The following is a 72,089-nucleotide window of genomic DNA, read 5'->3' as shown; positions in this document are numbered from 1 at the left end:
AAGTAGCATATTACCAAAACTAGCGTAAGAAAGAATTCTTGCGTTTGCTTTTTCATTTCCTTACCACTTATGCACTATTTATGTACATACCGTGTTTTAGCCACTTCACCCTCGAACTTCTAGTGCGAACCCCACCATAATGGTATCACCAATACCATTACACTGTAGCCGCTTATAGCCTGCACTCACAACGCTATAAAGTCGGCAGCCAGATGTATACAATGAAATACAGTCAAGTGACTCTCTTTTTTCCGTGTATGTTTTGTCCTTGTCTTTACATGTTATATGTACAGGCGTTTTGAGAAGGGAATCCCCCTCTCACACATAGAAAAACACTTTAGGGCGTGTATACACATAGTCTGAAGTATAGACCCACTAGTTTTAATCACACACACATATTTTATCCGTCCTGAAGAAAGCCAGCTTACTCATAAGGCACTGGCTGAAACATGTTGACCCGTTTCAGGATGTGGGAGGTCGTAACTCGCCTCTAACATCCAACAGCCTTATTTTTAACCGCTGACGGTGACCCAGCTATTAAAGTCTAATTTGCCTCTGGGCACTGGGATCCCCGCCAAGCCGTTTTAACCCACATTCCATAACACCCTTCACCGCACACTAAGCGACATACTTGCTCCGCTGTAATCAGGCGTCGAAGCACACCCGGGACACGCTAGGTGTCACTAGGTGGGCCCGATGATGAAGCATGCCACCAACTAGGTTGGTGGGTGAGGGCTTCATGAGCACACCTACCAGGTGCCACTACCCCGTGACGAAACATACTTGAGTGCTTGAACAAAAAATTAAAAATTAATTTTTGTTAATCCTGTCTATTCGAGCTAGTCTCTTTTTGATTAACTACATATAAGCCAACTTACCCATGTTTTAGTGGGAAAGCACATGCACTTTATCACTGGTTAGCAGTGATAACGTGTCAAGAGTCTCCAGCCCAACAGAAGTGAAATCAGCAAAATGTGGAAGGAAAGATGCAAAAAGCTTGAGGGTGGCCCTGCAGGGAGGGCCAGGCCCAACAATGCTCTTCTTCCATTCAGTTCCATTTGCAATGCCTTACTGTATTTGGCAGGTACCCGGATTACTGAGTAAGATCACCTGAAGTACTCGTACCATTAAGCAAATACATAAAAAACAGAACTAAATACAATGACATCTATTTACTGATACATTATGTATGGATTTAGAGTCCTATTGTATAAAATACGGATGAAAAAACAAGGTCCACTTAGTGTATGAGCCGTGCAAAATACATTTCATGGAGTGTGAAATGATTTAGAAGAATGAGAGGATGGAGTACCCCATGTAGACTCAAGGAATGGCTTGGGAGGAGAGGGGTGGACATGTATGTTTGATGGTAAACCCCAAGGCAGAGAGGTTCATGGCTTCTGGCTGTGAATAATCAACAGATGATATTGAAACAGGGAGGCCAAGACCACACTTTACATGTCTCCAGTCTATTTCCGTTTCCTGCCCCCTTATCAAATTCTGTGTTACCTGCATTTTCGACTGGCCCATTTTTATGATGTTTGTTGATGAGGCACAACCCATGCTGCTTACCCGATGCAATAAAGCCCCACTACAAAAGTGAGCTTAGTACTAAACTGATAATGTATGTGCTGTCATCTTCCCTTCTTTTTCCCTCTCCCATCTTTTGGTACATTCCCTTCTCCTCCGTCCCCCCTTCCCTTGGAACGTTCCGTGGGAGCTCGCCTTAGAATGTTGGAATGCCTCTGGCAGTTACGGAGAGTGGATGACAGAATAAAGACATTTTTACTCACCTCTGCCCCAGAGTACTTCTTCACAGCTTCACATCAGTATAGAAAGAGTGTCATGCTTACATTGGGTTTGGTTAATTTGTATGTTTGCACTCTACTCTACGCTGCTCTACTGTACGCTACTCTACTGTGCCCTCCTCTACTGTACGCCACTCAACTGTGTGCTGTCCCACTCTATGCCACTCCTCCATACCCCACTCCAGTGTAAACTATTTAGCTGTATGCCACTCCAACGTATGCCACTCCACTCTAAGCCTATTGACTCTATGCTATCCCATTGTATGCCCTGCCCTGTATCTCAATTCCCTGTATGCCAATCAATTCTACAACACTTCACTCTACTCCACTATACCCTATGCCAGAGCACTGTACACCATTCCACTATAAGTTGCTTCCCTGTATGCCAATCAACTATACCTCACTCCACTGCAAGCCACTCTACTCTATCCCATGCAACTCTTCTCTATGCCACTCCACTTCACTCCAGCCGTATCACTAGCACACCAGTCTAAGACACTGCACTATACAGAAGGCTAATCTCAGCTATTACACAATAATAAACTCCACTATCACCACTACACTTTCAACAATTCCACTCTATGCCACTCCACTCTGTGGCACTCCACACTACAATGCTCCACTGTACGCTATTCCACTATAAGCTGCTCCACTTTACCACACTCCACTCAACACTTTTGTAGTCTATGACACTACACTCTACAATATTCCACTCAATGCCACTTCACAATACAGCTCTCCAATGTACTGTACTATAGTGAACAACATTCAACTATAAGCCACTCCACCCACTCTATACTACTCTACTGTACGCTATTCTGTTGTATGGTAATCCACTGTCCATCATTCCACTGTACTCCTCTCTACCCCACTTCATGACACTGTACTCTATAAGAGTACACGATATGGCACTCTTACCTACTGTACTGTACCACACTCCACTCTACGTGTTTTCCTCTAAGCCACTCCACTCAGTGCTATTCCACTAAATGTCACTCCACTATACAGCTCTCTACTGTACAGTACTACACTGTACAACACTCAACTCTATCCACTCTACACTACTCCACTGTATGCTATTTTGTTGAATGGTAATCCATTGTACCACATTCCACTCTTCTCCACTCCACTCCTCTTTAGGACACTATACTCTACAAGAGTACACAATATGACACTCTTCCCTACAGTACAATACCACACTCCAATTTATAACACTCCAAACTGTACAATTATGAAATATTAATATAACTGTTGAATTTCAATAATTTTTTTTAATGTAAACCTATGTGAAAGTTTAAAAAAAACTGTATTTATTCTTTCTATATAAACCATACTCCGAATACACACACATTAGAAAATATTCAGATATAGTTATACCTTAAATGCACACTCTAATGGAGCCAAACCCCGCCATTCTTGCCTCTGACTGGGCTAGAAAGCTGTTCAGGAAATGCTGCCAATGAGGTGGAGGTTTCCTGGGCTTTGTCTCTGATGCCTCTGTGCCACTACACATCAGTCATTTTATAACCTGACACTTGCTCCTTTCCCTTCCTTAAGGGATCAACAGAGCCAAAGCTATGAGCTGCACCCGAAGGGGCTATAGAGGCCCCGTAGAGAGATTAACTGCCTGTACGGTTGGTGTGCTGCTTCTGAGACCACCTTTAAATGTATATACCCTTATTTATTCTTTAGCTACAAATAAAAGTTAAAGTTCAGAAAAAATGTTAAGTTTCTAAACTTATACCGCTGGCTGTATACAGAGATTAGAACGCATGCCGCACTGCCCCTTACTACACTACGAGAGATCTGGTCACAAGACACTGGGGAGGAAATTACAGACTCAACATGGCGGGTGATCCTGGAGCATCCTAAGAGGGTTTCACGAAATGTGAAATTTAAATTCATTCAAACTATGGTCCTTCATAGGGCATACCTCACCCCGGCGAGAATACACCGGATGTTTCAAGATGCCCCCATTATTGCCCGCGATGTAGGATAGATGAGGCGGGCCTCCTGCATATGCTTTGGACATGCTCACAGCTGGGCGATTACTGGAGAGAGATATGTCAGACAATAGGAGAGGTCACGCAGATACGGGTGCAGGAGAGCGCCTTATATTGCTTAGTGGGAGCGCGTCCGCGTCCCAAGCCGCTAAAAACCAAACTACGATTTGTAAATCTTGCTCCCCTTTTGGCAATTAGGATGATTACGATGAGATGGAAATCCCCAAGACCGCCTAGGGCAGAGACGTGGTGGGCGGAGGTGGTGAAATGGGGCCGAGCAGAATGTATTACCCTTAGGAAAGAGGAGGAGGGCGGGAGGCGGAAACTTCCAATGGCAATGGCTTGGGAGGATATGCTAATGGAGCTGGACAGATCAGACCTGCCACTGTCCCAAGGCGACTGACCGCACATCACACACTGAGCGCAGAGGGCCGAGTATAACAGATGACATGACGGAACAGATATGCTCATGTATGTTTTTCTTGATTATTCCGGAATTAGAGTGGTCACCACCGTGGAACGGAGATTGACTTGTGGAGTGATTAGTACACCTGGGAGCAGAGGGTGGGGGAGGGATTGTTGGGGAGGGAACGGGTGGGTATGGATTATATGTCCTGATCATAACGGATGATGCTGATACAAGTACATTTTTCCATACATATATGCTTAGGTTAAAGTATCAAATCCCGTACTATGGGAAGGGGTTAAATTTGAAAATCGTGATGTACCAAATGCCCAATACTTAATGATGTATGCTTTTGCTCTGCATGTACAATCACAAATAACGTTTTGAAAAAAAAAAGTTTCTAAATTTATACCTTTAAATTATAATTCAGTCAACACCTTTAATTTATTACAACGTGTGCATCTCCATACACAGTATATTCACCACGGTAGCCATACTGCGTTAGCTATGAATTTGGCATTCTTATGCTCTGATTTCATTCTTTTATAACATATAAGTTATACCATCTAAAATAATATACAATAATAGTTATGATTCAACAAATCATATCTTTCGTGAGAACACAGTGCATGGTACGGTGGAAATTTATAGTTAGTTATTGTGTTTACTGGGAACTGAATGTCCCAATTATGTTTTCAACCCATTGTCGCATAAGGGGTTGGATGTCAATGTGAACAATATACTGTTTCTTCATTAAATGCAACTGGTATTTTTCCAAGTTAGTTAGGCCTTATGGCCTCAATAGCGAGGAGAGACTATACAGCCACTCATGAGGTAACACGTAATTCCAAAGGTAAATTTGTTGTTATTGAAAGAATACATGAGACAACAATAAGATCAAAGACTGTGTGAATAGCCCAAGCTTTCAAGTATGGTAACTAATCAAGATAAGTATAGATAATCACAATCAACAAGCAATACATTATATCCCATAGATTATTAATTATGACACTAAGTTGAAATAAAAAACTGCAATGAAATAGAACTGACACACATGAAGACCACAAAGGTTTAAATAAAAACAGATGCTTTGAAATCTGGATTCATCATCAAAGCACTCCAGAAAACCGAACAAATGAAAACACCACATTTAAAAAAAAACAATACATACAGAACATAACAGTAACTTGCACAGTGTGCCCACATAAGGCATAGTACAATTTGATAAGTGTCAACTTATTTGAAAGTACCAAAGGCATATGATTAAGAAAGAATAATGTGTTAACATTGATATTTTGCCACTTTGGACAATGTATACTTATGGCAAAACATGATCTGATACAACCTGCATAAGCAGAAAAAAAACTGAAATCCTCCATTCACCGGGTGTATGTAGGCGGGTTGCCTCTAGTGCTAGAGGATGCAGCACTTCTCCATGACAAGAGAGATTTCTGTCAACCGGTGATTCAGAGTCATCAAGTTGAGAAGGTCAGAGGTATAGTGGTGAGCTGCAGGGTGTGGGAACCGGGAAAGGGCTGGGGCAATAAAGCAGGGACCATATATCAATCCAAAAACTATGAAGCATCAGACATACCTCAAGGGCAGCTCCAGCAGTGGTCAGGTGTAAGGAGCTCAGCCACCTTGAGCTTCAAGGTCAGCCAATACCAGTCATGGAGAATTCAGAAGTATAAACTATTACATCCGCACATCCACAATCCTGTGCACCTCCTTCCAGGCTGACAGCATTGCCTCCAGGTTTGGACTGGAGGACATTAATTGATAGGAAGAGGGTAGGTATGGAGGCAGAGAAGGTAGTGGGCCTCAGAGTAAATGGTGTTCAGTCGGGCCCATTGTGGGGTATCAGTACAGAGAGCTGGCTGGAACACAAGTTAATAGGCTTTCACATGGGACAATCGCAGGCCTACATGTGCCATATCTGCCTACAGGTGAGCTGCCCTGACCTGGAGTCTATTCCCGCACCAGAATTAGGCTCAGGCATCCACATCTTCACTCGCTATAAGGGTATGTGGGACCCAAAATGTAGTTAAACTGAGGAGCCACAGTCATCTAAGTGGTCTGAGAGGTTGAGGAAAGACCACCTGTGAAACCTCATTTCGTTCAGTCTAGAAGAGGGAGAAGGTTATCTTCTACGATGTTGATTATTTAATGACCAGATAGCTGAGCCCCGACGAAACGCACAGCATGGGGTAGCCTTGGATACAAATTTTGTGGTGAAGCATGACAGGGGGAGGGCTTCACTCTGGGACAAATTAATTTTATTGCCAGTGAGCCAAGAAAAGTCATCATTGAAGGACACAGTGGCCACTATTGAGTACGAGTTCTTGCACAAGGAAAGGTACTAAAGGAGCAGGATGTCGTCTGCATAGAGTAAGGCCTTAACCTTCACAAACACGGTTGTGATACTCTCTGGCTGTTGGCAGAGTGCTGAGGTGAAGGTCTTTGGGGTGAAGGGAAACAAAAGAAGGACAAGAGGGTAAACCTGACAGGTGCCCCTGTCACTGAAAAAGGGTCTGATAGAAACCCATTGCAGGAGACATCCGCAATCAGAGATTTGGACTAAAGACTTAACATGCAAATACATTTATCTCCCAAGCACATGTGGACATAAAGTGAAAAAGGTAATGCCAATCCTCCCAATCAAGTGCCTTCTCGGCATTTAAAGAAAGCAAAAGGGGTTTGAGCGGGAAGTTTTTCAGCTGCTACTGTAGGTGCATCAACACCCAAAGAGGAAGTTGAAAGCTGTGGACCAAGACAAAACCTACTTGGAATTTCTGGATAGGAAATGGTGTCACATTTCCTAGGTGTGGGGCCATCACTTTTCCCATGATCCTAAATCCACATTGAGTAAGGATATTGGGCAGTAGCTGCACACTCCAGAGAGTCTTTGCCCATTTTTGGAAGGAGAAAGAAATATCCCTCAGGGACCCCCTCAGTTCAGACTCCTAGAATGGCCATGTCAGGTGGGAGAACAGGAGACTCCTGTGGGATTACATGTCAGGAGGGTTCCTCAGTAAACTCCCCCGGGCAATAGTGCCAGCCCCTGCTCTTACTTGACTGCTAGTTTGAAAGGGGCCAGGAACAAATTCATCAGTTTGGGTTTGACCCCCTGTTGTGCGGCATTGAGGGAGGCTTAGTAGGAGGGAAAGCATGAGCAGGGACACCACCTGATCTCATATCGCGAGTATGGCCAAATGGATTCCCTTTGGTTTCATTCGTCTGCTAGGATGTTTTCCAGCCTCTTTCTCATGATTGTATCATCACCATGATAGCTTGACCAGACACAGCAGGCCAAAGGTGGATGCCCAGACCAGCCCCTAACCTGGATAGTTTGGTGTAGGAAAGTACCTCCCTTGATCTACTCTGGCTGTAAGTTATCCAGGGTAGGGGGCTGGATGCCTGCCTCCCCATAAATTGGGGACAGGGATGTGTCAAACTTCGGGGGACGGGCTGTGAGGGTCTGTGAGTGGTTGTTGGGGTGGCCGTGTGGATGTTTGTGAGTTGATCTGTGGGTGTTCGAGTGGTTTTAAAAGTCGATGGGTGGGTGAGTGAGTGGCTGTGTAGGTGTGTGAGTGGGTGTGTGAGTGGCTGTGTAGGTGTGTGAGTGGTTTTGAGAGTGTGTGAGTGGGTGTGTGAGTGGCTGTGTAGGTGTGTGAGTGGGTGTGTGAGTGGCTGTGTAGGTGTGTGAGTGGTTTTGAGAGTTTGTGAGTGGGTGAGTGAGTGGCTGTATGGCTCTGTGAGTGTTTGTGTAGGCGCTGAAGAAGAGGACTGCAGATCCAGATGAAGACTGAGAGTAATGGAGAGTAAGGTAGGGAGGGATACCAAAGCAGCAAACTGCTGTACAATACAAAGAATAGAAGTAGGCCTCTTCCCTTTGGTTTTGCTTTGTTCGCCCTAAGTTGGAAGAGTATGTCCAGACGTGGGTCCCTTCCTCCCTTTGCCACTGGATTCAAGAGGGGAACATCCTTTACAACGCAACTTTTACCCCACACTACCATTACAACGCAACCATTACAACGCAAGTCATTACATTGACTTGCGCTGGAGGGCACTGTAGGATAGGGAATAGCTTAATTTTCTATCCAACACCTTCCCTACTATCCACGGGGACTGGAGTTGGAATAGAAAATTAAACTATTCCACTATCCAACTCAATGACTTGTGTTGTAAAAACTGCGTTGTAATGGCATGCGTGGTAAAAGCATGCGTTGTGATGTCATACAACCTATTCAAGCTAGCCTGGCTGATGACGGACGATTAGCCAGAAACCAGTCCCAGGATGCTTGTTTCCGATCCAGGGAAGGCATGGCTTAGCAGTTAGGGCAGGACTGTTCCCATGAGGCACAGGGTCAGACTGATTTGCATATGGCCTTTTTTGAACTGGGGTGGCAGAGTGGACTAAAGAAGGATGACTGAGAGAAATGGAAATTACTGGAGGGAGGAATACCAAAGAAGCAAAAGCTGTACTAAAAAAGGAATACAAGTAAGTCCCTCCTCCGGTAACAGTAGTGTTTGCCTCCTGTTTCAGTGGTGATTTGAATGTTTCCCTGTCTCTGTCTTTTGATCAGGATCTGATAAAGGATCGACTGGGTTGGTATCTAGGGGGGGAGGTGAGCTTCCTAGGGAATGGGCTCTGAAGTACAGTTTGCTGTTGTATCCATGGTAGTGTCTACAAAAACATCCAAACAGTTCAAGGTCCTTCACGTCTGTGAAGTCTCTTGTGGACTCATTGTGTGGGTTCCATGAGGCCATATTTAATGTCTTTGTGCTTCAGTCCCAAATGGAGGACCAAGGGCCACTTGTGTTTTTCATTAGTAGCTGCTGAGTACTCAGCAGAGAAGGAGATGCATTTACTGTCTTCACTGACAGTAAATGCATTTGGCAGCCAACAGGATGCCTAACTGTGCCGTGGCACAGGGTCAAACAGGTATAATTGCTTCTGATCTGTCTATTCTTCATGAGGCAGCTGACACGTGTTTCATCCATGGGACTTTTTTAAGGCTACAATAATGAAGTACGTTTGCTGCTACAGTAGATCAGCATCAGGGAACAGACATGACAGCCGAGAAGTCTTCATCAAAAATTAGTACATAATCCAGTTCTGTAGATATGACTATTAAGCTTGGGTGACTCCAAATCCTATAAATAGAGTGCCCGGGCCCTTCCATATACATCACTCAAGATTCAACAAAGTATCTGAAGATCTGTAATGGCCCCAAAATACATGTCCTTAATGGACAGTAAGTTCCAGGTAGAACCAAATGCCTACTTGGTGTTTGTTTGTTACCAGAACATGACTTATCGAGGTACATACAAGTCTGTATCTCCAGCCAATAATTTGTATCTTATCCCACTATGCTGCCCAAAATGCTTTTCTTCTTGGTGGGCAGTCCCTTTTGGAGGATTTTTAAATAAATGCATCTTGCAGGCCTGTATCAGTCCATGGCTGCTCTATCTCTTGTCCCCACCATTCTTTTAAAAAAATCAGACATGGTCTCCCCAGCTTTCGCAGTTTTTGCAATTGACCTTCCTACATCTATACAGTAAGGACATTTCCCTCAGGGCTGTCCATTATTTGGTGCCGGTATGAGGTGGATACAGCCCCCTCATGCTCGGTGTTTATTAGCGTGACTGCTGGGATGCAGGCTCGAGTGAACACCTTATAAGTCTCCTCTCCAAAGAGGCTACTTAGCAGACTTTTGACATTGCCTATTGCTAGATTGACTGCCATGGTGCTCTTCTCCAACATGAGAACCATTTCCCAATGCTATCCAGTAAGGTTTGTAATTTGGTCCTTAGCCCTTCTCTTTCTGTCTGTGCCCATGGCACAGAGATGGCCCCTGACGTGCTGCTCTTTATTAATATGTACATTTTGTCTTGGGAAAACTCCACTGGGGTCTCCCTGAAAGCGTTCACATCAGCTTAGGCAATGCTCCGTGTAGGGGAAGTTCCACTTGGGAACTCCTCCTCCGTGCCAGATGCAGTATTCTGCTACGGCCATGACCTCTGATTCGAGGTATCCTTCCTCTTGTCAGTATCTATCATTGTGGTCCTTTTCCAGTGGGCTAGTAGATAGCAAAATGGCAGTGCAAACATCTCATTTTCCTCTCGGAAACTATCTTCCTTGGGGGTCAGTTTGTCTGTCCTGAGCACTTGTGAGTAGCAGCGGACACCTTCAACACAACTCACCTTTTGTGCTCCTGAAGATGGCATCTTGCTTCTCCTGCATTTTAGGGGCTGATTACAATGGTCAGAAAGTGTCCTAAACTGCTTCGGAATATATATTTCCATCAACTCAGTAAAGTTTCAGATCGACCAATTACGATAGTAGTAAACTGTTCAGAATGTCGGAATTGGTGCCGAGCTTCACTCTGAGACCCTGAGTCGGTCAGAACTGATTTATACAGCTCTATGGATACCGTTTCCGACCAAGCAATTATCATGTTGGATGCTGACAGCTGTTCTGAGTCGGCCTGTCCGACATGAAATGGCTGTCGGAATCTGACATGGGGGACTCCAGTTCGGGCCCGTAGGGGTACCCAAGGAAATCCATGCACAGTGTGGGAAGCACAATGGGGTGCCCACGACAGGGTGCAATTTTTCCCAAAAACCCATTTTCCCCATGGGATCCTGTGTTCCTGTTCAGAACACAGGCTCCAATTGAAGTCAATGGGGGTGCTACTGAACGGTGTTAGGAAGCATCGTAATCACTAATTCGGATCCACCGATCCCGATTCGGTTGGAAATGATTCCAAAACCGAGTCGGTCCCAAGAGTTTCTGTCCGACATCATAATTGGCCCCTTACTTGTGTTTGTACCAGGACACAGTGGTTTCCTGTTTTCTGGTCAGCGTTGACAATTGTTGGCAGGAGAGCTGCAGACACCTTGTTTGGTAAACATGTGTAAGGATTATTGGTCTGGGCCTCCTCAAAGATAGCTCATAGTTCTAACAGTGCCTTTCCCCTGTCCTTCTTCTGTGTGATGTATTTGGTCTGTGTATCTGCCCTCATGTGTTTGATTATGTTAATATCAGAGGCTCCCTCCTTTGGCCATGGAAACATGTGTGACTTGGTGTATGCACGTCACTGGTTTCAAAAGTTGTCTTGCTTTTTAAACTATGTGGCCAACCTGGTTTGCATGTGATAGTGGTGACTCCATGATAAATGGGGGACCTTTTAAGGGACAGATTCTCCCTATTTGTTTTTGGGGGGGTTCAGAGAATCCCAATTCCTACTCTGGTCAAGGGGAAATGCATACAAGGATTACTGGTTTTAACAACTTACTGTGAGTTCGACGCTATTAACCGAGGTATCATCATGAACATTTAACAGACACAAATGTCAGTTTCAGCTTTGGGGCAAAGAAAATGAATAACTCAAAGAACCACAGGCCACTCTTGACCAAACACAAGCTACAACTGATATCACAGATCCACATCTCCCTAACTTCCAAAGTGCACCCTGTTTCACATCCAACAGTGTTTAAGATCCTGGTAGCACTCAGAAAACACGTTTAGACTTTGCGCTGCGTTGCGTTACTCTGGATGTCTCAAAGCAACTCAGGGCCATGCAATGTGGCCCTGTGTAGCCTCATAAATTGCATTTAAGAGTTACCCTATGCAAGCACCCTGTTGCATCATGCAAAAGCAATGCATAGTGTACATAAATATGGCCGTGAATGTTAAAAAAAAGTGTCCCCTCTAAAACAATTATACACCGATAATTAAAAAGACAAATCATAAATGGTTACGGAAACATATGAAATATTTTGGCATATACTTGTGTACTTGACTACACATCTCCAAGGAACGCATTGTAAAAAATCTAACTGATACCTGGTGTCCGAAATATAACACTAGGTTGGGTATAGTACTATGTGTCTAAGTGTTAAAATGTATGATGCTTTCACTCCAATTAACTTTGGGACTGACATTTGTTCATTGCATCTATCATCCAACTTTATGAAAACAAGAGGTATGACGGTATTTGTCCTTATATGGCAGAGTAAAAGAATGAGAAAGCAATTTAAAAATGGGGACACATAGACAAACATCTCTTAAAACCAATTGCCCCAGTTGTAGCCTTGAGAAGTTGAGCACTTCTAGAACATTCTAAATGACTCAATGGAATTCATCAGATTCCTTGACAGACTCAACCTCAGTTTCACTCTGGGGCAATTACAAATTCTGCATAATTAAGTAAACAATTAATAATTAACTGAGAAAATATTTATATCTAATTATCTTCCCACCCTTCATCTAGACAAATGCAACAACTAACACCTAATATATAATTGACACATTATCTTATTTAACCATGTATTATATTAAATTGACTTCCAACCCTTTGCCCACACAAACTCAACTCGCACCTGATATATAATCTAAACATTTCTTAAATACACAATTTACATATTTCATTATCAATTAAATAATTTTTAATAATTAACATTTATCATTATAATTAATTTGCTGCACACCATTTACCCCTACAAAAACACAAGTACCCACACCCAAAATATAACTAAAAACAACATACAATTAGACATTTACATAACCAATTATCAATTACTTTCCACCCTTTACCACTTTAACCCCCACAACCTGCAGTGAAAACTTCACATAATTTGTACAAATCAATACAAATAAAAATTAAATATTAATAAATAATTTACTTCCCACCCTATGCCTATGTAAACCCCACAAATCACTATGGCATTAAAAATATGAATAAACTATTGCATGCAATTTAAAACAATAAACAATTTACAAAGTATATAAAAAAACATTGACAATTATTACACCAACAGTTTATAAAATATACAATTTAAATATACACTAAAATAGATAACACAATAAAAACCGATATTATGAAAGGTGATATTTTTGTAAATGATATTAACAAATACATATTTTTTTTACATTGATATTAATAATATAGATATATTTAACATCGCTATTATTTACCTTAAAATCGATATTCTTGTCAACAATAGTTTTTGAACTCAATATTTTTGCATCATAATATTTTAAACTCAATATTTTTGCCTCTCGACATTTGATTTTCAATATTTTGTCTGAATACCTTCTCATGGTCGATACATAGGCGGGAGATCCATTCCATTGACTGCCCAATGATAATGGGCAGTACAACTGAGCATCAATTTGCTCCTTCATTCTGTTCACGATGAATATGTTGTATTCTTTGCTGGGATCAATGGAAGCACTATGTTGTCTGCACAGTCAGGTCACCTTTCTCAGGGATTCTCAGGGATCTTGATGAGATATCCCTTCTTTCAACTCTGATGGCACCTTAGTGGGGAATTGCGAGTCATCTTCCCTCACAGGGCGTTTCCTGTGCTGTGAATCTACACCTTGGGACATTATTGCAAAGCCCATTGAGTGGAAATTATATTTCCATTTCAGGGTTGGCACACTGCCTTTAAAAGCTTTTATTAGCAAATTGTCCACACTCTGTGCTTATTTGTGTCCGGTGTGCCAGAACGGTAACGAATCTTTGGCCCACGTACTGTTTGAATGTAATGGTTATAAGGCCCACCGACGCACCTGGCTTTCTCCAATATGCAGGCTTTTGGGAACAAGAAGGGCACAGGAGGCAGAAAGAATTCTCAGAAGTGACACAACTGAAGTGATAGTTGTAGCCATGGCAAAACTTCTATATTACAGTAGTGAAGAGCCGCACACAACACAAGCTCGAACATCCTATTCTGGCCTAGAGGCTGAAAATATTTGTAATAGGAAAGAAAGCATTGCATCATGCAATATTAACAATACTAGGGCATTTGAGCAATAAAGATTAAAAAAATAATAAAAAGGCACAGTGTGTGCCAGTGTGTGCCAATTAATTGGACGTACAAATGCAACTTTAGACAAATAAATCAGCATTCAGCTAATCACAGTTTTTTACCCAGAAGCCTATTGCATTGAGGGGACAGGAGTGGGGGGGAGTCGACAGACGACGTTGATGGAAAATTAATTATTTATTTAATTTTCCCTTGTCGTCGTCTTTCGAGTCACCCCCCACCCTGCCCCACCGCTCTTATCTGTATGAGCAGCTAATGTGCACTAAGTGCCTAGTAGATTTGCTTTTCATCATTGCAGGTGTTGGTTGTGTGTTTTAAAGCCAGGGATGATTGAAGGTATTGAAATGACAACTCACAGAAAATTAGGTTCCTTAGTTTTAACAATAATGTTCAGGCTAAGCCACCTGTGGTGGTTGCAGCAAATATTACTCTGCCTCATAAATATATGCCAAGGAAAACTAGCCAACACATTTCATCCGTATGGAGATGGACTTCTTCAGGGCTTAATATATTTGAGAATATGTTTGTCATTCAAGGTAATAGTCCCAGGTTTATCCAATATTAGTTTTGTGTTAATATTAGAGCTCCCGAAATTGTCCCTCCAGTAAGATGATCATGTAAAATAAATTTAAGTTAAAGATTCTCCAACCTGTCATCCATGTTACTCGTCTTCGGAAGCTGGTCTTTCTTTGAGGTAGTCAGAGCTACACATGAGTGCTCCTCTGGGAAATCTTCAGACCTAATGAGATCCCAATAGATTTTATGCTAGCAACATGTAGACACGTTGGCTTCCATTGTGACCAATGTCCTGAATGCATTTAGCAACTTCACCAGCCCAAATCTTGGTTGGAATCTATTATTGCCCCAGTTTAAAAACAGGGGAAGGGATCTACAAATGTCATGCTCTGACATCCCTCATTGATTCTGTGGTGAGAGTGGTGGGAAATTCAGAGAAATTCCTGACTCGGGTCATGGCTAATAGTGGGTCTTATTATGATGGTGGTCCCAATCTGCCCGATTAGGATAGGACCACCATGCTTTTATCTACTACAGCTTGAGCTTAGGCCCTGGATCAAGGCTTCAATCCACAGTGGAAAAGTGCACATTATGCATAGTCAAGTGGTGCCTGGCACACGGAGCATGGATGTGTGTGTGTGTGAGGGGGCAGATGGCTGGTAAACACCTTCACTGAGTTTTAGTTTTTTCGTAACTGAGAATATACATGTAATTTCTATAAAATAATCATTCCCAGCTGTGAAACACCCCAGGCCTGAATAGCCCAAGAGGTAAAAAATGTGTTAGCTGTGCACTCCTCAGTGTGTTTCTGAAGTTAATACAGTGAGTAAGAAGCCAGAAAATAAGGAAGAGAATAAGGAAGAAAAGGTAATCGAAAAGATAAACTGTACTATATAATTGTAATACAAGTCTGTGCTATGTATTCTCTCTGCAGCTTCATGTTAAATGATTTAGCGAGCCTCAAGTTACAGATATTTGAGTTCCAATTTACACATTTACTCAAAACCTATGAATTTATGAATGAGATAATATACAAAAAGAAGAATCTGCAGCATATCCAGCAGAGAGCACCACATATAGTATAATGGAATGGGATGAGGTATTTGCCACATAAACAAATAACAGGACAAAGATATCCAGCGTACAGTACTTTCTGGGTGTGGTAAATACCTTTTTATCCTGGTGCTGGTCCTTGTGTTGTAGCCACACACATAGACACAGTATTTTTGAGTGCAAATTCTTCATGTTTGCTTGTTTTTGGGACATTTTTTTCTTGAAAAATTGACAGAGGTGCGATAATTACCCTTTGCGACTATAGCTACCACAGCCCTGATTGCAGCCACGGACAACATCGGGGCCCTCCTGGACTGTGGTTAAATGGCAGCCCTCATCCTCCTGGACCTGTTAGACACTTTTGACACCATCTCCCATCACATCCTGATCGACAAAATACACCACATTGGATCGCCTCATACCTCATCGGAACAACCCAGAGGATCCATCTTGCAGCGTTCACATCGGTGCCCAAGAAAGTCATCTGCAGAGTCCCCCGAGAATCATCTCTCAGTACCACCCTATTCAACACATACATAACCCCCTTGGCCTACACCATCAGATTGCTCTGATTCAACATTACCTCCTACACTGACCACCACCAGCTCATCCTCTCGCTGTCCAAAGACCCCTCCACAACCAGAGCCAGATTCCACAGATGCATGATGTACGGTGCTGACTAGATGAAGCACGACTGTCTCAAACTCAACATAGACAAGACAGAAGTTCTCATCCTTAGGAACAACAACTCGCCATGGAACAATGCATGGTGGCCCACGGATCTCAGCCCTCCTCTGCCCTGACAGACCACGTCAGCATTTCTCAGCATCATGCTGGACAGACAGCTATCTATGAAGGAGCAGGTCTACGCAGTCTGATCCGCCTGCTTCCACACCCTTCCCATGCTCCGCAAGATCTTCATGTGGCTCCCATTCAACACCAGAAGGACATTCACGCAGGTCTTCACCACTAGCATCCTGGACTTTGAAAACACACTTTACGTGGGACTCACTGCATGTCTCCTGAAGAGACTTCAGACAATGTAAAACTCAGTGGCAAGACTCATCCCCAGATGACCCAAATCAAACTCCACCTCAGGAAATTACACTGGCTCCTGATTAAGAAGAGATGCCTGTTCCATACGCTGTCTCACTCATACACTGTACTGCACAACGAAGGACCAGCATGCATCAAAAAACACCAGACCTTCCACCAGCCACACAGATACCTTATATCTACTTTCCTGTTCTTCGCAGACAGCCCCCAGGCCTCTCTGAAGCAAAAACAGAGGAAGATTTTTATCGCACCTGGTGGTCAAGACATGGAAAAACGTTCCCCTGCACCCGAGGACCAATCCATCACACCAGCAATTCAGAAAAGAACTGGATGTGCAAATGAGCAACAACCAGGCAGCAGTCAATATCTCCAATACCTCAAGACCCTTACCGGTGATTTGCCCGATTGATTGATCGACTGAATGCTTGATTGACGTAGAAGATCCTCCACCACGTAGTAAATATCCCTAAGTAGATTATTCATAATTGTGACTCCTACACATATTTATATATGTTTGTTGGATTGGAATTGAGCCCGGCACTTATAATCATGGCCTCAGTACAATTTGGTATTTACTCAACAAATCTGCCGTACATCATTTCCTACAGTTTATTTCTAAGGTATGATGCCAGAACCAGAGAACTGCTCCTAGTCACACACAAAGAGTTCAGGCACATCCTGTGCACATAACTCAGGAGTCCTGTGCCCCACCGCTTCGTTGAGAGTATAAAAGACCTGCCCTGAGCATGAGCTGTGAAGAAGGCCCAGCAAGTGATCCAGGTCAGAGACTCCATCCCCTAATCTTTACTCCGCTAGCACCATGAAGGCCTTTCTTGCAGCTGTGGTCATGCTCCAGGCACTGATAACTGGAGGTAAGATGGTCATAAACTTGTATCGTTTTGATTGTTGTGAGTAAACACTAAGGCGCACATAGATATTAAGAGAGTAATGATCAGGACAGAGCGTAATTCACTCCAGAAATCTGCTGTGAGTTTAAATGTCCCCGGCTGTCTTTATCTTCTATAAAATCATTGCCATTTTTCCTTGTTCCTGTCTTTCCCTCTATTGTTTATTCTTTACCTCATTTTAGACAACCTGTACATGCAGGGACCCCTCCCTAACCACAAACTCTAGGAGAGCCTAATGTGACATTAATTGAAATAACTTGGATTCTTTAAGGTGTATTGAACTGCCCTTAGGTTCTGCTTGAGGTCCAGAAAGGCTGGATCTTGCTACGGTTTTGAGTTCTGTCCCTTGGGGCTTGTCCTGCCAGCCTTCCTATGAAAACGCAATCTAATGACCTCATAGAAACTGAGCTCCTTTGGATTGCTTTAATGTTAAAGTTACTGTGATTCATGAAGTGCACATATACCCGGAGGTGTCTCGGCACTGGATGCACGTTAATTATTATGCACAAAGTAAGAGGTGCATTGGAACAATGATCACAATCATCTTCAGGGCACCTGTTGTCATGGTGACCAATAAGATGATCAACAACATATTTGTGCCTGAAAGTTGACTGCAAGATGAAGGTTGGCTGCTGGCAGCAGAGAAATAACAGAACCAGCAATGTCACCAGACCCTCTTTCTACAGCGCTCTCTTTTGTCCTCAGTGTGTCTCAGAAGGAAATGAACAAACACTTACAGTGCATCCTTGGCAGGATTCTTTTGGTGCTGAACGGATCACCTTCCGGCACAAAAACAATCTTTATGGGTGTTTTCCTCCTTCTGTGCGTGCAGCAGAATGCAGCACATATGAAAAGAGGAAATAACAAAGAGAAATAAAGATAATTCTCCTCAATCCGCCTTGCTTGGCAAGGTGTAGCATTTTTGCACTTTCCCAGGTTCACAGCTCTTACAAAATCTGGAAATGCTTCAAAATCCATGGCAGAATTCATGGAAAAGCCCATGCTCCAATCAAATGAAGCAAAATCCAAGGCAGAATCCATGGGAAAGACCATGCTCCAATCAAATGAAGCAAAATCCATGGCAGAATTCACGGGAAAGCCCATGCCCCAATCAAATGAAGCAAAATCCCTGGCAGAATCAACAGGAAAGCCCCTGCTCCAATCAAATGAAGCAAAATCCATGGCAGAATCCATGGGAAAGCCCATGCTCCAATCAAATGAAGCAAAATCCATGGCAGAATTCATGGGAAAGCCCATGCTCCAATCAAATGAAGCAAAATCCATGGAAGAATCCATGGGAAAGCCCATGCTCCAATCAAATGAAGCAAAATCCATGGCAGAATCCATGGGAAAGCCCATGCTCCAATCAAATGAAGCAAAATCCATGGCAGAATTCATGGGAAAGCCCCTGCTCTAATCAAATGAAGCAAAATCCATGGCAGAATTCATGGGAAAGCCCATGCTCCTATCAAATGAAGCAAAATCCATGGCAGAATCCATGGGATAATCCATGCTCCAATCAAATGAAGCAAAATCCATGGCAGAATTCACAGGAAAGCCAATGCCCCAATCAAATGAAGCAAAATCCATGGCAGAATCCATGGGAAAGCCCATGCTCCAATCAAATGAAGCAAAATCCATGGCAGAATCCATGGGAAAGCCCATGCTCCAATCAAATGAAGCAAAATACATGGCAGAATTCACGGGAAAGCCCATGCCCCAATCAAATGAAGCAAAATCCATGGCAGAATCCATGGCAAAGCCCATGCTCCAAACAAATGAAGCAAAATCCATGGCAGAATCCATGGGAAAGCCCATGCTTCAATCAAATGAAGCAAAATCCATTGCAGAATCCATGGGAAAGCCCGGGCTCCAATCAAATGAAGCAAAATCCATGGCAAAATTCATGGGAAAGCCCCTGCTCCAATCAAATGAAGCAAAATCCATGGCAGAATTCATGGGAAAGCCCCTGCTCCAATCAAATGAAGCAAAATCCATGGCAGAATCCATGGGAAAGCCCATGCTCCAATCAAATGAAGCAAAATCCATGGCAGAATTTATGGGAAAGCCCATGCTCCAATCAAATGAAGCAAAATCCATGGCAGAATCCATGGGAAAGCCCATGCTCCAATCAAATGAAGCAAAATCCATGGCAGAATTTATGGGAAAGCCCAGGCTCCAATCAAATGAAGCAAAATCCATGGCAGAATTCATGGGAAAGCCCATGCTCCAATCAAATGAAGCAAAATCCATGGCAGAATCCATGGGAAAGCCCCTGCTCCAATCAAATGAAGCAAAATCCATGGCAGAATTCATGGGAAAGCCCCTGCTCCAATCAAATGAAGCAAAATCCATGGCAGAATCCATGGGAAAGCCCATGCTCCAATCAAATGAAGCAAAATCCATGGCAGAATTTATGGGAAAGCCCATGCTCCAATCAAATGAAGCAAAATCCATGGCAGAATCCATGGGAAAGCCCATGCTCCAATCAAATGAAGCAAAATCCATGGCAGAATTTATGGGAAAGCCCAGGCTCCAATCAAATGAAGCAAAATCCATGGCAGAATTCATAGGAAAGCCCATGCTCCAATCAAATGAAGCAAAATCCATGGCAGAATCCATGGGAAAGCCCCTGCTCCAATCACATGAAGCTAAATCCATGGCAGAATCCATGGGAAAGCCCATGCTCCAATCAAATGAAGCAAAATCCATGGCAGAATCCATGGGAAAGCCCATGCTCCAATCAAATGAAGCAAAATCCATGGCAGAATTCATGGGAAAGCCATTGCTCCAATCAAATGAAGCAAAATCCATGGCAGAATTCATGGGAAAGCCCATGCTCCAATCAAATGAAGCAAAATCCATGGCAGAATTTATGGGAAAGCCCCTGCTCCAATCAAATGAAGCAAAATCCATGGCAGAATCCATGGGAAAGCCCATGCTCCAATCAAATGAAGCAAAATCCATGGCAGAATTCATGGGAAAGCCCCTGCTCCAATCAAATGAAGCAAAATCCATGGCAGAATTCATGGGAAAGCCCATGCTCCAATCAAATGAAGCAAAATCCATGGCAGAATTCACGGGAAAGCCCATGCCCCAATCAAATGAAGCAAAATCCATCGCAGAATCCATGGGAAAGCCCATGCTCCAATCAAATGAAGCAAAATCCATGGCAGAATCCATGGGAAAGCCCATGCTCCAATCAAATGAAGCAAAATCCATGGCAGAATCCATGGGAAAGCCCATGCTCCAATCAAATGAAGCAAAATCCATGACAGAATTCATGGGAAAGCCCATGCTTCAATCAAATGAAGCAAAATCCATGGCAGAATCCATGGGAAAGCCCATGTTCTAATCAAATGAAGCAAAATCCATGGCAGAATTCATGGGAAAGCCCCTGCTCCAATCAAATGAAGCAAAATCCATGGCAGAATCCATGGGAAAGCCCATGCTCCAATCAAATGAAGCAAAATCCATGACAGAATCCATGGGATAGTCCATGCTCCAATCAAATGAAGCAAAATCCATGGCAGAATCCACGGGAAAGCCCATGCTCCAATCAAATTAAGCAAAATCCATGGCAGAATTCACGGGAAAGCCCATGCTCCAATCAAATGAAGCAAAATCCCTGGCAGAATCAACAGGAAAGCCCCTGCTCCAATCACATGAAGCAAAATCCATGGCAGAATTCACTGGAAAGCCCATGCTCCAATCAAATGAAGCAAAATCCATGGCAGTATTCATGGGAAAGCCCATGCTCCAATCAAATGAAGCAAAATCCATGGTAGAATTCATGGGAAAGCCCATGCTCCAATCAAATGAAGCAAAATCCATGGCAGAATCCATGGGAAAGCCCATGCTCCAATCAAATGAAGCAAAATCCATGGCAGAATCCATGGGAAAGCCCATGCTCCAATCAAATGAAGCAAAATCCATGGCAGAATTTATGGGAAAGCCCATGCTCCAATCAAATGAAGCAAAATCCATGGCAGAATCCATGGGAAAGCCCATGCTCCAATCAAATGAAGCAAAATCCATGGCAGTATTTATGGGAAAGCCCAGGCTCCAATCAAATGAAGCAAAATCCATGGCAGAATTCATGGGAAAGCCCATGCTCCAATCAAATGAAGCAAAATCCATGGCAGAATTCATGGGAAAGCCCCTGCTCCAATCAAATGAAGCAAAATCCATGGCAGAATTCACGGGAAAGCCCATGCCCCAATCAAATGAAGCAAAATCCATGGCAGAATCCATGGGAAAGCCCATGCTCCAATCAAATGCAGCAAAATCCATGGCAGAATTCATGGGAAAGCCCATGCTCCAATCAAATGCAGCAAAATCCATGGCAGAATTCATGGGAAAGCCCATGCTCCAATCAAATGAAGCAAAATCCATGGCAGAATCAACAGGAAAGCCCATGCTCCAATCAAATGAAGCAAAATCCATGGTAGAATCCATGGGAAATCCCATGCTCCAATCAAATGAAGCAAAATCCATGGCAGAATCCATGGGAAAGCCCATGCTCCAATCAAATGAAGCAAAATCCATGGCAGAATCCATGGGAAATCCCATGCTCCAATCAAATGAAGCAAAATCCATGGCAGAATTCATGGGAAAGCCCATGCTCCAATCAAATGAAGCAAAATCCATGGCAGAATTCATGGGAAAGCCCATGCTCCAATCAAATGAAGCAAAATCCATGGCAGAATTCATGGGAAAGCCCATGCTCCAATCAAATGAAGCAAAATCCATGGCAGAATTCACGGGAAAGCCCCTGCTCCAATCAAATGAAGCAAAATCCATGGCAGAATTCATGGGAAAGCCCATGCTCCAATCAAATGAAGCAAAATCCATGGCAGAATTCATGTGAAAGCCCATGCTCCAATCAAATGAAGCAAAATCCATGGCAGAATTCATGGGAAAGCCCATGCTCCAATCAAATGAAGCAAAATCCATGGCAGAATTCATGGGAAAGCCCCTGCTCCAATCAAATGCAGCAAAATCCATGGCAGAATTCATGGGAAAGCCCATGCTCCAATCAAATGAAGCAAAATCCATGGCAGAATCAACAGGAAAGCCCATGCTCCAATCAAATGAAGCAAAATCCATGGCAGAATCCATGGGAAATCCCATGCTCCAATCAAATGAAGCAAAATCCATGGCAGAATCCATGGGAAATCCCATGCTCCAATCAAATGAAGCAAAATCCATGGCAGAATTCATGGGAAAGCCCATGCTCCAATCAAATGAAGCAAAATCCATGGCAGAATTCATGGGAAAGCCCATGCTCCAATCAAATGAAGCAAAATCCATGGCAGAATTCATGGGAAAGCCCATGCTCCAATCAAATGAAGCAAAATCCATTGCAGAATCCATGGGAAAGCCCATGCTCCAATCAAATGAAGCAAAATCCATGGCAGAATCCATGGGAAAGCCCATGCTCCAATCAAATGAAACAAAATCCATGGCAGAATCCATGGGAAATCCCATGCCCCAATCAAATGAAACAAAATCCATGGCAGAATCCATGGGAAAGCCCCTGCTCCAATCAAATGAAGCAAAATCCATGGCAGAATCCATGGGAAAGCCCATGCCCCAATCAAATGAAACAAAATCCATGGCAGAATTCATGGGAAAGCCCCTGCTCCAATCAAATGAAGCAAAATCCATGGCAGAATTCACTGGAAAGCCCATGCTCCAATCAAATGAAGCAAAATCCATGGCAGAATCCATGGGAAAGCCCCTGCTCCAATCAAATGAAGCAAAATCCATGGCAGAATTCATGGGAAAGCCCCTGCTCCAATCAAATGAAGCAAAATCCATGGCAGAATTCACGGGAAAGCCCGTGCCCCAATCAAATGAAGCAAAATCCATGGCAGAATCCATGGGAAAGCCCATGCTCCAATCAAATGCAGCAAAATCCATGGCAGAATTCATGGGAAAGCCCCTGCTCCAATCAAATGAAGCAAAATCCATGGCAGAATTCATGGGAAAGCCCCTGCTCCAATCAAATGAAGCAAAATCCATGGCAGAATCCATGGGAAAGCCCATGCTGCAATCAAATGAAGCAAAATCCATGGCAGAATCCATGGGAAAGCCCATGCTCCAATCAAATGCAGCAAAATCCATGGCAGAATCCATGGGAAAGCCCATGCTCCAATCAAATGAAGCAAAATCCATGGCAGAATCAACAGGAAAGCCCATGCTCCAATCAAATGAAGCAAAATCCATGGCAGAATCCATGGGAAATCCCATGCTCCAATCAAATGAAGCAAAATCCATGGCAGAATCCATGGGAAATCCCATGCTCCAATCAAATGAAGCAAAATCCATGGCAGAATTCATGGGAAAGCCCATGCTCCAATCAAATGAAGCAAAATCCATGGCAGAATCCATGGGAAAGCCCATGCTGCAATCAAATGAAGCAAAATCCATGGCAGAATCCATGGGAAAGCCCATGCTCCAATCAAATGCAGCAAAATCCATGGCAGAATCCATGGGAAAGCCCATGCTCCAATCAAATGAAGCAAAATCCATGGCAGAATCAACAGGAAAGCCCATGCTCCAATCAAATGAAGCAAAATCCATGGCAGAATCCATGGGAAATCCCATGCTCCAATCAAATGAAGCAAAATCAATGGCAGAATCCATGGGAAAGCCCATGCTCCAATCAAATGAAGCAAAATCCATGGCAGAATTCACGGGAAAGCCCATGCCCCAATCAAATGAAGCAAAATCCATGGCAGAATCCATGGGAAATCCCATGCTCCAATCAAATGAAGCAAAATCCATGGCAGAATTCATGGGAAAGCCCATGCTCCAATCAAATGAAGCAAAATCCATGGCAGAATTCATGGGAAAGCCCCTGCTCCAATCAAATGAAGCAAAATCCATGGCAGAATCCATGGGAAAGCCCATGCTCCAATCAAATGAAGCAAAATCCATGGCAGAATCCATGGGAAAGCCCATGCTCCAATCAAATGAAGCAAAATCCATGGCAGAATCCATGGGAAAGCCCCTGCTCCAATCAAATGAAGCAAAATCCATGGCAGAATCCATGGGAAATCCCATGCTCCAATCACATGAAGCAAAATCCATGGCAGAATCCATGGGAAAGCCCCTGCTCCAATCAAATGAAGCAAAATCCATGGCAGAATTCACGGGAAAGCCCATGCTCCAATCAAATGAAGCAAAATCCATGGCAGAATTCATGGGAAAGCCCCTGCTCCAATCAAATGAAGCAAAATCCATGGCAGAATCCATGGGAAAGCCCCTGCTCCAATCAAATGAAGCAAAATCCATGGCAGAATCCATGGGAAAGCCCCTGCTCCAATCAAATGAAGCAAAATCCATGGCAGAATCCATGGGAAAGCCCATGCTCCAATCAAATGAAGCAAAATCCATGGAAGAATTCACGGGAAAGCCCATGCTCCAATCAAATGAAGCAAAATCCATGGCAGAATCCATGGGAAAGCCCATGCTCCAATCACATGAAGCAAAATCCATGGCAGAATCCATGGGAAAGCCCCTGCTCCAATCAAATGAAGCAAAATCCATGGCAGAATCCATGGGAAAGCCCCTGCTCCAATCAAATGAAGCAAAATCCATGGCAGAATCCATGGGAAATCCCATGCTCCAATCACATGAAGCAAAATCCATGGCAGAATCCATGGGAAAGCCCCTGCTCCAATCAAATGAAGCAAAATCCATGGCAGAATCCATGGGAAAGCCCCTGCTCCAATCAAATGAAGCAAAATCCATGGCAGAATCCATGGGAAATCCCATGCTCCAATCAAATGAAGCAAAATCCATGGCAGAATTCACGGGAAAGCCCATGCTCCAATCAAATGAAGCAAAATCCATGGCAGAATTCATGGGAAAGCCCCTGCTCCAATCACATGAAGCAAAATCCATGGCAGAATCCATGGGAAAGCCCCTGCTCCAATCATGTATCGACTCCCAAGTTGAAACATAATGCAGCGCAAGCAGCTACCTTGCTTTATATTTCTGTGGAAAAATCCATGCAATGCTATGGAAATCAGGCTGTGTGCTGCTTTGTAAATATTACTGAAGCCTTTGCCTTATACATGCATCACTCTAAATATTTTGGGGGTTATTTACAAACGTCAAAAACAAGGTTGGTGGAGGGTCTAAGGGGAAAATTATTTAAAGACCAAAAGACAGACAAACCCCTCATTCACAGTATAACAATACAAAAGGACTGTCACTGGTCTGTACAACTAATACGGGCAAAGAAAAATGTGACGGACTCTGTGTCTACCTGTAAAGTGTGTACAACAAAAAGGAAATGAATCCCATCAGCCCACGCTTCATCATCTGGGATAGAACCAAAGATGGTCCCGTTAGGGAGCCACACACCTGTTGGAATTATGGGCTTCTCCAAACCCAAGGAACCACCAGTGATGGATCAGACCAAAAGTCAAATCAGTTTGGAATGCTGTGGGATGTTAGATTGCAGTGAGAAAAAAATTGTGCAAAAAGAATCAAAAAGTGAGATGTAAAATTGGCTTTACAGGTAGACACAGAGTCCGTCACATTTTTCTTTGCCCGTATTAGTTGTACAGACCAGTGACAGTCCTTTTGTATTGTTATACTGTTTATTTACAAACCCCTTGTGCCACACGTGCATCACTTTTCCCATGCTAAAAATCACGCAAAAGTGACGCAAGTCGCTTGTAAATTGGCCCATTTTTTTCTCCAAACATTTCCAACTTTCCATTTGTGCTCTAATGAACAACATTTTTAAATTATGTCTAAGCAAAGAATTTTGTAGTCGAAGGATACACTTCCAGTTAAGAACCCATTCGGTATATTACAGAGACCGCTTTGCACTATAGTGCTTAGCACAAGGCAGGCAAACGTATTCGAGCACAGAGAAAAACACACAGGGGCGTCTTATCAAGTGATTTATCTCCGCTTTTTTGGCTTTAAAAGGCAAGAAAGCGGAGATAAAATTATCTCCCTATCAGCAACAGGGTGCTAACACGCAAATTCGCATGTTAGCACCCTTTTTCTCTACGCTTCCCCTTGCATCTCTAATGAGATGCAAAGGGGGCGTTCCAGAGAAAAATAATAGGAGAAATGTTGTTAAGCAACATTTCTTCTATTATCAAGGATTTCGCTAAGCCTGTTAGTGATAAAAAAAGCAACGCTAACCGCGGTTAGCGCTGCTTTTTTTACACCTGCTATTTTCCCGACTTAGCCATGATATCCTATGGAAGGTGGATATCACGGCTAAGCTTGTGAGCCCCTATCATCAAGATAACGCCAAACTTCGAGAGATTATCGTTGGATTTCCAGCGATAATCTCTCATTTGGCAGTTAGCGCGAGGATTTTTATCACTTCTGAGATAAACCTTCCTAATAGCAAGTTATCTCTGCGATAATTTCCCGCGATGCTTAGCATTAAAAGATTTGTTGCTATGCCTGGTTAGCGATAAATATCGCTAAACATTGGTAATATGCCCCACTATCTTAGTCAACATGGTGCTATTCTGCACTCTCTCTCTTTGACACAACACAGCTCATCAAATGTGTTTGTGTCAATGCTTTAGTGATCTCTCGATCTTTCTTGTTTGTTCTTATCTATTTATATTATTTCTCTCTGTCTGTCTCCATGTGCATGGATCTAGCCATTTGTGTGTTTTTATCAGTTTCTTTCTGTCTCATTCTGTTACAATCTCCTTTCTGCCTCAGTTTTTTCTTGTCTCGCCCTAAGCACATTTTTGTGTTTACATTACTTCATTTTGTACTCTCCAAACACGTGGAACTCTCCGATACATTACATGTTTTCTGTTATAGTTTGTACCACTGAGTACAAGAACTTTCTTCTCTTCTCCTCATTCCTAAAAGATTTCCACGTGAAGTGTGAACGGGGCCCGCTATAAGACTAAAGCACCAGACTTGTTTTTTACACGTATTTCTCTATGTTTGAATGAAAAGCACAATTTTGTTCAGATCTCTAGATTGTGTTTCTTTTTTCTGCAGATTGCCTACTTTGCGAGAAGTGTATTGCTACCGGCACCACCCAATGCTCTGGTATTTTCAAGCAATGCTCTCCTGACGTCACTCACTGCATCAAATCGTTGGAGAACAACACAGTTGGTGAGTGTCTCATGCCACACAACTGCAACTCTGTCCTTAACATTCTGGCCAGTGCTTAATTTGTAAAAAAAAATATGTACCAGGGCCCAAGATATTTCTTAGGAGGCCACTGCAGCTTGCATCACCTTTTTTCCCTGTCTGTGCTGCCAATCAGGTTGGTTGTAAGATGCCTCTGTGACCTTCAGAATGCTCTTCTGTTGGGTGTATGACATTACAACGCATGCTTTTACCACGCATGCTTTTACATCGCAACTTTTACAACGCAAGCCTTTACAACGCATAGTGCTTTGGGGTGCTGGATAGTGAATAGTTTAATTTACTATTCCAACTCCAGTCCCCGTGGACACTAGGGAAGGTGTTGGATAGTAAATTAAATCTATTCCCTATCCTAGAGCGCCCCCAGTGCAATGCGTTGTAATTGTTTGCGTTGTAAAAGTTGCGTCGTAAAGGCACTGCGTGGTAAAAGTTGCGTTGTAAAGGATGTTTCCCTCTTCTGTTGTATCTACATGGTAGCAACTGATTGGGTAAAATTTGCAGGCTGGCATACATTCCTACCTGGGTCCCTTGCTCGCGGTGCCAGAGAGCCCTAAGCTAAGCTACAACTCACTAAAGAAGCCTAATAATGGAATACCAGGGTTGTGGTGCTTGTGAACCCTTCTGGAGAGTGCCTTGCCTTGTAGTTCAAGATGGATTGTTCTCATGGGTATCAGGTCAGTACTGATTTGCAAAAGGCAGGCTTCTTTTATGTGGAGTGGCACAGTTAGCATAATATGATGGGTTGGAAATCTACTGGGGGCTATTGACTGTGGTTTAGAAGTGTTGGAAAATTTATAAAAAAAATTGAAAAAGAATTGAGTAATCATCACAGTGGTCGGGGTAAAGTGTGACAACCCATTTATTTACTTAAAAATGACATTTGGTGAATAAACACTGAAATTAAGCAATTTAAGCATTAAACCCTTACTTTTTTTTGGTTTGGTTATTTCATCCACACTCCTTAAAGGTATCCATGTCTGCTTAGGAACTCATACTGAGTTTTTTTGTTGTTTAATCAAAATTTGCCTTTGTGCCAACAGGGGATACTGTTATTCTAACTGCGTTCAAGGACTGTCTGAATCCCTCCCAACAAGCAGTCTGTGGAAGAGATTACTACTTACAAAACTCTATGTTGTCTTTCCGGATCATTAGAACGTGCTGTGATTTTGACTTCTGCAACAAAGGGGAGGTGGAAGGTATGTACGAGAGTGTGTAGGGACCCTGACATCTGTTACACAGGTAATGGGCAGGGTAAATGCAGTCTGTGACTCTAACATCTGTAACTCAGAGGGTGTGCAGGGTATATTCTGTAACAGAGGGGCGTGCAGGTCACTTACAGTCTGTGGCTCTGACATCTCTAGTACAGGGTATGCGCAGGGTATGCACAGTCTGTGACTTCAAACTTTATAACTTTAAGGATCTGCAGGGGAGTTAGAGTTCAATATCTGCAGCTGAGAGATTCCAAGACCTTTAAAAGAGGAGATGTTTAGAATATGTACAGTCTATGACACTGACATCTGTAAAGGAGGGGCTGTGCAGGGACATGCAGTCTGTGATTCTGTCATCTGTAAAGGAGGGGCTGTGCAGGGACATGCAGTCTGTGGTTCTGATATCTGTAAAGGAGGGGCTGTGCAGAGACATGCAGTCTGTGATTCTGTCATCTGTAAAGGAGGGGCTGTGCAGGGACATGCAGTCTGTGATTCTGTCATCTGTAAAGGAGGGGCTGTGCAGAGACATGCAGTCTGTGGTTCTGTCATCTGTAAAGGAGGGGCTGTGCAGGGACATGCAGTCTGTGATTCTGTCATCTGTAAAGGAGGGGCTGTGCAGGGACATGCAGTCTGTGATTCTGTCATCTGTAAAGGAGGGGCTGTGCAGGGACATGCAGTCTGTGATTCTGTCATCTGTAAAGGAGGGGCTGTGCAGGGACATGCAGTCTGTGATTCTGTCATCTGTAAAGGAGGGGCTGTGCAGGGACATGCAGTCTGTGATTCCGTCACCTGTAAAGAAGGGGCTGTGCAGGGACATGCAGTCTGTGATTCTGTCATCTGTAAAGGAGGGGCTGTGCAGGGACATGCAGTCTGTGATTCTGTCATCTGTAAAGGAGGGGCTGTGCAGGGACATGCAGTCTATGACACTGACATCTTTAAAGGAGGGGCTGTGCAGGGACATGCAGTCTGTGATTCTGTCATCTGTAAAGGAGGGGCTGTGCAGGGACATGCAGTCTGTGATTCTGTCATCCGTAAAGGAGGGGCTGTGCAGGGACATGCAGTCTGTGATTCTGATATCTGTAAAGGAGGAGCTGTGCAGGGTCATGCAGTCTGTGATTCTGTCGTCTGTAAAGGAGGGGCTGTGCAGAGACATGCAGTCTGTGGTTCTGTCATCTGTAAAGGAGGGGCTGTGCTGGGTCATGCAGTCTGTGATTCTGTCATCTGTAAAGGAGCAGCTGTGCAGGGACATGCAGTCTGTGATTCTGTCATCTGTAAAGGAGGGGCTGTGCAGGGACATGCAGTCTATGACACTGACATCTTTAAAGGAGGGGCTGTGCAGGGACATGCAGTCTGTGATTCTGTCATCTGTAAAGGAGGGGCTGTGCAGGGACATGCAGTCTGTGATTCTGTCATCTGTAAAGGAGGGGTTGTGCAGGGACATGCAGTCTGTGATTCTGTCATCTGTAAAGGAGGGGCTGTGCAGGGACATGCAGTCTATGATTCTGTCATCTGTAAAGGAGGGGCTGTGCAGGGACATGCAGTCTGTGATTCTGTCATCTGTAAAGGAGGGGCTGTGCAGGGACATGCAGTCTGTGATTCTGTCATCTGTAAAGGAGGGGCTGTGCAGGGACATGCAGTCTGTGATTCTGTCATCTGTAAAGGAGGGGCTGTGCAGGGACATGCAGTCTGTGATTCTGTCATCTGTAAAGGAGGGGCTGTGAAGGGACATGCAGTCTATGACACTGACATCTTTAAAGGAGGGGCTGTGCAGGGACATGCAGTCTATGATTCTGTCATCTGTAAAGGAGGGGCTGTGCAGGGACATGCAGTCTGTGATTCTGTCATCTGTAAAGGAGGGGCTGTGCAGGGACATGCAGTCTGTGATTCTGTCATCTGTAAAGGAGGGGCTGTGCAGGGACATGCAGTCTATGACACTGACATCTTTAAAGGAGGGGCTGTGCAGGGACATGCAGTCTGTGATTCTGTCATCTGTAAAGGAGGGGCTGTGCAGGGACATGCAGTCTGTGATTCTGTCATCCGTAAAGGAGGGGCTGTGCAGGGACATGCAGTCTGTGATTCTGATATCTGTAAAGGAGGAGATGTGCAGGGTCATGCAGTCTGTGATTCTGTCGTCTGTAAAGGAGGGGCTGTGCAGAGACATGCAGTCTGTGGTTCTGTCATCTGTAAAGGAGGGGCTGTGCTGGGTCATGCAGTCTGTGATTCTGTCATCTGTAAAGGAGCAGCTGTGCAGGGACATGCAGTCTGTGATTCTGTCATCTGTAAAGGAGGGGCTGTGCAGGGACATGCAGTCTATGACACTGACATCTTTAAAGGAGGGGCTGTGCTGGGACATGCAGTCTGTGATTCTGTCATCTGTAAAGGAGGGGCTGTGCAGGGACATGCAGTCTGTGATTCTGTCATCTGTAAAGGAGGGGTTGTGCAGGGACATGCAGTCTGTGATTCTGTCATCTGTAAAGGAGGGGCTGTGCAGGGACATGCAGTCTATGATTCTGTCATCTGTAAAGGAGGGGCTGTGCAGGGACATGCAGTCTGTGATTCTGTCATCTGTAAAGGAGGGGCTGTGCAGGGACATGCAGTCTGTGATTCTGTCATCTGTAAAGGAGGGGCTGTGCAGGGACATGCAGTCTGTGATTCTGTCATCTGTAAAGGAGGGGCTGTGCAGGGACATGCAGTCTGTGATTCTGTCATCTGTAAAGGAGGGGCTGTGAAGGGACATGCAGTCTATGACACTGACATCTTTAAAGGAGGGGCTGTGCAGGGACATGCAGTCTATGATTCTGTCATCTGTAAAGGAGGGGCTGTGCAGGGACATGCAGTCTGTGATTCTGTCATCTGTAAAGGAGGGGCTGTGCAGGGGCATGCAGTCTATGATTCTGTCATCTGTAAAGGAGGGGCTGTGCAGAGACATGCAGTCTGTGATTCTATTAGCTGTAAAGGAGGGGCTGTGCAGGGACATGCAGTCTGTGATTCTGTCATCTGTAAAGGAGGGGCTGTGCAGGGGCATGCAGTCTGTGGTTCTATTAGCTGTAAAGGAGGGGCTGTGCAGGGACATGCAGTCTGTGATTCTGTCATATGTAAAGGAGGGGCTCTGTAGGAACATGCAGTCTGTGATTCTGTCATCTGTAAATGAGGGGCTGTGAAGTGACATGCAGTCTGTGATTCCATCATCTGTAAAGGAGGGGCTGTGCAGGGACATGCAGTCTGCGGTTCTGTCATATGTAAAGGAGGGGCTGTGCAGGGACATGCAGTCTGTGATTCTGTCATCTGTAAAGGAGGGGCTGCGCAGGAACATGCAGTCTGTGATTCTGTCATCTGTAAATGAGGGGATGTGAAGTGACATGCAGTCTGTGATTCCATCATCTGTAAAGGAGGGGCTGTGCAGGGACATGCAGTCTGTGATTCTGTCATCTGTAAAGGAGGGGCTGTGCAGCGACATGCAGTCTGTGATTCTGATATCTGTAAAAGAGCGGCTGTGCAGGGACATGCAGTCTGTGATTCTGTCATCTGTAAAGGAGGGGCTGTGCAGGGACATGCAGTCTGTGATTCCATCATCTGTAAAGGAGGGGCTGAGCAGGGACCTGCAGTCTGTGATTCTGTCATCTGTAAAGGAGGGGCTGTGCAGGGACATGCAGTCTGTGATTCTGTCATCTGTAAAGGAGGGGCTGAGCAGGGACCTGCAGTCTGTGATTCTGTCATCTGTAAAGGAGAGGCTGTGCAGGGACATGCAGTCTGTGATTCTGTCATCTGTAAATGAGGGGCTGTGAAGTGACATGCAGTCTGTGATTCCATCATCTGTAAAGGAGGGCTGAGCAGGGACCTGCAGTCTGTGATTCTGTCATCTGTAAAGGAGGGGCTGTGTAGGGACATGCAGTCTGTGATTCTGATATCTGTAAAGGAGGGGCTGTGCAGGGACATGCAGTCTGTGATTCTGTCATCTGTAAAGGAGGGGCTGTGCAGGGACATGCAGTCTGTCATGCTGTCATCTGTAAAGGAGGGGCTGTGCAGGGACATGCAGTCTGTGATTCTGTTATCTGTAAAGGAGGGGCTGTGCAGGGTCATGCAGTCTGTGATTCTGATTACTGTAAAGGAGGGGCTGTGCAGGGACATGCAGTCTGTGATTCTGTCATCTGTAAAGGAGGGGCTGTGCAGGGGCATGCAGTCTGTGATTCTGTCATCTGTAAAGGAGGGGCTGTGCAGGGACATGCAGTCTGTGATTCTGATTACTGTAAAGGAGGGGTTGTGCAGGGACATGCAGTCTGTGATTCTGTCATCTGTAAAGGAGGGGCTGTGCAGGGACATGCAGTCTGTGATTCTGTCATCTGTAAATGAGGGGCTGTGAAGTGACATGCAGTCTGTGATTCCATCATCTGTAAAGGAGGGGCTGTGCAGGCACATGCAGTCTGTGATTCTGTCATCTGTAAAGGAGGGGCTGTGCAGGAACATGCAGTCTGTGATTCTGATATCTGTAAAGGAGCGGCTGTGCAGGGACATGCAGTCTGTGATTCTGTCATCTCTAAAGGAGGGGCTGTGCATGGACATGCAGTCTGTGATTCTGTCATCTGTAAAGGAGGGGCTGTGCAGCGACATGCAGTCTGTGATTCTGATATCTGTAAAAGAGCGGCTGTGCAGGGACATGCAGTCTATGATTCTGTCATCTGTAAAGGAGGGGCTGTGCAGGGACATGCAGTCTGTGATTCCATCATCTGTAAAGGAGGGGCTGAGCAGGGACCTGCAGTCTGTGATTCTGTCATCTGTAAAGGAGGGGCTGTGCAGGGACATGCAGTCTGTGATTCTGTCATCTGTAAAGGAGGGGCTGAGCAGGGACCTGCAGTCTGTGATTCTGTCATCTGTAAAGGAGGGGCTGTGCAGGGACATGCAGTCTGTGATTCTGTCATCTGTAAATGAGGGGCTGTGAAGTGACATGCAGTCTGTGATTCCATCATCTGTAAAGGAGGGGCTGTGCAGGGACATGCAGTCTGTGATTCTGTCATCTGTAAAGGAGGGGCTGTGCAGCGACATGCAGTCTGTGATTCTGATATCTGTAAAAGAGCGGCTGTGCAGGGACATGCAGTCTGTGATTCTGTCATCTGTAAAGGAGGGGCTGTGCAGGGACATGCAGTCTGTGATTCCATCATCTGTAAAGGAGGGGCTGAGCAGGGACCTGCAGTCTGTGATTCTGTCATCTGTAAAGGAGGGGCTGTGCAGGGACATGCAGTCTGTGATTCTGTCATCTGTAAAGGAGGGGCTGTGCAGGGACATGCAGTCTGTGATTCCATCATCTGTAAAGGAGGGGCTGAGCAGGGACCTGCAGTCTGTGATTCTGTCATCTGTAAAGGAGGGGCTGTGCAGGGACATGCAGTCTGTGATTCTGTCATCTGTAAAGGAGGGGCTGTGTAGGGACATGCAGTCTGTGATTCTGATATCTGTAAAGGAGGGGCTGTGCAGGGACATGCAGTCTATGATTCTGTCATCTGTAAAGGAGGGGCTGTGCAGGGGCATGCAATCTGTGATTCTGTCATCTGTAAAGGAGGGGCTGTGCAGCGACATGCAGTCTGTGATTCTGTCATCTGTAAAGGAGGGGCTGTGCAGGGACATGCAGTCTGTGATTCTGTCATCTGTAAAGGAGGGGCTGTGCAGGAACATGCAGTCTGTGATTCTATCACCTGTAAAGGAGGGGCTGTGCAGGGACATGCAGTCTGTGATTCTGTCATCTGTATATATGAGGGGCTGTGCAGGGACATGCAGTCTGTGATTCCATCATCTGTAAAGGAGGGGCTGTGCAGGGACATGCAGTCTGTGATTCTATCACCTGTAAAGGAGGGGCTGTGCAGGGACATGCAGTCTGTGATTCCATCATCTGTAAAGGAGGGGCTGTGCAGGGACATGCAGTCTGTGATTCTGTCATCTGTAAAGGAGGGGCTGTGCAGGGACATGCAGTCTGTGATTCTGTCATCTGTAAAGGAGGGGCTGTGCAGGGACATGCAGTCTGTGATTCTGTCATCTGTAAAGGAGGGGCTGTGCAGGGACATGCAGTCTGTGATTCTGTCATCTGTAAAGGAGGGGCTGTGCAGGAACATGTAGTCTGTGATTCTGTCATCTGTAAAGGAGGGGCTGTGCAGGGACATGCAGTCTGTGATTCTGTCATCTGTAAAGGAGGGGCTGTGCAGGGACATGCAGTCTGTGATTCTGTCATCTGTAAAGGAGGAGCTGTGCAGGGACATGCAGTCTGTGATTCTGTCATCTGTAAAGGAGGGGCTGTGCAGGGACATGCAGTCTATGACACTGACATCTTTAAAGGAGGGGCTGTGCAGGGACATGCAGTCTATGATTCTGTCATCCGTAAAGGAGGGGCTGTGCAGGGACATGCAGTCTGTGATTCTGTCATCCGTAAAGGAGGGGCTGTGCAGGGACATGCAGTCTGTGATTCTGTCATCTGTAAAGGAGGGGCTGTGCAGGGACATGCAGTCTGTGATTCTGTCATCTGTAAAGGAGGGGCTGTGCAGGGACATGCACTCTGTGATTCTGTCATCTGTAAAGGAGGGGCTGTGCAGGGACATGCAGTCTGTGATTCTGTCATCTGTAAAGGAGGGGCTGTGCAGGAACATGCAGTCTGTGATTCTGTCATCTGTAAAGGAGGGGCTGTGCAGGGACATGCAGTCTGTGATTCTGTCATCTGTAAAGGAGGGGCTGAGCAGGGACATGCAGTCTATGATTCTGACATCTGTGAAGGAGGGGCTGTGCAGGGACATGCAGTCTATGATTCTGTCATCTGTAAAAGAGGGGCTGTGCAGGGACATGCAGTCTGTGATTCTGTCATCTGTAAAGGAGGGGCTGTGCAGGGTCATGCAGTCTGTGATTCTGTCATCTGTAAAGGAGGGGCTGTGCAGGGACATGCAGTCTGTGATTCTGTCATCTGTAAAGGAGGGGCTGTGCAGGGACATGCAGTCTGTGATTCTGTCATCTGTAAAGGAGGGGCTGTGCAGGAACATGCAGTCTGTGATTCTATCACCTGTAAAGAAGGGGCTGTGCAGGGACATGCAGTCTGTGATTCTGTCATCTGTATATATGAGGGGCTGTGCAGGGACATGCAGTCTGTGATTCCATCATCTGTAAAGGAGGGGCTGTGCAGGGACATGCAGTCTGTGATTCTGTCATCTGTAAAGGAGGGGCTGTGCAGGGACATGCAGTCTGTGATTCTGTCATCTGTAAAGGAGGGGCTGTGCAGGGTCATGCAGTCTGTGATTCTGTCATCTGTAAAGGAGGGGCTGTGCAGGGTCATGCAGTCTGTGATTCTGTCATCTGTAAAGGAGGGGCTGTGCAGGGACATGCAGTCTGTGATTCTGTCATCTGTAAAGGAGGGGCTGTGCAGGGACATGCAGTCTGTGATTCTGTCATCTGTAAAGGAGGGGCTGTGCAGGAACATGCAGTCTGTGATTCTATCACCTGTAAAGAAGGGGCTGTGCAGGGACATGCAGTCTGTGATTCTGTCATCTGTATATATGAGGGGCTGTGCAGGGACATGCAGTCTGTGATTCCATCATCTGTAAAGGAGGGGCTGTGCAGGGACATGCAGTCTGTGATTCTATCACCTGTAAAGGAGGGGCTGTGCAGGGACATGCAGTCTGTGATTCCATCATCTGTAAAGGAGGGGCTGAGCAGGGACCTGCAGTCTGTGATTCTGTCATCTGTAAAGGAGGGGCTGTGCAGGGACATGCAGTCTGTGATTCTGTCATCTGTAAAGGAGGAGCTGTGCAGAGACATGCAGTCTGTGATTCTGTCATCTGTAAAGGAGGAGCTGTGCAGGGACATGCAGTCTGTGATTCTGTCATCTGTAAAGGAGGGGCAGTGCAGGAACATGCAGTCTGTGATTCTGTCATCTGTAAAGGAGGAGCTGTGCAGAGACATGCAGTCTGTGATTCTGTCATCTGTAAAGGAGGGGCTGTGCAGGGACATGCAGTCTGTGATTCTGATATCTGTAAATGAGGGGCTGTGAAGTGACATGCAGTCTGTGATTCTGTCATCGATAAAGCAGGGGCTGTGCAGGGACATGCAGTCTGTGATTCTGTCATCTGTAAAGGAGGGGCTGAGCAGGGACATGCATTCTCTGATTCTGTCATCTGTAAAGGAGGGGCTGTGCAGGGACATGCAGTCTGTCATGCTGTCATCTGTAAAGGAGGGGCTGTGCAGGGACATGCAGTCTGTGATTCTGTCATCTGTAAAGGAGGGGCTGTGCAGGGACATGCAGTCTGTCATGCTGTCATCTGTAAAGGAGGGGCTGTGCAGGGACATGCAGTCTGTGATTCTGTCATCTGTAAAGAAGGGGCTGTGCAGGGACATGCAGTCTGTCATGCTGTCATCTGTAAAGGAGGGGCTGTGCAGGGACATGCAGTCTGTGATTCTGTCATCTGTAAAGGAGGGGCTGAGCAGGGACATGCAGTCTGTGTCTCTGTCATCTGTAAAGGAGGGGCTGTGCAGGGACATGCAGTCTGTGTCTCTGTCATCTTTAAAGGAGGGGCTGTGCAGGGACATGCAGTCTGTGATTCTGTCATCTGTAAAGGAGGGGCTGTGCAGGGACATGCAGTCTGTCATGCTGTCATCTGTAAAGGAGGGGCTGTGCAGGGACATGCAGTCTGTGATTCTGTCATCTGTAAAGGAGGGGCTAAGCAGGGTCATGCAGTCTGTGATTCTGTCATCTGTAAAGGAGGGGCTGTGCAGGGACATGCAGTCTGTGATTCTGTCATCAGTAAAGGAGGGGCTGTGCAGGGACATGCAGTCTCTGATTCTGTCATCTGTAAAGGAGGGGCTGTGCAGGGACATGCAGTCTGTGATTCTGATATCTGTAAAGGAGGGGCTGCGCAGGGACATGCAGTCTATGATTCTGTCATCTGTAAAGGAGGGGCTGTGCAGAGACATGCAGTCTGTGATTCTGTCATCTGAAAAAAGGGGCTGTGCAGGGACATGTAGTCTGTGATTCTGTCATCTGTAAAGGAGGGGCTGTGCAGGGACATGCAGTCTGTGATTCTGTCATCTGAAAAAAGGGGCTGTGCAGGGACATGTAGTCTGTGATTCTGTCATCTGTAAAGGAGGGGCTGTGCAGGGACATGCAGTCTGTGATTCTGATATCTGTAAAGGAGGGGCTGTGCAGGGACATGCAGTCTATGATTCTGTCATCTGTAAAGGAGGGGCTGTGCAGGGACATGCAGTCTGTGATTCTGTCATCAGTAAAGGAGGGGCTGTGCAGGGACATGCAGTCTGTGGTTCTGTCATCTGTATAGGAGGGGCTGTGCAGGGACATGCAGTCTGTGATTCTGTCATCTGTAAAGGAGGGGCTGTGCAGGGACATGCAGTCTGTGGTTCTGTCATCTGTATAGGAGGGGCTGTGCAGGGACATGCAGTCTGTGATTCTGTCATCTGTAAAGGAGGGGCTGTGCAGGGACATGCAGTCTGTGGTTCTGTCATCTGTATAGGAGGGGCTGTGCAGGGACATGCAGTCTGTGATTCTGTCATCTGTAAAGGAGGGGCTGTGCAGGTGCATGCAGTCTGTGATTCTGTCATCTTTACAGGAGGGGCTGTGCAGGGACATACAGTCTGTGATTCCATCATCTGTAAAGGAGGGGCTGTGCAGGGACATGCAGTCTGTCATGCTGTCATCTGTAAAGGAGGGGCTGTGCAGGGACATGCAGTCTGTGATTCTGTCATCTGTAAAGGAGGGGCTGAGCAGGGTCATGCAGTCTGTGATTCTGTCATCTGTAAAGGAGGAGCTGTGCAGGGACATGCAGTCTGTGATTCTGATATCTGTAAAGGAGGGGCTGTGCAGGGGCATGCAGTCTGTGTCTCTGTCATCTGTAAAGGAGGGGCTGTGCAGGGACATGCAGTCTGTGATTCTGTCATCTGTAAAGGAGGGGCTGTGCAGGAACATGCAGTCTTTGATTCTGACATCTGTAAAGGAGGGGCTGAGCAGGGACATGCAGTCTGTGATTCTGTCATCTGTAAAGAAGGGGCTGTGCAGGGACATGCAGTCTGTGATTCTGACATCTGTAAAGGAGGGGCTGCGCAGGGGCATGCAGTCTGTGTCTCTGTCATCTGTAAAGAAGGGGCTGTGCAGGGACATGCAGTCTATGATTCTGTCATCTGTATAGGAGGGGCTGTGCAGGGACATGCAGTCTGTGATTCTGTCATCTGTAAAGGAGGGGCTGTGCAGGGACATGCAGTCTGTGATTCTGTCATCTGTAAAGGAGGGGATGTGCAGGGTCATGCAGTCTGTGATTCTGTCATCTGTAAAGGAGGGGCTGTACAGGGACATGCAGTCTGTGATTCTGTCATCTGTAAAGGAGGGGCTGTGCAGGGACATGCAGTCTGTGATTCTGTCATCTGTGAAGGAGGGGCTGTGCAGGGACATGCAGTCTGTGTTTCTGTCAGCTGTAAAGGAGGGGCTGTGCAGGGACATGCAGTCTGTGATTCTGTTATCTGTAAAGGAGGGGCTGTGCAGGGACATGCAGTCTGTGATTCTGATATCTGTAAAGGAGGGGCTGAGCAGCGACATGCAGTCTGTGATTCTGATATCTGTAAAAGAGGGGCTGTGCAGAGACATGCAGTCTGTGATTCTGTCATCTGTAAAGGAGGGGCTGTGCAGGGACATGCGGTCTGTGAATAATTGATAACACCAGTTAAGAAAGGCAGCAAGTGTGGAAATTACCCACTGCCTTTTGCCGGGGTAGTAGTTACAAAAAAAGGCTCTATAAAGGGCATGTACTTTGAATTATAATATGAAATAGAAGAATAATTGATGACCACAGCCAAGAAAGGCAGCAAGTGCGTAGGTTACCCACTGCTTTCAGCCGGGGTAGTAGTTACAAAAAAAGTTCGATAAATGGCCTGCACTTTGAATTGGAATATGAAATAGAAGAACAATTGATAAACACAGCCAAGAAAGGCAGCAGGTAGGTGTGTGTATGTGTGGATGATGTGTGGAAGATGAATAAGGTAAAAAATAGGAAAGGTAGCAAGTGTGCAAATTACCCACTGCCTTCAGCCGGGGTAGTAGTTACAAAAAAAGGGTCTATAAAAGGCCTGCACTCTGAATTAGAATATGAAATAGAAGAAATATTGAAAATCACAGCCAAAGAAGGCAGCAGGTAGGTGGGTGTATGTGTGGATGATGTGTGGAAGATGAATAAGGTAAAAAATAGGAAAGGTAGCAAGTGTGCAAATTACCCACTGCCTTCAGCCGGGGTAGTAGTTACAAAAAAAGGGTCTATAAAAGGCCTGCACTCTGAATTAGAATATGAAATAGAAGAAATATTGAAAACCACAGCCAAAGAAGGCAGCAGGTAGGTGTGTGTATGTGTGGATGATGTGTGGAAGATGAATAAGGTAAAAAATAGGAAAGGTAGCAAGTGTGCAAATTACCCACTGCCTTCAGCCGGGGTAGTAGTTACAAAAAAAGGCTCTATAAAGGGCCTGCACTTTAAATTAGAATATGAAATAGAAAAATAATTGATAACCCCAGCCAAGAAAGGTGGCAAGTGGGCAAATTACCCACTGCTTTCAGCCGTGGTAGTAGTTACAAAAAAAGGCTATATAATGGGCCTGCCCTTTAAATTAGAATGTGAAATAGTAGAAAAAAAAGATAACACCAGCCAAGAAAGGCAGCTAGTTCGCAAATTACCCACTGCCTTCTGCCGGGGTAGTAGTTACAAAAAAAGGCACTATAAAGGGCCTGCACTTTAAATTAGAATATGAAATAGAAGAATCATTGATAACCACAGCCAAGAAAGGCAAGAACTACACAAATTACCCACTGCCTTCAGCCGGGGTTGTAGTTACAAAAAAAGGCTCTATAAAGGGCCTGCACTTTAAATTAGAATATGAAATAGAAAAATAATTGATAACCCCAGCCAAGAAAGGTGGCAAGTGGGCAAATTACCCACTGCTTTCAGCCGTGGTAGTAGTTACAAAAAAAGGCTATATAATGGGCCTGCCCTTTAAATTAGAATGTGAAATAGTAGAAAAAAAAGATAACACCAGCCAAGAAAGGCAGCTAGTTCGCAAATTACCCACTGCCTTCTGCCGGGGTAGTAGTTACAAAAAAAGGCACTATAAAGGGCCTGCTGTTTGAATTAGAATATGAAATAGTAGAATAATTGATAACCTCAGCCAAGAAAGGCAGCAGGTAGGTGTGTGCATGTTTGGATGATGTGTGGAAGATGAATAAGGTGAAAAATAAGAAAGGTAGCAAGTGTGCAAATTACCCAGTGCCTTCAGTCGGGGTAGTAGCTACAAAAAAAGGCTCTAAAAAGAGCCTGCACTTTGAATTAGAATATGACATAGAAGAAAAATTGATAACCCCAGACAATAAAGGTAGCAAGTGTGCAAATTACCCAGTGCCTTCAGTCGGGGTAGTAGCTACAAAAAAAGGCTCTAAAAAGAGCCTGCACTTTGAATTAGAATATGACATAGAAGAAAAATTGATAGCCACAGTCAAGAAAGGCAGCAGTGCGCAAATTACCCTCTGCCTTCAGCCGGGGTAGTACTTCGAAAAAAAGACTTTATAAAGGGCCTGCACTTTGAATTAGAAAATTAAATGGAAGAATTGATAACCCCAGCCAAGAAAGGCAGCAAGTGCGCAAATTACCCACTGCCTTCAACTGGGGTAATAGTTACAAAAAAAGGCTCTATAAAGGGTCTGCACATTGAATTAGTATATGAAATAGGAGAATAATTGATAACCCCAGCCAAGAAAGGCGGCAAGTGCGCAAATTACCCACTGCCTTCAGCCGGGGTAGTAGTTACAAAAAAAAGGTTCTATAAAGGGCCTGCTGTTTGAATTAGAAAACGAAAACGAAATAGTAGAATAATTGAAAACCACAGCCAAGAAAGGCAGCAGGTCGGTGTGTGTATGTGTGGATGAAGTGTGGAAGATGAAAAAGGTGAAAAATAAGAAAGGTAGCAAGTGTCGAAATTACCCACTGCCTTCAGACGAAATACTAGTTACAAAAAAAGGCTCTATAAAGGGCCTGCACTTTGAATTAGAATATGAAATAGAAGAATAATTGATTACCACAGGCAAGAAAGGCAGTAAGTGTGGAAATCACCCACTGCCTTCAGCCGGGATAGTAGTTACAAAAAAAGGCTCGATAAAGGCCACAGTAAAGAAAAGCAGCAGGTATGTTGTGTGTTTATGTGTGGATGATGTGTGGAAGATGAATAAGGTGAAAAATACGAAAGGTAGCAAGTACGTAATTACCCACTGCTTTCAGCCGGGGTATGAGTTACCAATAAGGTTCTATAAAGGGCCTGCTCTTTGAATTAGAATATAATATAGAAGAATAATTGATAACTACAGCCAAGAAAAGCAGCAGGTGTGTGTGTCGATGATGTGTGTAAGATGAATAAGGTGAAAAATAGCAAAGGTAGAAGACGCCCAACTACCCACTGTCTTGTAAAGTACACACTCCTTATTCTGGGTGGTAGGGTTGAAAAATAACAATAGCGGCCCCTTTCCAGGGTCTGTCATTAGAATTTTGAAAATTAATCAGCAACTGCAGACAACAAAGACAGAAGGTAGGTGTGTTTGGTTGTGTGGATGCTGAATAAGGTGTAAAATGAAAACTGTTTCTTGTGACACATCATGGCTAACATAATACAGAAACACGTTGTACTTAGTGGCATCCAATTCTATTTTTTGTGGAATGGTTGAATTCTACCTCCGCCTCTTGGACTGGTGGGAGGGTAGCATTCCAAAGTGTTTGACAGCTTAAACTACATGTTTCCATGCAGCCAAAGAAAACTTAGCATGCTCCTGTATGGGCATCCTGTCACAGAAAATCCAGCACTCAGCCTTCAGGATTGTAAAGGCTTGCCATATTAGTTACTGATGAGTTTATATAGGTCAGTGATAAAGGAAAACAAGTGAAAGTATGCTTGTTTTACATTAGAGATGTACAGGCCTAAAAGACTATGCATCTAAAACCAAAAAAAGTTTTTGAATGTATAGAAGAAAGAAGTGAAAGCGCTTGTAGAAGCAATACTGTCCAGCATAAAATGTGTATGATTATTCTTTTTGTTCACTCTAAACACACCTTTTGGATTATGACCATGCAATAGTGGTGTAACTATATTATAGAATCAGTCAGACGTCTACCTTAGTGATAGTAGAATTACCTCTACTTCTTAGACTACCATTAAACAATAACGTGTTCATGAGCGGTATTGGTTGTTGACCTTGAAAGAGGAGGAAGAATTACATTTATGTTTCAACACCGTAGCCAAATAGTTGCTCGATTTCAAACAGAAAATTAAGTAGGAATTTTAAAGTAATTGTGGCCCACCTCTAAAAGGATTGTGTAAGTCGTGACAGCTGACGGGAGTGTGTCTCAACATTACTACTTATGATAATCCAACACTAGATCACTAGATGACAGGAGTATGCAAAACTTCTAATTCGACTTCTTGCATGCGATCACATCTTTACTTTCTTAATACATACATTTGGTACATTTGTAACCAGTTAAAGGTAACCAGGATGTTGCATTCATTTTGATACATTCAAGGTGGACCCATCGCCGGCATTCTAAACATTGGGCCTTTTGGGAAGATAGTGAAAAATAAATTGTTATTAACATTGCATTGTTTAAAGGTCAATAGTTTTTTGTTATGATAACTTAAATGTTTTTAAATACTAAACATAGGGACCTGTCTACACTCAGTGGAAAGTGGTAATGAGTCCATTACTAGGAAGGGTGCATAGCCAGCTAACCAACACGGTGGACACAACTCTGAAAAGACCCTTGGAAATCCCACAGTTATTTGTGTCATACTAACATACACCCTGCATCAGACAAGTGTGAACTGGAGACTTAATACCACCAAAATACCCCAAGTACTTATATCACTTACTTTTGATATCTTCACCGTCTAGAGTCATTGAGGGTATTTACCCTAAAGTTTTGGATATAAATTGATGAACCATCTTGGTTTCAGAAACCACAATACTTTTCAACAGACTCTAGATGTAAAAAAGATGTACATTAGTGCATCATAACAACAATGCTAACAGTACAAAACTTATTTTGGAATATATCCTGCATGGTTCTAGGCGTTTTCAGATCCAGGAATAGAGACCATCACATATGTTTAAACAAATTCATATGGCTACACAACAAACATAATTGAAAATTCACAAACATAATGACACTATCTTACTATACTATGTTAAAAATTAAAAATATGCCTTTATCTATAAAAAAACTTTCTATGACAAAACAAAATACTGAATAATCCAATCTTCATGACAACACTAGAGTGTCCATTAGGATCATTGCAATTTTCAGTCGATAATTCCCCAGAAATATTTAATTAGTAAAAATCTGGGCACATGTCTGCTGAATTATGAAACATTCTGCAAACTGATAACATAATAACAAATGTATATGTTGAGTAAAAGTCCAACCTGAATTTTAATTTACATAAAAGCAATTAATGTCAAGAGGTTTGGGGTTGAAAAACAATCATAGGTTTCAGAGCAACTGCGTTAGGACAATACAAGTGGTCAGACAATATCATATGTGAATAGCTATATGCTTCCGACGGGCACTATGGACGCGGTAAGTAGGCGTCGACAAATGTCATTCCTATAAGCCCTTTTTCCTGTTTAAAACATTTTAAATTAAGTTATTAACATAAAGTAAAGTATGTTCAACAAATTAGGGTTTAAAAAAAACCATAATGGAAGTATCATTATAAGCATGTAAAATACACCACAATTGTAGCTGTCCTGTTGCTTTTGGTTACATTCTACGACTAACTATCATTGTTTATAGTCGGGACGCTTCAATTGCTGTAGGAAAACACTTTAGAGATATACAAATGGTTATGTTAAATATTTAACTATGTTTAATTTCATGAAGAGAAATCGTATTGACAATTTTATAATTATGCACTATAAGAAATAAAAAAGAGATCAATTAGGTTTTTTAGGGAAAGGTTACATCCAATTTAGTAAAAAGTCTTGATAGATCCCAATGTTGCTACTCAGTGAATCATGAACTATTATTGTCTTGCTTAAAGGTTTCAATATCTGTAAAAAAACAAAATAGAAATTAGATTTTTAGTATGTAGGGTTTACATTTTATGGTAAAGAGGAGTGCTGTAGATACATTACAAAATCATTTAGAAATATTAGACTTTAAAATATTTGAAAATATTTTTGGGGCAATTTAGACTATTACAACCAGTAATATTTTCCAACAAGAACTTTCAAAATAGATTTGTCAAAAAGGTACCTGAAGAGTTAAAAAGGCAATCATAAAAAACGTTATTACATTACATATCAATTACAATATATATTCAAAATTGAAAAACTTCTGTTGAAAAACATCAATTTTGAAAACGTTACTTAATTCTACTATCAACCATTAAGTCAAAGAATCACTAACTTTCAATATTGCTTTGCACCAGTAACACTGAAAAGTCCTATAACGGATATGAATATTTACTCGAAAAGTAGAAGAGCGATATTTGCTGAGGAAGATACAGGATGACACTGTTGCTGATATTGCTAAACATTAAGGTTAAAATTAAAGGATTTCAGTACACACATTATTAGAAATATAATATTGAAAGATAGGTAACTGTATTATGAATGAAAATATACGTAAATTTGGTCTTGACAGACATATTTTTGAGAGGTAGGCATCGATTACCTGTAAAAATATATGAAAACACATGAGCTTCTAAAGAGGAACCAATATGTACATCCTACGCCATTAGCCATGCAATACACAATTTACATGTAGCAGAAACTAACCTCATCAATTATCCATAGGTCTGTTTTAAGTGATCAAAAATAACTATCATATAATTTAGAGCTCAACACTATTGCTTCCAAACGATCTTTTACTGGTTTCTTCCACACATCCAAAACTTTTTTCAGGGATGTAGATACACGAGATGCTGGAGATGTAGAACGTGCTCTAGATCGTTGAGATGTCATGAATGATGTCAATGACCATGTCATGAGTGATGTAATGTGTGACATCATCAGCAGTGCATTGCTGGCGCGCGAGTTATAGTTAGCTGAACTAACTATAATGGGGGAATTTGAATGGTTTTGTATGAGTGAAATGTCCAGCTGACTATAACATGTGTGAAACCTATTGTTTTTTAAGTGAATATAATTATATATATATCCCTCTATAGCCCTGGGGACCGCCACCCCCCAGGGCCGGCTCCTGCAGTGTCCTGGGGATGCCCAATGCTATGGCATGGCTGGATTATGTATGGAGTTTTGTGTGTGGGAATTGTTTTTCCTGTTGCAACTTGAAATGAGACATGTTCCTGTTGTAATGAAGTACGGAGGCAACGCCCATTTCTTCACTTTGCTTATTTCTCTGTGGTTGAACCACCTCAGGGCAGAGCTTGACTTGGAATCCTCACATAGGCGTATTCCAAACCAAGTTCAACATTCAGTGATAACTACCACAGTTCCATTGAGCTATTGTGGGCTTACCTAAACAAACATAAAGTCACGTTTTTATTTTGCTGTGGTCCGAGGTGCATTTTTGTTAAATAAAGACTTCATACATGAATGGAAGTCAAAGTAAAGAAGTAGTTAATCTAGTTACACATTCTTTCTGCACAGGAAGTCTGTGTATATTGTCTGTCTGTTGGGTGGAGAACCCTCCAGGTGTCACAGTGGAAGGAATCGCCTTGGATCTCTAGGGGGAGGTCTCTGTCTGCTCCGTTCCTGGATGTGTTGTGAACAGATTTGCCAAGATATGGGTCTGGTGCAATGTTCCTGTCTCCCCCTAACAGCATATTTGAGTGAGGGTACTGAAGTATATTTCTCGTTAGGGTCCTAAACATCTAAATATTAGTGGAGATTGTTCCATATGCGGAAACAAGCATCATTGACTGGATCTGTATTGAGCCCCTAATGAGGGCCAAATGGTCCCCAGGGTCTCACCAATCTATACGAGGATTACCACTTCTTCTTTGTGATGTGACTTGCAAGAGGGCGAGAAGGGACATGCTAACATGTTTGTTGGCATTAACTTCTCTCCATACCCAGTCATGGCATGGTCTACTACTCTCAATGTCAGAGAGGTTTGGTTCTTGCTTGAAGGCTGTCCTTATTTGGAGTATATGTATATAGGGGGGTTATACCCAGCTAAGTCACTAGGGACCTGGGTGCAATGCGATACAATTTAACCACCACAGATAAACATGTAAAGTACTACTACAAAGATACATACACCATCCTTTGCTAACTTAAGCAACAGAGAGTGGGCCACTCCTCCCTCATGCCCTCCAAATAAGGACGATACAATTTAAAGGGGTCCTAGTGAAAGAATAGAAACTGTACATATAACTATTATTTACAATAAATCAAAAATACAATACAAGGAATGAGGCACACTGTCATTTAATCACAATGGGCTTTGATCATTACATGTATAAACAATAACAATTTAGTCATCATAGTGCCCCAGGGTAGAGAGGGGGATAGGAGTGGGATGGAGTGTTAGTGTGAAGGAATTGTGCCAGTGCAACAATGTGCAATTACAATATATCTCAATTTGCAATTCAACAATTCAACTGGCTTCAGATCCCTGAGCCAGTAGATAGAATAACTAATATCCAAAAGTTTGAGAAAACCTCATGCACATGACGCTGCTAATTCGTAAACAATATAATGGTGGCGTCAGCTGATATAAGATAGTAGCCGTCGACGTTTCGACCCCAAAACTACAAAAGTAGGTGTAAATCACACCTTACGCTGGGGTCTTCATCAGGACAAGAAGGAACCTAGGGGTGCACTAAGTGTTCACGGTAGGTGGGTAATTAATTGCCCACATGGATCGATTGATCTGTACTCATCAAAGGCGCAAGTCAATAAGTAAGAGAGTATTGATCTGGTGTCCGTGTGTGTCACTGGAGGTCACTACACTTTCTTCCATTGCTCAAATTCTCCTCTCCTGGCATTCAATAGCTCATGGCATCCGTAGTCCATTTGGACACTGGCACTTTAGGGGCATTTTTAGAAGTAGCTGCCCCTTCTGTATTGCGAACGATGTCCCTGGATGTGGTCCGATCTGTCTAGTTGCCATTTGCAGTCGTTGGAGCATGGAGACCTACATAAAATATACACCTTTATTCCTTTTCAAACAATCAATCAACAAATTTGTATAGCGCGCTACTCACCCGCTAGGGTCTCAAGGCGCTAGGAGGAGGGGGAATCGCTACTGCTCGAACAGCCAGGTTTTGAGTTGTTTCCTGAAGGGGAGATGGTCCTGGGTCAGCTGTAGGTGGGTGGGGAGGGAGTTCCTTGTCTTGGCCGTTTTGCGAATTCGTGGGACGGTGGCGAGGGCGAGGCTGGCGGATCGGAGCTGGCAGGTGGGTGTGTAGAATGTGAGGCGGCTGTTGAGGTATTTGGGGCCCATGTCGTGGAGAGCCTTGTGTGCGTGGGTGAGGAGTCTGAACGTGATCCTCTTGCTGATGGGGAGCCAGTGCAGGTCTTTCAGATGGGCAGAGATGTGGCTGTGATGGGGGATGTCCAGGATGAGTCGTGCAGAAGCGTTCTGTATGTGCTGGAGTCTTTTCTGGAGTTTGGCTGTGGTTCCAGTGTAGAGGGTGTTCCCGTAGTCCAGTCGGCTGCTGACAAGGGCCTGGGTGACCGTCTTCCTGGTTTCGGTGGGGATCCACCGGAAGATCTTTCGGAGCATGCGCAGGGTGTTGAAACAGGATGATGAGATGGCGTGGACTTGCTTGGTCATCGTGAGGGATGAGTCCAGGATGAAGCCCAGGTTGCGTGCATGGTCCGTTGGCTTGGGGGCGGTGCCCAGGGCAGGGGGCCACCAGGAGTCGTTCCAGGTAGGGGGGGATGGTCCCAGGATGAGGACTTCCATCTTGTCTGAGTTCAGTTTCAGACGGCTGAGCCTCATCCATTCCGTGACGTCTTTCATTCCTTCCTGGAGGCTGGCTCTGGCAGTGGCGGGGTCGTTGGAGAGGGAGAGGATCAGCTGGGTGTCGTCAGCATAGGAGATGTTGTTTAGGTTGTGTTGGCGTGCGATGGCTGCAAGGGGGCTCATGTAGACGCTGAAAAGGGTGGGGCTGAGCGAGGATCCTTGCGGAACGCCGCAGATGACTTCGGTGGCCGCGGATCGGAACTGGGGAAGGCGGACTCTCTAGGTTCTTCCGGCGAGGAACGAGATGATCCACTCCAAGGCTGTTCCTTGGATTCCGGTTTTGCTGAGGTGCTGTATCAGGGTGCGGTGGCATATGGTGTCGAAGGCTGCTGAGAGGTCCAGGAGGATGAGGGCAGCTGTTTCCCTGTTGTTGAGCAGGGACCTGATGTCGTCGGTAGCTGCGATGAGGGTGGTCTTGGTGCTGTGGTTTGCTCGGAAACCGGACTGCGAGGGGTCGAGGGATCCGGTTGTCTCAAGGAAGGCGAGAGTTGTTTGTTGACGGTCTTCTCAATGACTTTGGCAGGAAAAGGGAGGAGCGAGATGGGGCGGAAGTTCATGAAGTCCGTGGGGTCCTCGTGGGTTTCTTCAGGAGGGCGCTGAGCTCAGCATGTTTCGAGCTCTCCGGGAAAGTGGCGGATGCGAAGGAGCTGTTAATGATGTCCCGGAGTTGGGGTGCGATGATGGAGTCGGATTTGTTGAAGATGAGGTATGAACAGGGTTTGGTTGGGGAGCTGGAGTGGATGGTGTTCATCGTGCGTGTGATGTCTTTGGTGCTGACTGGGATCCAAGTGCAGAGGGTGGTGGTGGGGGGGTGCTGGTTCGGTGGTTGGGTGCGTGGTCTGTGCGCCAAAGCTATTGTGTATGTCGGCTATCTTGCGGTGAAAGAACGAGGCGAGTGAGTCGCAGAGGTCTTGCGAGGGTGTGATGTCGTTGTTGCAGGCACTGGGGTTGGAGAGCTCTTTAACGATGCTGAACAGTTCCTTGCTGTTTTGGGTGTTGTTGTTCAGTCGTTCTTTGAATGTTGTCCTTTTGGTGGTGCGGATCAACTGGTGGTATTTGCGGGTGGCGTTCTTGAGAGCTGTCATGTTTTCTTTTGTGTGGTTGTAGCGCCTGGCTTTCTCGAGGGTGCGGCAGGTTTTCTTGGAGTGTTTGAGGTCGTTGGTGAACCACGAGGCTTTCTTGCTGCCGGGTCTGCTGGGAGGGTTCTTCAGTGGTGCGAGGTCATCGGTGCAGTGGGTGAGCCACTGTGTGAGGTTGTGGGCTGCTTCGTTGGGGTCCTTCGTGTTGGTGGGAGGGTTCTGGCTAAGGGAGGTGGTGAGCTGGTGGTGATCTTGCTCCAGCTTCTGCGGGGTACCTGTTGCGGGTGGTGGTGGGTCGTGGTCCTCCTGAAGTTGAAGTGGACGCAGCTGTGATCTGTCCAGTGTAGTCCGGTGGAGTGGCTGAAGGAGATGTGCTTGCTGGAGGAGAAGATGGGGTCTAGCGTGTGGCCGGCATAGTGGGTGGGGGTGTTCACCAGTTGCTTGAGTCAGAGGTTGGTGAGGTTGTCCAGCAGGGCTGCGGTGTTGCTGTCATTGTTGTTCTCCAGGTGGAAGTTGAGGTCCTGTAGGAGGATGTAGTCTGAGGAGGTTAGGGCGTGCTGGCTGACGAAGTCTGCGATGGCTTCGCTGAATTGTGTGCGTGGTCCCGGGGGTCTGTAGAGGAGAGTGCCTCTGAGGGTGGTCTTGGGGTCGGTGTGTATCTGGAAGTGAAGGTGCTCGGCGGTGGTGAGGGTGTCGTTGGAGTTGGTCATGATTCGGATGGTGTTTCTGTGGACGATGATGATGCCTCCTCCGGTTTGGTTGACGCGGTCCCTCCGGGTGATCTTGGAGCCATCCGGGATGGTTATGGCGAAGTTGGGGCCTGAGGAGGCATTTATCCAGGTTTCTGTGAGGAAGGCGACGTCTGGTGATGTTGTGTCGAGGAGGTTCCAGAGTTTGACGGCATGTCTGTGGACGGAGCGGGTGTTGAGCAGGATGCACTTGAGGTGATTGTTGCTGGTGCCTGGCTTGGCGGGTGCAGGGGAGGTTTGGAGGCAGGTGAATCTGCAGGCTTGGCAGGTGAAGGGTCCGTGGGTGTGTTTCGGGATGGCTCGGTAGAAGGCGGGGTTCCGGCCGGCGTTGAGTGCGCGGATGGTGGCGGCATCATAAGTCCGTCGTGTGGGCTAGCATCGTCGGGGCCAGGGGTCCTGGCGCTGGGTGCGGTCCAGGCATGGACAGGCGCAGATGGGCTTGCCTTAGGCACGCCTTCGGCGCGCCCATGGCCTCCATTTAAGGGGTAGTGGGAGGGAGTAGCAGCTGGGAACCCGGGAGCGGGTATGGCGAAATGGGGCAGTGGGGGGCGGAGCCGCAGGGACGCAGTGGCGGGAAGGAGGACCGGGGGGGTCACAAAAGGACAGGCACAATCACGGGGGCACACGGGGCACAGAGCAAAAAACAGGCGCAATCACGGGGGCATACGGGGCACAGAGGCAAACAGCCACAATCACGGGGGCACACGGGGCACAGAGGAGAAGGGGGCAACAACAGGGCACGAGACAGAGGCACAGAAGCGGCAGGCACAGGAGAGCTTACCGGGTGGCAGCAGCAGCGAGGGCACAGGCGGACAGCTGCACAGGAGGACCGTGCAGGGTCAAAGGTCACTTTTATGGTTACTGGACACCCATATTGCTGGACTACATTACACGGGACCACCTGCACAACAGACCTCTACTCCCATGACTCAGGGGCTCACCTGCCTCTGGGCCGCACCATGGCCTCCATCCCGTCCTCATTAGGCAGGCCCAGACTTAGATGACATCAGAGGGTCAGCACCGGCCACTCACAAGGGATCTCAGGCATCCGGCCCTCTGCCTCTGATCCTCTCCCTACTCTCCAAGTGCTCTGTCAAGGGCTTCCAAGGGGCCCGCTCACCACCTGATTTCAAGTTTGAGTAACTGACCCCCACCCCACATGTGTTTGAGTCCTCAGTGGGACACCAAAAGAGAGGCTCCTTCAAGCACCAGTAGAAAGCTGCCATTCCCCCAGTGCCTACTTCCTTCTCCTCACTACTGTCTGAATGTATTTGAGACACTGAGGTCATTAGCTGCTGCTTTAAAAGAGAAACTAGACAAGAAGAGGAAGTGGCAAACTACTGCGTCCCTTCTCCACATAACAAGGCAAGTCTACATGTGCCAGTTAGCTCTACATTTGCTTATAGTCTCAAAATGTCAAGGAGGGAGTGGAAATTCAAAAACAAACAACATGCTCCTTAATAACGTTGTTTTTTTTTTGGAAGATGAAATCAATACTTCTTAATGGTGCCTTCTATTGTCTGATGGCTGAGGTCATGAGCCTACTTTGTCCATGCCCTAAAATGTCTCTGTTGTTGCATGACGGATGTGCAAATGGGTGAGTTAAAAAAACACTCACCACTTTTTACTTGATTTGATTTCAATATTTATAGAGCGCAGCTGTCACTCCAAAGAGGGAATCCTGGCAATATACGGAAGAAGCAAAGTTGATCAGATAGGCAAGAGAAGTGTTCCCGTTATACGAGTGAGGAACAGAATGCATCCGTGGGCCAGAAAAAACATGTTTTCAGTGCTTTACTAAATATGGCTTTTGATTCTATCACCCTTAGTTATGAGGTTCCATGCTCTTGTTCCCTAGACTGCAACAGATTTTCCTCCTTTAGTTTTATACCTAAAGATGGGAGGTTAAGAAAATTCACTGTGGAGGATCTGAGTCTCCTAGCAGTAGTATAATGAGGAACGTAGCCACTAGGTATTTAGACCCGGAATCTTTAATGGCTCTAAAAGTGATTACCAGGAGCTTGAATTTTATTATATTTGCGATGGGCAGCAAGTGCTGAGTTTTGAGGGCTGTAGTGGCCGAGGGCCCAGGTGGCATTTTCAGCACCAACTGGGCCACTGCATTCTGTACAACCTGTAGCTTTTTTTAAACATTTTTGTTAGCTCCTGCGAAAAGGCTATTGTAGTAGTCTAATCAAGATAGGAAAAGTGCTACAGCTATGGTCTTCCTTGCAGAGTAGGAATACAATTGGAAACCCTTTTGAGGGTTTTTATAAGGTTGCAGCACATTCCTGCCCCTGCAATAGCTTGTGGCTGAAACAAGAGGAAGCGACATCACATTTTACCCCCAAGTTCTTGGCGATCTCTACTGTATTAGGTGGAGCAGTTGCATCTTCTGTCCACCATTCTTTCGGGTGGAAGGGATTGTCCTTCCCTACCAATAGGATCTCAGTTTTATCTGTATTGCATTTAAGATGATCGAGGCTCATCCACAGGATGGCCTCTGCCATACATCGCTTGAAATTAAGCTCTGTTTTAGTTGTGTCTTTGTCTAGGGCCAGATTCAGTTGAGTATCATCTGCATATGAGGTTGTGTCAGTGCAACCAAGTGCCCAGAAATTAGGAGAGACTAATCATCCAGTCTTGATAAAGATGGCAGTACATCTGGAATAGCCATTGAAACGCGTCAACGCTACCTCTGCGCAATCAAGAGAACGAATCTATCCTGTAGACAAAATCAAAAAGGGCCCAGGGTTAGATTCTGAGATTCTTAGGTTCTCAGATGTGCAATATTGAATGACTAATCATTACGTCTGTGTATGTCTCTCCCCCCATTTTTGTGAAATGTATTGTCTTTTTTAGAAATGTGTGTGGATGAACAATGTTTTGTAAAACAATGTACTTTTAAACCATTTATGTATATACAATTGTGTTGATTAAATTGTGAATTTTTAATTGTGGGCACAAACTGGGCTGTTGTTTTTTAAGGTGAAAATTTGAAAATAAGACCTTTTGTCCTTTTTTATATAAAAATAAGAATAAACTTCTTTTTTTTTTTTTTTTTTTAAATATCTTTATTCAGACAAAATTTCCCCCCCCCCACATTTTTCTTTTACATCCGGTGTGTTTACAACATTACCTAGTCATTTGCAACAAATACAGATTTGTATTAACAAACAAATAAACAAAACAAAAGATAAACAAAATAAAGAAAAAAGAACTTAAACAAAACAAAAGAGAAGAGAACCAAAATGCATATACAAGACAGCCATGAATATATGCAGCCAAGACCACCAAGCTTCAAAATAATACTACGTCCTACGTTCTCTCCATAAACCTTATAGGGTTAACAAATTTCTCCACTACTATCAGAGACAGAGTTCCTACATTTCCATTTCTCAATAGGTAGCCATATCTTATCCCCCAGAACTTTTGCCTTCCTTCCTCTTCTATCGTATATGGCCCTCTCCAGGTTGTATGTAGATAGTAGTCTTGCTACCCACGTCTGAAATGACGGTGCAGATTTCTCCTTCCATGCTTCAGCTACAATTATCCTAAATACTGCAGTGACCATGAATAAAAATTCTGGATAAGTTATATTTACCTCTAGGCTTACCCCCAAGATTATCAGCTCCTCAGTTAATTTTGTTTGTATTCCCAGTGATTTATCCAGAAACTCTTCTATCGCCAGTTTTAGAGTATACAATTGTGGACAGTTTGCAAACATATGTGTTATATTAGCCTCTGTAGAGTTACACCTTGGACACGTTATTCCAGAGGAGCCGCCCCAACTGGCTATTCTGGCTGGTGTGAAATATAATGAGTAAACTGTTTTATAATGTTGAGTTTGAAGTGTCGCTGAGCATAAAATAGTTCGACCATAATCTAATGAAGTTTGTAGATCTTCCGGTCGGGCTTTTACCTGTTCTCTCCATTTATTACTATATTTTTCTCTATCGTCTATCTTATAGACTTGGAGCTCTGCATACAGCTGTCTTATTGAGCATGCAAGGCTGCTTCCCAGATATTCCATTATCCTACAGCTCTTCATCCCTCCTACACCCCCTGTTTTTGTGTGAAAGTAACTCCTCACTTGAAGGTATTTAAAGAAGTTATTCCCAGGTATGTTGTATCTTTGCTGTATATCTTGGAATGTTAAAATTACCCCCTCTACATCCATTAGGTCCCCCAGTTTCTTAATCCCTTTTACATCCCATTCCCTCATAACTGTGTCACGGAAGATTTCCATTGGAAGATCGTTGTTCCTATAAAGCCTTAAATACCTGTTATACCTTCCCAGTCCCAGTCTTTTCCTTATTGCTTTCCAGACTTTATAAATCGCACTCAGGGTCTTAAATTTTGTATGCTTAAAATATGCGAAGTCCACTGTTGTCACTAAGGCGTTTTCTGCCGCATTGCCTAAGAGGGCTTCATATACATTAGCCGGACCCTTTCTCCCCTCCTCCTCCTCCTGAGCACTTCCACCTAGTAGTCCTTTGGAGTATTGTAGAGCTGTTGCCCAGTAATAAAATCTAAAGTCAGGTGCTCCCCATCCTCCCCTCCCCCGTGACAGAGTTAAAAAACGATATGCCCTACGTGTCTTCCCCTGTGCCCAGATTAGTTTATTAACTACTGATTCTATTTTATTAAACCATATCCCTTCAATAAAAAGTGGAATTGCCCTAAACAAATATAAAAATTTCGGAAAAGTAACCATTTTAACAAAATTAATTCTACCCATGAGAGTCAAGTGTAAATTATTGACCCTTTCCAAATTGGTTTTGACTTTGTCTAATAATGGTTCCATATTTATCTCTACTAACTTTCCCACTTCCGCTGTCACCCTAATACCCAGGTATTTTGTGTCTGAGACAACTCTTACATCTACAAATGTAGTATGTCTATTCTGAACTATTTGTGTTTTTCCCTTATTTATTGAATATCCTGACACCTCTCCAAACTTTCTTGCCTCCTGTTCTATCTCAGCCAATGACTCCTCTGGTGTAGGTGTTATAACAGCCACGTCGTCTGCGTAAGCAAATATTTTATAATTCTTTCCATGCAAAAAAACTGGCTTAATCCTCCTATTTTTTGTAAGCCTTCTCAGATAGGGATCTAAATAAATTGCGAATAATAGGGGTGAAGCTGGACATCCCTGCCTGGTTCCCCGTCTGATCTGTACTGCGTTGGAATATGATCTATTAATGCGTATCCTAGCACTAGGATGTTTATATAATGCCTGGATTGCGGTTATATACCCTCGACCAATACCAGCCCACTCCATAGCCTTCCATAGGTAGACCCAAGAGACCCTGTCGAAAGCCTTCTCAGCATCCAAAAAGATAGCCGCGACAGGGTCCCCCGAGGCTGCTTCAGCATCCAGAATGGTAATCAGCTGTCTGATATGTTCGGTAGTTCCTTTCCCGGGTATAAACCCATGCTGCGTAGGGAACACCACCTTCTCTATCACCTTACTCAGTCTATTAGCCAATGCTTTAGAGAATATTTTTGCATCGGCATTGAGCAGAGTGATAGGTCTGTAAGAACCCGGCTCAGTGGGGGGTTTGTCTTTTTTTAATATGACAATTATATCAGCGCCCGCCCAAGATTGAGGAACTATTCTGCCTCCCTGTGCCAGGCAGCAGATTGACCAAATATCTTTAGCTAATACCTCCCAAAAAATTTTATAGAACTCTACCGGGATCTGATCCTGGCCTGTTGCTTTGCCAGAGGGTAAGCTGAATATTGCGTCCCTTATCTCCTGCACCGTTAGCTGCATATCCAATTTGTCCCTTTCCTCTATGCTCAGTCCCTCTTGTATACTTTCCCTTAGATATTCCAGGCTTTTCATCTCTATCTCTCCATCATTTTTATCCTGATCATACAGCCTCTCATAAAATCTTCTGAACACCTCCTGTACCTCTTCAACTTTATTAACGATTACCCCATTATCGTCCTTGATTTCTTTAATCTCCCCTGCAGCTAACGTTTGTCTAGTTCTTATTGCAAGCAAGTGCCCCACCCTCTCGTTATATTCGTAGCATTTTTCTTTATTAGCTAGGTATTTTCTTGCTGTTTTTTGTGCCAAGGTAGTCCCTGTTTCCGCCTTCTGCGCCTCTATATTCACTAATATCTGGTCGATAGGCTCTTGTCTTTCTATTGCATCTAATAACATGTTTTCCAGCTCGCTCAGAGTTCTGATTTCCTCTTCCACCTTTTCCTTTTCTTTTTTATTTCTTCGTAATGTGTAGCTCAGTGTCTCTCCCCTTATTCCCGCTTTAAAGCTGTCCCAGACCATATCTGCCGGGGCTGAGTATCTATTTATATCCCAAAATTGAGTCATCCATTCTTTCATCCTTACAATATAATCCTCTTCTTTCAACAAACCTCTCTCAAATGTCCATATTGATTTAGCTTTTCCTGTTTTTTGTGTCGTAGCTAGACTTAATACCAACGGATTATGATCCGACATTATTCTTGGAAGACATTCTATTTTAGCCCTACTAACTAAAGAGCTAGAGATAAAGAAGTAGTCCAGTCGAGCTACTGTTTGATGGGGTGCTGAGTAAAAAGTGCTACCAGTGCCTAATGGATTAGATTCCAGCCATATATCCACCAGCGAGTTATGTCTAGCAAGGTTTAGTGCAGATTTATACACCTTTTTTTTTCTTCCCTGATATATACCTCCACTTGCCTCTAATATTCCATTCAGCCCATTGATATTGAAATCCCCACAACAGATCACTGGCTCTGGCCACAAGGCTAATTCCCTATCAATAAAATCTAATAATGCCGGATCATCATCATTTGGACCATATAACGAGACCAAAGTACATCTTCCCATGGCTGTTCCTATGTCTAGTATCACCCATCTTCCATCAGAATCCTCTTTTTTCTTCTTAATTTGGGCTACTCCTTTTCTGGCCAGAATTGCCACCCCCTTATGTCTTCCCTCTTGGCCTGTACTAGCAAGAATCTCAAATCCCATTTGGCCAAGTAGGAACTTCTCTTCCGCTGCTATGTGTGTTTCCTGTATACAGGTTATGTCTATTTTCCAGTATCGCAGCAGTGAAGATAACTTCTGTCTTTTTTCCATGTTATTCAGCCCACAGATATTAATCGACATTATCCTAACTGCCATAGTTCTAGCTTAGGATTTACCATCTCCACATCTACATTTTTGTCTTTTTCTATGCTTTCTTTAAGTGCTACACTCCAAACTTTACAAATCTGTATTATTTTACACCACCACCTTTCAACCATGACTTCTTCCCTTCCCTCTCCCCCCCCCTTTAAAGCCCCCCACCCCGAAGGCTCCCCCCCTGTGACAGGCAAATAGGTCATCCCTGACCTATGCGTGTCCGCTTATCGCTGTAGAGTCGCACCCCCTCCCCTGCCCTCTCATCACCTCCTACATTTCCTATCAGGCGTGATCCGGTATCCTTAATTATTTCCTTCTGGACCCTCTTTGTTCTTTTAGTTCTTTTAGTTCTGACAAAAATTCTCCCGCTTTTATTTCCGAAAAGAACATTCTAGTTCGACCTGCTACTATGACCTTCAATTTCGCTGGGAACATTAAATATGCCTCTGCTCCATGGGACTGAAACTCATTAATCAGCTGTCGTAGCCTCCATCGCCTCTCCACTGTTATGTGGCAAAAGTCAGGTCTCGCAAAAAAAGTCACCCCTTCCACCGATTTTTTGGCATCAGGCCTGGCTCTCTCCATAAGTTCTTGTCTTGCCAGGTAGTTTCCGAAAAATACTAGCATAGCCCTAGGTAGTGATCCCGAACCTTCCTTATGATTTTTCCTCACAAAGAGTGGATACCTATGGGCCCTCTGTACCTCTTGTTCCCAGTTCCATGATACCTCCGGGAATGCTCCTTTTAGCAACTTGACCACAAAGCCTCTGGGGTCTTGGCCTTCGATCCCTTCCTCAATTCCCAGAAGTCTAGCATTATTCCGTCTCTGGCGGTTCTCCAAATCCTCCACCTTCCACTGCAGATCTTCCACGGCCTTAGTCTGACCCTCTTTAGACGCTTGCCACTCATTTACTTCGTCTTCTAAGCGGCCAGTTCTTTCCTCCACTTCGGTGACTCTTTCCTCCACCTCTTCAAATTTTTTATTTATTTTCCTAATTGAGGCTTGGATTTTTTTTGTGTCGTGTCTAGCTCTTCGGCTTTCCGCCCTTGCCTCCATTTGTATCTGTTTCAGTGTGGCAAACATTAAGTCCAGCTTCCCTCCATCGTTTTGTGACTCTTTTTCCTCTTCCTTATATATGCTAGAGGTAGCGGAATAGTCCCACACTAGCCTTTTAGTTGTTCCCCTATGCATATTCTGGGGTGAGCCTGCTCTCCTGGCTACTGTTTTGCACTTCTTTTGCGTGCCTCTCCCCCTAGAAGAGTCGCTATCCTCAGAGCTTGAGAGTAAGCCTGATGAGCCTTTTTCCTCCTCACTACTTGCTAATAGTGACTCTGGTTCTGACTCGGTTTCATCAGGGATAGAGAAGAACCCATCGCCGTCAGCCCCTTCAGCCCCTTCAGCGCAAGCCGCCTCTGCCATATTGCCATCGTATATCTCCTGTGCAATATTATCTTTGTCCATGACTTGAAGCTGCTCTTCCCGAATTTCTTTTTCTACTTCTTTAAGGGCCTCGAGCATTTGCCCTGTATTTGACATCAAACCCCCACTGCTTGTCTCTCTCACCTCTTGAGCCGGGTCGTGATCCTGTGGCTCCAGCGTCTGTGCTTGCTCCGAAGCGCCGCCGCCGTCTGACTGTGCTTGTGCTACTGTCTGATACTCCGCCGACGGCTCCGCAGGCAGCGTGAGCTCCGTGGATTCCGGTTGCCTGGCAACGCTTTGGCTTGCGTCCTCGAGGACGTTCTGCGCTGAGCCTGAGTCTGCAGGCGGCATGACCGGCGCTTCTTGCAGATTTCCTGGCGCTCCAAGGCTTCCCGGTGCCTCCGCCCTCGCCCTGGTACCAAAAGCCTCGGACACCGAAGGCTGTTTGTAGACGGTATCGTTTCTCTTTCTTTCCGCTGCATCCCGTGTCCCTGGCGCATTGCTAGCGCTTCTCATGTCTTTATTTTGGTTTTGCATTTTCTCCTTTTCTCCGGCTTTCTCCAGCTTCTCCAGTTTCCGTAGCTGTGTCTTTGTTAAGGTGGAGACCGTGGGGGTTATCTTTTTATTGTTAGGTGGCGCTTTTGTTTTGGGAATAGCGCCCGATCTGTTTACTTCCTTTTGAGATGTTTTGTTGGTTGTAGCGCTCGACATAGGTAATTGTTGCTGTGTTTTCTCTTTTCCTCTCGTGGCCATCTCTGCCATCAATACATTAAGGATTCTGAGATACCACGATTTTGCTTTCTTGAATAGTTTTACAGAGTTAGTAAAGCCTCCTCGGCAAATCAAAACTGTGGTCTGCATGCTGCTTGAGGTTATCCATTAGTGCCTGGAGTTTTACTCATCAGCAGGAGAGGGGTCTGAGTGCGACTTACTCCCGCAGCGCCTCGGCGGCCATCTTGCCCCTTCAGATCTTATTCACGGACAAAATCAAAAAGGGCCCAGGGTTAGATTCTGAGATTCTTAGGTTCTCAGATGTGCAATATTGAATGACTAATCATTACGTCTGTGTATGTCTCTCCCCCCATTTTTGTGAAATGTATTGTCTTTTTTAGAAATGTGTGTGGATGAACAATGTTTTGTAAAACAATGTACTTTTAAACCATTTATGTATATACAATTGTGTTGATTAAATTGTGAATTTTTAATTGTGGGCACAAACTGGGCTGTTGTTTTTTAAGGTGAAAATTTGAAAATAAGACCTTTTGTCCTTTTTTATATAAAAATAAGAATAAACTTCTTAATGATATAATCTGTGTGTGGGTATATAATAGTGTGCTAAGCACAGTGTTTAGATGGGTATTCTTCTATGAGTATAGTGGTTATTCAAATGAAGTGTGTCCACCAAGGGAAAGTTCTTCTGTTTACAGTCAATATTTAAAACCAAGAATCATGCAGTAGAGTTTAGAGCCATTATACACGCTAAGGCATGCCGCCTAATCTTAGCTTCTTCCGCTAAGGGTTCCCTTAAAACCCAAGGGTACACTGCATGCTGGAGCACGGCTGATATACAGTTGTATTCTTGCCTCAAGTCCCCCAGACAGGGAGATACAGGACCTAATTTACAAAGAATTGGCATAGGACAGCGGTGCAAGTCATTCTGCTGCTCTGCCCTATGCCCATTCGAAGGGGAAGGAATCCATTGTATTTACACAATATGGCGCATTCCTTTCCTTTCAGCTAGAGCTGGCGCACAATTAGTACTCAAGCAAAAACACAGGCAGTTTTGCACCATGGTACAAGTATGGCTATGTTGTTGACATGATTGTTTTTATGCAGTAAGAGGCACCTTCCTGCACAAAAACTTTCACGCGAGGCCGTTTTATTCATTCTATGTTTGCTGCAGAAGGCAGCACACTTTGAAAGGGTGAAAAACACTCTGGGAAGGCCTTTTGGTGCTGCACCAGGGGCAGTGTCAGATTCCATGGGTGTTGAGGGGGAACACCCGCAGCAACATCCATGGAACGGCTCATTGAAGTAAAGTAAGGCAAGCCACACCTCATAGATATGATTGAGAGGCCTGTGCCACCAGAGAGTCATGCAGAGCCACACCTCATAGATATGATTGAGAGGCCTGTGCCACCAGAGAGTCATGCAGAGCCACGCCTCATAGATATGATTGAGAGGCCTGTGCCACCAGAGAGTCATGCAGAGCCAGGCCTCATAGATATGATTGAGAGGCCTGTGCCACCAGAGAGTCATGCAAAGCCACACCTCATAGATATGATTGAGAGGCCTGTGCCACCAGAGAGTCATGCAGAGCCACTCCTCAAAGATATGATTGAGAGGCCTGTGCCACCAGAGAGTCATGCAGAGCCAGGCCTCATAGATATGATTGAGAGGCCTGTGCCACCAGAGAGTCATGCAAAGCAAGGCCTCATAGATATGATTGAGAGGCCTGTGCCACCAGAGAGTCATGCAGAGCCAGGCCTCATAGATATGATTGAGAGGCCTGTGCCACCAGAGAGTCATGCAGAGCCACGCCTCATAGATATGATTGAGAGGCCTGTGCCACCAGAGAGTCATGCAGAGCCACACCTCATAGATATGATTGAGAGGCCTGTGCCACCAGAGAGTCATGCAGAGCCAGGCCTCATAGATATGATTGAGAGGCCTGTGCCACCAGAGAGTCATGCAGAGCCAGGCCTCATAGATATGATTGAGAGGCCTGTGCCACCAGAGAGTCATGCAGAGCCAGGCCTCATAGATATGATTGAGAGACCTGTGCCACCAGAGAGTCATGCAGAGCCTCGCCTCATAGATATGATTGAGAGGCCTGTGCCACCAGAGAGTCATGCAGAGCCAGGCCTCATAGATATGATTGAGAGGCCTGTGCCACCAGAGAGTCATGCAGAGCCAGGCCTCATAGATATGATTGAGAGTCATGCAGAGCCACGCCTCATAGATATGATTGAGAGGCCTGTGCCACCAGAGAGTCATGCAGAGCCACACCTCATAGATATGATGGAGAGGCCTGTGCCCCCAGAGAGTCATGCAGAGCCAGGCCTCATAGATATGATTGAGAGGCCTGTGCCACCAGAGAGTCATGCAGAGCCAGGCCTCATAGATATGATTGAGAGCCCTGTGCCACCAGGGAGTCATGCAGAGCCATGTCTCATAGATATGATTAAGAGGCCTGTGCCACCAGAGAGTCATGCAGAGCCATGTCTCATAGATATGATTGAGAGGCCTGTGCCACCAGAGAGTCATGAAACGATACGCTGCAACAGTGTTGGCCTCTTGTAAATGAGGGATACAATGTAGAGGTCTAGTGAGATACCAAAACACACCCTTTTCTACAGCAGTCAATGGTAAAGAATTTCTATGCTGGGCAAAAATGAAGTAAAAAAACTGTGTCTCATGAGTTGAACATAACATTTATTTTATTTTCATACAAAGTGTGGTGCTTAATGCTACTGTTTTTAGGGTCGGAGAATTTAGCCCAGACTTAGGACCCCATTTCTGAATACATTAGGCTTCTCAATTTCTGTTCTGTGTTATTTCAGTGCCTGCTGTGGATCAGACCCCGAATGGCTATAAATGTGACGAGTGTTTAACTGACTAGTCCTCGCGCTGCACACCGACTGGAGGAGTTCAGTGCACCGGGAAGCAGGACACCTGCACCATCTTCACCGGAAAAGCAGTCGTACCTGGTGAGATAGACTGATGTTCATAATTATGCGTTATATTTCTCTCTGTACCAATCTTCACTGAACTCGGTTCCATCAAATTCAAATTAGAAATCATGTCCCATTAACCAAATATACCCTGATGAGGTGGTATATGTAAAACGCAAACCTAGACAAGAAAGCAATGGAGTTCTGTACAGGGTCAGAGGCAAACTAACCCAAGACTAAGACTTAGAGTGACCACAGTGTTTGTTACACGGAATCTAAGTCAGTTGATCCTAGAATTAAAGTTGGATTGCATTGCCCTTGCAGTATGCATGGTGCTGCAAGGGCAAAGCAACCCTCAAGTCAGATTCAGCAGCAACACAAGGCCTCCTTGTATTGCTCTGCCCCAGGACGGCGTTTCTTGCATGGAGCATGAATGTTACCACGCATCCGCCCATGGATTTTGTTGCATTCCTAGGGAATGCTTCAAAAGGCTACGGCTTTCCGTTGGAGGTACAATAAGAATATATATCTTTTTTCCCATCATTATTTCCTCTTTCCACATGTGCTGCATTCTCCAGCACACTAACAAAGAGGATAACACCTTCAAATGTGTCCCCTGATCCACCAAAACAAGCCTACCTCCAATGCTGACACCTTTGAACCATGAACCAAGGGTAACTACTCTGGCGCTAGGCTGCACTGAGAGAGAGCTGGCATTCACCATATATTTTGTAGTTGTCTTTCTGAGTTCCGCTGCATCAACATTTGATAAATCTGACCCTTGGAATGTGTGTGTCTCGGTATCCAGATAGCTGCTGCTTCACTGTACGACAACCAGGTTGTCAGGTTAATTCTAGCCTGTTAAAAACGATGCACACACCTGCTAAAGCGTTTAAGTTACATGGCTACCCCTTCCTAAGAGTAACTCACACAACCCACAGCAGTCAGCCTTGCTCCTCCTCTGTGTGTGTCAGGCAGATCTCAAGATAAGTAAGCCATTTTATATATGGCAATTGCTCATTTCCTACTACCAGAAGGCCACCAATTGTTACAGTCTTATTGAGAAAAATCCTCTACCAATGCGATATGGGATTTGCAAAGTTCAGTGATAGGGCTGTTGAGGTGGGAGAGAATGCTGTACATGTCACTTTTAGGAGCGTAAACATATCCCACGCAGAACACCATAGTGTCAGTCCAGAGCTTGGCAAACACATATTGTCCCTCATCGTCTACCCAGCTTTCTAGAAAATTACATGGAAGGGATTTGTGAATGAGAATGGCCACATTTTTTGGAGCTCGGCATGGTGTCACTGAGTACGGTGGGAACACGACTGGTTAATGTCTGGCAGCTTTAGACGACTCGTCTCACCAGTCCAATGAGTTTCTAGGCCTCCCTTGCTGAAAGCTGTGTCTCTTGGCAAAGGGCTAATGTCAGTGCTTAGATCTTTTCCTGTTTAATATGAGTCCAGCACATTAACTTTGAGAGTGATGAAAGTAAGGGGGTGGTGGGCTATGGTAGTGGCCATTAGCAGGCTAATTTGGTGAAGTATGCGGCAGGAAGCAGGAAGGCAAGTGTATTTTGGTAGTGGACTGCTGTGGTGGTGTCACAGCACCAATAAGTAGGAGGTGGGTGAGGGAGTGTGCAGGGTCAAGGACATGGGGAGAAGGGAGGGAGAGTACAGTATTTGTGGGTGCTGTGGGTGCCAGGAATGGCACAGGTGTAAGGGAGCCCGAACCCCAACATTATCTAAGGGCATGTGCGGGAGGTAGGTAGATGAGGGGGATTTGCCACAGGAAGGCTAAGCCAATAAAGATGCCGAACATACAAAGTACAAAACGGTGGTAGGGATATGAGTAGTAAATGTATGTTCGGGTGGTGTTACAGTAACTGTTTCTTGTGTTTTGATGCCCCTCTTGGAGATATAAGATGGCATGGGGTACTCATGATGGTCATGCGCTCAAGAGATGAGTATATTCAGGGTGCCATGACTGGGGGAGAGAGGAGAGAAAATGACACAGTGGGTGCTAAGGGGGCCTTTGGCACAGTTGTTTATTTGCAACCCCAGGCCAACTAGACTGATGGCAGACGAGAAACTATGAATGGATGATGATGTATAGAAGTCATTCTTAAAGATGGGGAAAAGAGGACGGCTTCCAACCCGAGGCAGGAGAACAAGTGCAATAACAGAGACATGAGCAAGTACAGCAACTTTTCCAGAACCGTGACCATAAATACTATCACAAACAGGAGCATTAACATCAGCATGAAGATTAACATCAACATTGTGGTCCCCTAGTAGGGCTCAACTGCACAGAACAATGTCCCAGTGTTAGACCTGGCACCATTGGCGTGGGTTTCCCTTCCATTTTTTGCTGTTGCCTCATTTATTTTTGCTGGTGTTAGATGCTTTGGGCACTGTGCCACTGCTGTCCAGTGCCACAGTGCAAGTGTTGATGTATTAATCAGTGGTTCCATGTTTGGCTATTTGGTTTACTTGTCAGACCCTAGTCTGGTGCACTGAGTGTACCCAGGGTGTGTAAATCCAAATGCTGCTAGTGGGCCTGCAGCACTGGTTGTGCCACCCACAGAAGCAGCCTTCTAAAATGTGTCTAAGGTCTGCCATTGCAGAGCCTGCGTGCAGTCAGGTACTGTCACGCTGACCGGGCAAGTGTACCCATTCGCCATTCCCTAAACCTTCCCTTTTCTTCATATTAGTCGCCCCTATGGTAGGCCCAAGTGCAGGGTGCATTGTAAGTATAAGATAGGACACGCTCTGATGTGTGTGGCATGTCCTAATAGTGAACTACAGCCATTATCGTTTTTCACTATTGCAAGGGTACCTGTTCTCCATAGGTCATAGAGGCTGGGCTGTTAGAATTAATACATTTTATAATTCTAACAGACTCAGAGAACATGGTAGAAATGTGAGTTTTTTTTAATATTCTGTGTTTGCAAATTCCACTTTTAGAAAGTAGGTATTTGCGTGTCTAACCATTCAAACCTGCCTCTGCTAGGTTGTGTATTCCTTTGTCTGGCTCGACCTCCTGGGGAGTGGCTGATGTCTCTGCCTTGCACACTGAAAGAAGAGAAGGAGTCCTGTCAACAAAGTGCTCCAGGACTGTACTTGCCTTCCACAATGCTGGCTCCACCTCCTGGGGGGCGTATTATGTTTCTGCCCTGCACTGTGAAAGTCAAGGAGAAGTCTGGTAAACAAAGTGCTCAGGAACTGGTTTGGACTAGGCACAGGACCCTCTCCCCTCAGAGAACAAATTATTTTGGGGTATAAATATTGGGACCCTGATCCCATGAAATTAGATCACTTTTGGACTACAAGAAGAAACTTTTACTGAGGAGACGAACCTGAAGAAACTGAGGAGAGACTATTCCCAAGCTGAAGTGCTGCTTGGGGGATTGGCATGCAGAGGTTGCCTTACTGCCAAAGGAATGAGAAAGGAACTTTGTGTACTTTGCTTTCAACTTGTGAATGATCTCCAAAGGCTTGGAAAAGAGCTTGCCTCCTGCTGAAGTCTCAGGGACAACAGACTTGAACCCCCAGCTCCCCAGAGTTCTTTTGGAAGTGCCTGCTGCTGTTTTGTGCCTTCTGAGGTACTGCATGTTGCAAGGAGCTGGAAGCGCGACTAAACGAGAAGAAGTGAGTCGCCGTCACTGTGCCTGCCATCGCAACTCCAAAGGAGGGTGTCGCCGCTGGAACGGTCGCACTGCACCACTTCGGAGAGAAGCGTGCCGCAATGAAGAGGAAACATGACGCCGTCGCAACTCCGAAGAAGGAGGGTGACGCCGCTGTAGTTGTCGCACTGCACCGCATTAGGAGAATAATCTCGCAACGAGGTCAGAGCGTGTCGACGTCGCTGTGCCTGCCGTCGCAACTCCGAAGTAGGAGTGTGTCGCTGCTGGAACTGTCGCACTGCACCACATCTATCAAGAACACCTCACATTCTCGAGAAGCGGGCCGCCGTCGGAGCTGCTGCCGGCGCATATTGGATGTCGCTGCTGTAGTTGTCGCATTGCATGGAATCTTCACGCATCGTGGGAGAAGAGCGTCACAGCTGGAGCTGCTACCGTCGCATCTTGGATGTCGCCGCTGTAGTCCACGCTTCGAACCGAGAGCTTCTCGCATCCCCGAGAAGAGTGCTGCATCTAGAAGATCTTCACTTCTTTATTTATTTGTATCTGAACTTTGGCACATTTTCCATCGCCACAACATTGCTTGTTGTGGAAGCGCAACGCAACTTAAGGTACATTGACGCAGAGTGTTGCATCTAAGAACTGAACTGAATTAAGCTTAAAAACGACCATCTTAAAGTAATCATAGTGTGTATTTTTGTGATTTATGGTCTTGTGGAAACTATATAAAGTCTACTTACTTTTTATATAACACCTGTGTGGTGTCCATTTGTAGTGTTGTCACTGGGTTGCTGTATGTGGTCACAACTGTTTAACTTACAACACCTCTGAAATAAAGCCTTGACTGCTCTCGCCACGCTACCTAGAGGGTGAGCAGGGGTTATTTTAGGAGTGTAATCCCCCTTACCCTGACTAGAGAAGAGGATCCCTATTTGTCACACTGTAGACTGGGCAGGTTGCTCAGGTCTGGTTTGAGGAAGAGGATCAGGTCCTACTAAAGCGACAGGTTGCAAACCAGGCAGGAGAAGGACACTAGGTCTTGCGGGTAAAGAGGGTTTTATTGGTATTACACGTTTGGTATTCAGCATTAAAGTTCTCCGTGTCCTAAATGTGAGTCTCTCCCTGGCGAATTGGCTGGGATCCGTCTTTGCAGCTCGGGTATCTTCTCCCTGGTCTTCGGGTCTTCCTCCGTTGGAATGAAGGGATGATCACGGAAGCAGCACACCGCTCCGGAGCCCATGCAAAGGAAGCCAACAGAAGGACGCCGTTAGTTCAATGGCCTCAGGGAGGGGTTGCACCTGTGGGGCCGTGTGAGGTGAGGCGGGGAGTTTGCACCCGTGAATATAACGTGCAATATGCTTCCTGCAGTGACTTGGTGGAGGGGCAGACACGAGGTGGGGGTTAAACGCGGGGTAAAGGACACAAAAGGAGGGGGGAAGACGCGGGAGACAAACGCGGGTCTATGTACATTATTCACACACTCTTCCTTCCCGCCCACACTGCCATACGCTGCCGTACCTGGGTCAGCCACGCTCCTCCCCTGGGAGAGTGGCACGGCGGCTCGCGGGGTCGTTGGCCTCCAGGCACTCCGTATCTCTCGTCTTCTCCTCCGGGATGTTCTTCGGGGTTTTCTTTCAGTTCTTGGTACTCTCCTACTCCTCCGCTCCGTTCGAAACGCTCTCCTACGCCGCTCCTCGCCTGTTCTTCCTCCGGGGTGATGTCACAACCCCTGTATCCTGTTTCCGGGGGTTTATCCAGTCCGGGTGTTGCTACGTATGTAGGGGGAGTGGTCTCCTCCTCCTCTGAGAACGCCCACTTAAAGGCGCCGGGTCCTTCATCCTGTTCTTCGAGTCCTGTCTCCCAGGGGTCCGTCTGCAAAGAAGGAGGCACAACAGGGTCATTGCCGGGAGTCCACCACTCCTCGTTAGCGCTCCGCATCGCCTTGTTACACACACGTACCTACCTGTGCCAACTAGAGACCCCCAAATCTAACACCCAGGTTCAGGCATACATCTAGAAACACTTTCCTTTTAGTGCTGGTCTCTGATGAAAGGTCCACTGTGATGTGCATAATGTATAATAAGAAGGGGTTTGGACATGATGTAGAAAACAGGCTATCAGCAGAGGAAGTCTGGTGGATCATACAGTAGAGGAATAAGTAGTATAAGACAAATGCTATGTGCCCTTTCAATTTCCAGTTGGGATAAAATCCAAGAGGAACGTGTTGGTGTCATTGCGTTCTAGACATTCTGTTTTTCCATGATAGCAGATGTTCAGGTAGGGCGACCAGTCTTCAAGGTTAACTTATATTTGTGGGATTGTTGACCAGTTTAAGGGGCCCCAATCAGTCATCTGCGTTGACTTGCTACCCATCCACTATGTCCACTCGGGCTTGAAAAAAGCTTATGCTGTCCTATGTGGACTTGACTTCTTCATAAGATCGGTTATCTCAAGGTCTATGAAAGACAGCTGTAGGAGGTTAGTTTCTTGAGGATGACGTCTAGGGGCTTTTCCAGTGATGGTGAGGCAGAGGCCAACTTCTTCCCCCTCACCTCCTACACCCTTGAAGCGAGGGATTATATGAGAATATTGTGTTAGGAGGCAGGTTCAGTAAAAGATGTAAAAAATGCAAGGCCGAGGTGCACAGTGATGTGAGGCAGGTGAGAGAAAGGAGGTTGTCAGAGCCTGTGATATGGCCAAAAGCATGCACAGATGTCTGCAAGGCATGTTCCCACCGGGGGAGTTAGCAGGGGCGACTGGGTGTAGAAGAAGGGACCATGTTGTTCTCTGAATCATCCGGAGACACAGAGAGTGGAGCAATCTACAACTGTAGAACGACTCAGTCCCACCGAATCAATTTAAATCCAGAGAAAGGCTTTTCATAATATTTTTTGTTGTCCTGACTGTTGGGGAATGAGATGATACAAAAGTAGATGGAAAACTATATCATTCTTTCTGTCCCTGCAATTCCTCCCTTTCTGATGTGACTAAATGTTCATTATACAGCACACCCCAAGAGAATACACCACACAAGATCAATACTCTTCAAAATAACGGGATGCTACAGTCTATAGGAAGTGGCAGGTGGTCAAGATGGGGATTATACAGCGTTCCTAATACCAGTGGGCCACTTTTGTGAGTCCAGCGAGCTACATACTCACCATGGCAGGTTCTGTAATTCACCACTGGACACACACTCAACAGACAGCCAGCAACAATACCAAGAAAAGAACCAACACCTACATAGTCATCATGTCTGTGTGTTCTCAGCTGTTTTAGAGGATGGGTTCTCCCGGGTGATTCCATAAATGTAGGGAAGGCTGGGCAACTTCTCTAGTGTGCAAAGTCCAGTAAGTCTCCACCAAATTTCATATTGGAGCCACAGAGGCCTCAGGAGTGCGTTGCTCTAGCTGTGCCCCCCGCAGAAAGAAAGATGGTTCATATTTATTCTCACTTTAAAACACTGGCAGCTTAGAGGACAGCAGTATGATGAACCAAAAGGGTGGATTTGTTTTGTGAACTCACACTGACGGGCTCATCACCAAGGCGAGGGAGCATAAAGACATAAAAATATAGGAGTTGTACTTTCTGTAATGAATGAGGTACAGATCATTACAACATTTTGCACAAAAACAAGTGAGCATTCTTGGGTTTTGGAAATCAGTTGAATTAACATGTAAAGTGTTAAAGATTTAGTGTATAAAGAAAAAAGGCAAACAAAGATTTCAAAAACATTAAACAAATAGGATGATTCCTTAGATAATCTCCCTAAAATAAGGAGGGTGATTGATATTTATTGTTGACACTGTACAGTTGAAATTGTTACCTCTCCATCAGTGCTCTTAATTCCCACCATAAGAACATCTATAAACCGTTTGTGACAGTTTTCAACAACGACCAGTGTGTGTTAGCGGCCGATCTGAGATCTTGGGAACTTTAGACCAGGATGGGCATGATTTCTTTCCGAGATGGAGAAAAGCTTTATGCAGCAGCCTTGCTAATGACTGAATATTGTCTGTTTTTTTCCGCAGGTGGAACTGTGCAACCGTATAGCCTGCAAGGATGTGTTACTCCAGATTACTGTGAATTAGCCTACAAAGTGCAGTCCCAACTCTTTGTTGATGAAGCACTGTGTGTACCTGCCAAGAAGCTGTGAGGCCATTATTCACACCTCTGATGCCGCCTCACGCCGCTTTAGTAATAGTCAGTAGAAACATTCCTAGAGCTCTACCAGTACCTGCCATGAAGAGGAACACTGTAAGAGTGAAGCAGAAGAACTCCCTGGGACACCGAATACAAGGAAGCAATGTGCATAGCACTGTTTATGCCGCCATGTTGTTTATGTACCACTGGCTTTCATATTCAGCCATGTATATCACCTGGGCGCCTCAGAGGGAAAACTCTCCTTGGTGCATTGAGCGACTGAAGCCCTGCCACTGCAACCACCCAAGGATACTGGTTTGGGATCAGATAGGATGCTCCTTCTGATGGGACACTAATGCCGACTTAATTTGTAACCATGGACGAAAATGAATTCAACTCTTATCTCTCCATTTGAAATAACATCACCTGAATTAGGATGGTTTTATCAATGCATATCCTGCCAATAAATATAAATGCAGATTACTCCCTTTGTTATTTTTGAATGTCTGACTCCTTCAGATTATAACTTTCTTTCCACCACTAAGCGCAGTTCAAATATAAACAAATCTGTACCAGAACCAGATAGAAATGTTTTCCCTCCTGTCTGAGATGCAGCTGGAAGTTTTGGATCAAGATATTGATAATCAGCCACTGGCGACTGTCCTTGAGTTCATCCTTCTTCTTCTTCTCCACATTGAAGGCCCTCAGTGACCACTCTCAGGAGGCTCCCAACTATCTGACCAGCTTCTGACAGAGAGACCAGACCAGGTGCTCCCGGACAGTCCTGCTCTGTTCCTCTTTCTTAGCCTTAGAGATGAACACCTCTTTGAACATCAGATCATGGAAAATATCTAGCACATTGTGTTGATGATGTCAAAACAGAAGAACGCAGAGTTATGAGTTCATATCCTCAATTTTAATGCACCCTGTAATCCTGGGAATGATCCGCTTTGGGATGTGGCAAAACCCACAGCATAAACGTGTACACCTGCTTTATACATTGAACACATGAATAAACTGTAGTTGACGCTGCTGCATCTACTGTGGGTCTGTGTTTTTATGGATAGCTGTTGGTTGAGTTTTCAATAAGAGAGGTGATGTATAAAGAACTAAGGTAAATAGACACCTATATAGAAGAGTTTATGTTAAAGAGAGGATGAACCATGAATGCTATTAATGCTTTGCCTGCAATAGGATGAAGCCCAGAGTCTTATATACGAGACAACAGATGAAACACTAATTGACATTGAACCATAACGGATGCCATGACTGCCATCGATGTGACTTCCAA

At 45.0% G+C, this 72,089-nt stretch overlaps 1 pseudogene across 1 annotated transcript; it reads left to right on the top strand.

The window, feature by feature from the left end:
• The first annotated feature begins 17,453 nt into the window (after window positions 1-17,453).
• LOC144826897 (uncharacterized) lies at window positions 17,454-70,906 on the top strand (annotated as a pseudogene). The gene is made up of 5 exons (XR_013609965.1): window positions 17,454-17,554; window positions 27,599-27,715; window positions 28,792-28,947; window positions 62,899-63,045; window positions 70,687-70,906. The product of XR_013609965.1 is annotated as an uncharacterized LOC144826897 (transcript).
• Window positions 70,907-72,089: the final 1,183 nt, after the last annotated feature.

Source organism: Lissotriton helveticus, chromosome 4_1 (assembly GCF_964261635.1).
Source record: "Lissotriton helveticus chromosome 4_1, aLisHel1.1, whole genome shotgun sequence".
Taxonomy (NCBI): domain Eukaryota; kingdom Metazoa; phylum Chordata; class Amphibia; order Caudata; family Salamandridae; genus Lissotriton; species Lissotriton helveticus.
The sequence above is the reverse complement of the archived record's forward strand: the minus strand, read 5'-3'. Positions and strand labels throughout refer to the sequence as shown.